At 38.0% G+C, this 71,621-nt stretch overlaps 3 protein-coding genes and 2 long non-coding RNA genes across 11 annotated transcripts; 2 read left to right on the top strand and 3 right to left on the bottom strand.

The window, feature by feature from the left end:
- Positions 1-1,579: 1,579 nt before the first annotated feature.
- Positions 1,580-9,540, top strand: ERCC1 (nucleotide repair protein). Of its 3 annotated transcripts, none has more exons than XM_088980453.1 (9): positions 1,580-2,546; positions 2,655-2,763; positions 4,536-4,639; positions 5,265-5,364; positions 5,572-5,648; positions 6,025-6,124; positions 6,300-6,371; positions 7,005-7,073; positions 8,977-9,540. In XM_088980453.1, the coding sequence occupies exons 1-9, from the start codon at positions 2,260-2,262 to the stop codon at positions 9,298-9,300; spliced, it is 1,242 nt and encodes a 413-aa protein (XP_088836579.1). In that variant the 5' UTR covers positions 1,580-2,259; the 3' UTR covers positions 9,301-9,540. The 3 variants fall into 3 exon arrangements, with proteins under 3 accessions (XP_088836579.1, XP_088836581.1, XP_088836580.1); XM_088980455.1 differs by lacking the exon at positions 8,977-9,540 and adding an exon at positions 8,074-8,541; XM_088980454.1 differs by lacking the exon at positions 8,977-9,540 and adding an exon at positions 7,931-8,541.
- LOC148864359 (uncharacterized) lies at positions 8,524-9,492 on the bottom strand. The gene is made up of 2 exons (XR_016110572.1): positions 9,351-9,492; positions 8,524-9,229 (listed from the first exon to the last, which is right to left on the bottom strand). It is a non-coding gene; the product is annotated as an uncharacterized LOC148864359 (long non-coding RNA).
- A 2,220-nt stretch (positions 9,541-11,760) lies between the features above and the next one.
- Positions 11,761-16,784, bottom strand: LOC148864357 (zinc finger matrin-type protein). Its single transcript, XM_088980452.1, has 6 exons — positions 16,130-16,784; positions 15,813-16,016; positions 15,631-15,710; positions 12,622-12,697; positions 12,386-12,508; positions 11,761-12,282 (listed from the first exon to the last, which is right to left on the bottom strand). Exons 1-6 carry the CDS (start codon positions 16,277-16,279, stop codon positions 12,148-12,150), a joined length of 768 nt encoding a protein of 255 aa, XP_088836578.1. The 5' UTR covers positions 16,280-16,784; the 3' UTR covers positions 11,761-12,147.
- Positions 16,785-19,641: 2,857 nt separating this feature from the next.
- LOC148864356 (uncharacterized) lies at positions 19,642-22,027 on the top strand. 2 transcript variants are annotated; one of them, XR_016109118.1, is made up of 2 exons: positions 19,642-19,781; positions 21,257-21,731. It is a non-coding gene; the product is annotated as an uncharacterized LOC148864356 (long non-coding RNA). The 2 variants fall into 2 exon arrangements; XR_016109117.1 differs by lacking the exon at positions 21,257-21,731 and adding an exon at positions 21,801-22,027 and having other exon boundaries at positions 19,643-19,781.
- A 2,167-nt stretch (positions 22,028-24,194) lies between these two features.
- LOC148864355 (uncharacterized) lies at positions 24,195-57,346 on the bottom strand. Of its 4 annotated transcripts, none has more exons than XM_088977623.1 (22): positions 56,884-57,346; positions 46,788-47,042; positions 46,567-46,691; positions 40,783-40,827; positions 39,891-39,972; positions 39,713-39,781; positions 39,288-39,458; positions 39,136-39,201; positions 32,977-33,045; positions 32,785-32,856; positions 32,585-32,646; positions 32,179-32,457; positions 29,217-29,353; positions 29,002-29,096; positions 28,893-28,931; positions 28,756-28,815; positions 28,094-28,195; positions 27,898-27,949; positions 27,737-27,792; positions 26,297-26,361; positions 26,085-26,136; positions 24,195-24,772 (listed from the first exon to the last, which is right to left on the bottom strand). In XM_088977623.1, the coding sequence occupies exons 1-22, from the start codon at positions 57,055-57,057 to the stop codon at positions 24,701-24,703; spliced, it is 2,199 nt and encodes a 732-aa protein (XP_088833749.1). In that variant the 5' UTR covers positions 57,058-57,346; the 3' UTR covers positions 24,195-24,700. The 4 variants fall into 4 exon arrangements, with proteins under 4 accessions (XP_088833749.1, XP_088833750.1, XP_088833751.1 ...); XM_088977624.1 differs by having other exon boundaries at positions 32,179-32,454; XM_088977625.1 differs by having other exon boundaries at positions 32,785-32,850.
- Positions 57,347-71,621: the final 14,275 nt, after the last annotated feature.

Below are 71,621 nucleotides of genomic sequence, written 5' to 3'. Positions count from 1 at the left end.
GGATCTTCCCTCTGAGTTGTGGTTGTGCCTGTTGTGCTGTCGCGCTGAGTCATCATTTGAGCAAGGTCACGCCCACTTGTTCCCGTGCTATGGGGTCGGACCAAATCGTCCTCCATCAAAATTGAACTGAGAAAACCTAATTGATGGGTGTATATATGATATATTAAAAATATATATCATATATATTATATATTATATATATAAATATATATGCATTATGTAGTTCAAGGTATCAATACACCTTTGTGTATCATTTAGTCACCGATATGATATGAAATGTCCGATATGGGTTGTATCATATTGAAAATTTGCACCTTGTATATATATTACAAATATAATATATAAAAATTGAAAATCAAAGAATCAACATTGATCAGCCGGTTAATGTTGGGAATAAACCCTATATTTTTCTTTGTGCAAATCAAGGATATCTGAACCAACAAAGAACAAGTATGTAGTAATGAAAATGAATAACCAAAAACAGAGCAAGCAACAGTAGACACCAAGTTTTTAATGTGAAAAACCCCTTAATGTGAGGGTAAAAACTATGGGACCGAAATCAAAATCATCCACTATCAACAATGAAAATGGCATACAAAGTTTTTCTATCTAGTGAGAACTAGATGATGAACATCAAGAAATCTATTGGGTTCCAACAACAAAACATCAATAAAACAAAACAGTAAATAAGAAATCTCTCACCAAAGGTGGAATTACAGCAATTGAAACAAGAAGAGATGTTAAAAAGGAACTTATTTTTTTCATTTCAGCCCTTGTAAATCTCCTTTTTCTTCCAAACCCTTTTTCTCAAAACCCCTTTTCTGTTCTCTGCTATCTCTTAAAGAGTTGTTGAAGTTGAGAAAGTGGAGAGTAAGTTCGCAAAATTCGTTGATAGCCCTTGCTAATAATACTAAAGGCTCTTTTTGTTGATTTTCCCTTTCGTTTTTTTCACTTTATTTCATTTTTTGTCTTTTTTATTTGTGAGTCCCACCTCATGAGGAGGACAACTCAATAGTTAATTGGTAATATCAAATTGGTTTTGGCTGGGGAGTTGAAAAAACTAGTGGGAATTGATTTGATTTAAAAAAAAAAAGAATCTCGTTAACTGAACCGAGAACACCACTACAATCAACAACATTCAACAAAAACGAACATAAACTACAACATTTCACATTACACAAATTCTTCCCTAACAAAAAAGAAAAACACACAAAATAATGTAAATCAAAAAATAAATAAAGTTGAGTTCAAGTAACATAAGTCATAAGACAATTATTAGTAAAAAAAAACCATTGGTGGCTTCAAGTCTTTCCTATGTATATTTTATGGAAGAGATGTACATCGAATCAACCCCTCTTCAAATTGGGATCTGCTCCTCATATAGGATCACACCAATCTTATAGCTATATCCCACTGTGTATTGGAGATATTTCCCATTAATAATAAGGGGATTTTACCATTCAGTCCACCCCTAGGTGGAGCTACTAGTAGACGTGGTGGACTGAATCTTGCCCATGGATTCATGCTAAATTCACAGGCATGATGTGATTTATAAGGGGGTGAGAGGTGGATTACTAGTAGATTAGGACGGGGCTGCAAATTAGATTTCTGAGGGGGATTATAGTCCAAAAATCCCTAATGATAACATACAAAAATGGGAGATGTTCCCGATGTACAGCTGAAACATGCTGTGAGGTAGTTGCGAGGAGTAGATCTACACTCCCCCTCATCTATTCTTGGTTCAAGTATACCTCAAAATCCAAACCCCATTTTGATAAATGGGTACCATTAGGTTTAGAAGACTTCGAATTTCCTGCCCCCGTCTATCCATAATACACTACTCCTTGTATTGAGGACATATCTCATACGAGGATGAGATATTCTCCATGTATGAATGATGTTTTGTGGATAAACATGAGCGGAGTTCTTGACGATAGGAGATCCGGACTCGATTTAGAATACAACAACTATCCACAATTTCATACAAAATTTTCAACCTTACAAATTCATGGTGCTTTTCTTTTCATGTAAAACTGTTATTTCATAAAACTGTTACTACAGATTTCACATCGCCTCATATGCAAATCTCAGCGTGCATTGACAACATCACCCGTGCCTATCATTGAGAGAGATTCAACTGTGCTTTGGGCCTTTCGGGCGTTTGTGGGGGCGCAGATGTGAATTCGTTTCGAAACACTGGCTCAAGTTAAACTAATCCGGGCTCGCTCAGTCAGACGCGAGAGAGAGAAAGAAAGGAAAATGGAGGTGGATGACGAGGAGCGGCAGAAGCAATCAGCAGGGGAGAGGGAGGTGGAGGAGGAGAGAGAGAACGAGAGGAAGAAGTCTGTAGTTATAAAGATCCCCTCATATCAAGAAGTCTTTGAGACGTCTCAAGCAAAACCCCCACCTTCTCTCTTCCGTCCCTCTTCCTCCTTTGCTGAAGCCTTCTCCTTCATTAAAAACTCCGAATTCTACTCCACTCCTCCTCCTCCTCCTCCCACTTCTTCATCGCAGTCCGTGCCATCGCAGGTTAACTCGGCTTCGAGGTTTGTATTTGATTCTCTCCTCTCTATCTGCCTGCATTCCTTTACAATAGAAATTTTAAAAAATTAGGTTTTTAGGCTTGTATGGAACTGATATTTCTACTATTAAAGGCCGTCAGAGGCTTCTTGTTCTTCATCTTCTGCTTCTGCTTCTGTTTCTTCTTCGGCGCCGTCTCTTTCCGTTCAGAATCGTAATGCAATCCTTGTAAGCCATAGACAGGTTAGTCCATCTCTTTCGGTTTGTCTGTTGGTAAAGACATTAATCTAGTATTCAAAGTATTTATTTCGTATATTAATGAAATTAATTTGCTTTGTGATTGTTCCGCACTATTAGCGGTATGTGGTACATTCTTGAATTGTCTCCATTCGTTTGCACCTTTTTTCTCCTACTGTTTTAGTGAATTACCAATTTCATACTTGCATTGTCCTTGCATGTCAAAATATGTATCAGTATCTACCAAGGATGGTTGCCCGGATAAGGTAAGGTGCATTGCTTGATAAATGTTGAAAGTATACTTATCAGACTGAATGGTATCCGTATAGTTTATAATCACTATCATCATCAAAGCCTTATCCCAACTATATGGGGTCGGGTAAATGAATCCTGTTTTACCATTCCGTTCTGTTTAGTACTGGAAAAAAAATTTGGTACCCAGTTTTTGGCTGTAGAAGTTACTTACAGTGTCTTTGTTTGCTTAATCATTTCTTTACTTCCTTTAGGCCATTTCAAGTAGGGCCTATTATTCTTTTTTTATAGACAAAGAAAAACTATATATCAAACCAAATTAAAATGGAAAGATACAAGGTGTTCCAACCATCTTGGTGGCCTATTCCACCAAACAGTTCGAGAAGAAATATTTTTGGCCCATTGAGCCAAATAATAAGCAGTCCTCTTAGAAGTTCTAGGGACATGTTAAAAGATAAACTTTTCAAAAGAAGATAAAAAACACACCTAAATGGACCACGGGACTCTCATTTCCAATCCTTTACAAGCCAAAATAGCATTCAGAAAATCAGAACATAAGAAGATATTTCTATACTTTTGATCACAAGCGAAAGATAAGCTTTAAATATCACCCATTGTTCAGCCTAAATACTGTCATCCAATAGGTTTAAGGATCCACCTACAGCAACAATAAAACTATTATTAGGAGAACATAAAAACCACAAGAACCTTTTTTAGATTCTTTACTAACCCCCATCACAGAAGATTAAGAAATACTTACTATACTCAGAATCTCTAAGATTAGGAGCCTTACCAAGCTGATCACCAGACATACTAACAGAAGGCTGAGAAGTTTCCAACCCAACACCATTATGTATGAAGTATGATTCGATCAATACTTCTCAAAATCCAATAACAAGATTTTTTTATTATGATTAAAGACAATCTCGTTTCTAGCACACCAAATATAATAAAAAAACTATCACTTTCAGCTTTGTCATCTAAAACCTCAACAAAATATAACAAAAACTCCAAAATAGACGCAAATTGGCTTTTCTGGAGAGTAATACACAGCCCTAGCAAGTAGCAACTGAACAATAACAAAACAAATGGAAAACAGGGGCTATTAGTTGATGAAATGGTAAAATTAGGGATGACAAGCATGGGAATGTTGGTTTGAGCCTGAGGTTGGCCGCCTTTTTATTATTGGTAATAATGAGAGTGGCTGCTTTGTGCAAAAGAAATGCCAAAGACTAGGTCCATATCCAGTCTATCCCTCCCAAGATCCCAAATGGTTGGGGATATCACAAGGTAATGGTCCTCAAGACCATGTCAAATATGCCTAAGTTCTCAAGTTGCACTTCAAAGATTTCAATATACTTGAATTTCTTTTTAGGTTTTAGTATTTTTGGAATTTGATATATTCTAACTTCTTATTTCTTGGGAGCCCCTTGCAACCACCAAATTTGTTCATGATATTAGCTTTAGTTTTCTTTCATTGCCATCTCAACAATCTGACCTTCCTGCGACTTGCCTGACTTCTCCAGAAAGGAAATCCTTTGCTCAAACATATTCGGAATGTTAGATGGATGTTTGCAGATGTTGTTTGTGACTACTTGCTGGGGCAGAATTCATGTGCTCTATATTTAAGGTTTGGATTCCCATGCCATTTATTGACTTTTACTTCCTGTTTGGATGTAAAAGTGAATCTTTGGATGCTGTACATTTGTATGCTAGTTCCTTTTACCAAGAACTATAGAATAAATTTCCTTCCATAACTTAAGCTGGCAGAGAGACCAACACATGTTGTTTGGCTTAGCCAAATAGCCACATTAAGAGAACTACTCATGTAGGCATCCCCCCCCCCCCCCCCCAATAAATAAATAAAAATAAAAAATTACTCTATACTTGCTATTGTTGATGAGAAGTTGTTGCTTTTATTTTCACCCTTTCCTCCTTTTGCCAAATTACTTGGAAATAATATTTCAACAGTGAAAGGTGAAACTTGAAATCTCAGTGAATTTGACTAGATTTCACAAAGGAAATATGGTACAAAATTTGATTATGCTTGCATGAATCTCATTCTTTAACCAACTTGATTATTTTTGTTTCTTAACCATCTTGATTTCCCAATATTGGCTGGCATACATAGCTTCCGTTGAACTTTGAATTGACAATTTATTCTAAACTGGAGGGACCCATGATTATTTTGTTTGAATTGTCTGCTAATACTAACTTTTATATATTTGCTTGGATTAAATTGATTGTTGATGCAGTCTTCGATATCATCTGCTTCATCCAGACTACCTATATTATCGAATAAGGGAATTAAATAAGAACTTCAAGCTCTGTGTTGTTTTGTGCCATGTTGATATTGTAAGCCATCCTGCTCTTTTATTTACTTGAGCAGTACTTCTCTGTCTATTTTCCTTTCTTTTTTTTGTGATACTGGTTGAGATTTTATATAGAATGCTTACTAGAAAGAAATTCTTATTCAATAATTGTTCTTTTTCCTGATTTCTATTTTTTCATGTTATTTTTAGTTAAGGACATGAATAGTTTGAAATTTTTCGTGTATTGCAGGAGGATGTAGTTAAGCCTTTACTTGAAGTGACAAGGACAGCTTTACTTCATGATTGTACCCTTCTTTGTGGATGGAGGTGCTGCACCATTATTTTTCTTTCTTGTTGTGATATTTTTTTTCAAGGCATTAGTACCAAATGACAGTATTTTCTGTTCATTACTACCTGGATATTTGATAAAATTTTGTTCATTACAATCTTGTGAAGAATATGTTAAGATATGATGTCCAATAAGCAAGGTACCAACCAGCAGGTTAGTAAGGTCTCCTGTGGTCGTAGTGGAGACTTGGGATCGAATTCCGCCTGCACCTGGGTTGGGGGGGTTATAGGTTGAGGGATGGGCTACCCCTGCTGTGTAGCCCTTCAAAAGAAAAAAAAAAAAGATATGATGTCCATTATCCTGATAAAACATCTTCAAATTGTTTCGCTTGACAATCTTTCATTTATTCTCTAGCTTGGAGGAATGTGGCCGATATTTGGAGACAATAAAAGTTTACGAAAACAAGCCAGCAGATATCATTCAAGGGCAGATGGATACAGACTACATGTCAAGGGTATATATCATTGTACAATCTTTGTTGTAGTGGTTAGATATTTTCAGCTGACACTTCTTAATGCCAATTTTCAGGGCATAGAATATTGTGCTTTCCCTTCAGATATAAAATATTTAGCACAAAGTATTCTTTCCAGCTTGCTTCAACTGAAGTTTTTGTTTTCTTTTTTTAATAGCTGACTCATGCTCTTACAACAGTTCGGCATATTAACAAAACTGATGTAGTCACCCTTGGGTCAGCTTTTGGAGTAAGTTTAATGTCTTCAGTAAGATATTCATAGTTGGTGCCCCTATCTTTATTTGCTACCATTTATTACCATGAATCTGAGATGCTTTTTTCCACTTTGGATGATGATTGCAGATGTAGTTAAAATCTCATGATTTATGATATGGTTTATGATTCAAATAGGGAATCCTAAAGGCTCCATTTCAAATATTATGATTGATCCTTTTATGGATAAATTTCATGACTACTGCTTAAACCTTACAATTCCATTCACGAATCACAAATCTTATGATCCATCCAGTTATATAATTCCAATTAATTTGAATGAAACCTAGTGTTATACTTTGTCATTTCTTTGTCTTTGTATTTTTTATTGGATTTTTTTAAGTTTTTACTAGAATATGACTTCTTTTTTTGGCAAAGAGACTTATCCTATTTAAAGAAACTTGTTATCTTATTTCCATCATATTTAGGTCAAATCCCTTTGTTCGTTTCAATCTTTTGTGATAACATGGTTTTGTTTTTACTCTCTCCCAATTTACTATTTTGATGATTTGATCTTTTTGGCAAAGGGGTAAGAAGGGTCCTAAATAATGGTCATAAGAGTTTCATTTTTGTCCTCAGTTTTTTAAGTTCACATGGATGTGCTCTGCAGTCTCTTTCTCGAATTATGGATGCATCCATGGAAGAACTAGCTCGATGTCCTGGCATAGGTGAGCGCAAGGTAATGTTGCAACGTAATCATTCCTTCAAGCTAATTAACATTCGACTTTCATTTGAGTGTGGAATACTCTTTTTGTTGTATGTTAGTAATAAATTCTATAAGCGGAACTCTGGATTCTGTGAAATATTCATTCCTAGGGCAAGGGCCTAGGAATGCAAGAAAAATGAAAGTTCTGGCTATCTGATTTCTTGCACTTTCATATGATCTAAAAAGAAATATCTTCTTCTTGTGTCGTCATTCCATCTTTTACTTCATACATGTCTTAAAAGAGTATGCTCTGCCAGCTAGAGAAATCATTAAATTATATGATTATTGTAACTCGTCATATTGTCGCTATCTTGCTACAATTATGAGAAAACCATGTATTTATTTTCAAGGTTGGGAGATATTGATGGTGAGTGCTAACAGTTATGTCTAGGTATTATCAATCATGGCTGTCCTGTCTATGCTTTTAAAACTATAATTCCTTAATTCTTTTAATACACTAAATGAATGGCATGTGGATGTGCAAGATAAGAGAGAGGAAGAAAGATGGATGAACAGACTGTAAAGAGAGGAAAATATAGTGAGAGACAGAGGATGGGGAGAGAGGAAAATAAATGGATTAGATTTTTCTCTGTGTGGTCTGGATGTGAAGCAAGGCAAGAATAGGCATTATATGGTAAAGATGTTCTTATGAAAAACTTTGTTGCTCTGTTATCATGGACTTTGAGTCTATTGGGAGAGAGTTTTGTGCTACTTAACTATTCTTATTATCATTGATAGCCTTGTCATGACACCTTTCTCAATGTCAATGATGCCCTTGGGTTTTGCTGAATTCTAATTGAAAATTTCCTTTTCTTTGCCATGTTGGGAAGGCATGTTTGTCTGAAATTTACCATGTAGAAAAAAGTGACGTGGATGTAAACATGGAATTGCTTTGGCTTGTCACGTCAGCAGTTACCTGTATAAATAGGATTTCACGCCAATGAAACTGAGGCATTGCCTTGCCATTCTTTAGGTGGTGTTATTGCCTGAAAGTTGCTATATAGAAAAGGTGAGGTGGATGTAAACATGGAATTGTTTTGTCTGTCACGTCAGCAATCGCCTGTATAAATAGGATTTCGAAACAATGAGACTGAGTGGCCTATGCCATTCTTAGGTGGTGTTATTGCCTGAAATTTGCTATATAGAAAAGGCGATGTGGATGCAAGCATGGAATTGTTTTGGTCTGTCACGTCAGCAATCACCTGTATAAATAGGATCTCAAACCAATGAAACTGAGGGATAGGTTTTGTAATTGCCTGAGTGACAATGCAGGCAATGCATCTTGGAGGATGGCTTAAGTGACAACAAACAAGACACAGACGACCAAGGAGATAATACATGTTATGCTTTATGTATTATCTTTTTCTTTTAAACACGTTGGGCTTCTGTGCAATGTAATGTTAATGTTAGTGCATCAAGTTCATTATGGTGAATTATTCTCTTAAACTTGTTAGGAAACTTTTAAAAGAAGACCAAGTTAACACAGAGAAAAAAAAAAGGAAAGAAAACATTTAGATATAGAAGCACATGGCATATTGAATAAAAAACGGCTAGTAGAGACAAACCACTTTATAAGGGAATGTTATGAGATTGCTGAGCTAAACAGTCTCACCATTTCATATAATCATGATTATTGGGAGGTCAACACGGCAGCTGACTGGTTGGCAAATCGTGGTCATGTAGAGGATTTCCAATTCTATCAAAGATCCGAACCTCGTGTGTTTTTTATGCCTGGGGTTTGTTGATTTTCTTGTTGCATAGGCACCGTTGAGGTCTTATATTTGATCTTTAATCTCCTTGCCATTCTGGTATCTTCCATAGATGGACAATGATCTGGTTCAGACCTTATTTTCCTACTATTGGTACAATTTGTCAGGTAAGACGTTTGTATGAAGCGTTTCATGAACCTTTCAAGCGTGTACTGTCCAGCCAACCTGTAGATGTCCCAGAAGCTCTTGCACAGGAGGATGCTGCACCTTGTCCAGTGGAGAATGAGATGCAAGATAAGGAGGCAGTGGGTGTGACGAAACGCAAGAAAAGGGAACCCAGTCTGACAGTTAAAACGGCCCTTACTGCTGCTTTTGCCAAGTACTCGTATAAAGTACGTGGAAGGAAAGATAAATCGCAGACTGAAAACGGTGAAGAGACAAATGCATCATTAGAAGCAAAAGCTGAAAAAACATCCAATGAAAGAACCTGAGAAATAGTTCCAGACACGATCTTGAGTACAGGTACGGTTAGAGCTGATACCATGCAATTTTGCAATATTGCATTAAAAACGTTTTCGAAAATTTGTAGCGATGTTGCTTCCAAAAACGAAAAAATGGCGTCATTCCGGTTACCGCCATATCAACGTCAGCAACCTGAACAATATGTCAATATGTAATTACGGGAGATGTTCATTTGCCACCGATTAATGACCATGTCCATTTGCCACCCATTCTGATTGCTTGCTAGTGGGTTGAAACCCGCCCATCATGACCCACTTATCTAGTACGTGACATTGTTTTAATTCTCTCTCTCTCTCTCTATATATATATATGTTGCGCTAATTCAAATGCCACAACCTGATCGGTATACTTAAAATGAGAAATTGCCATTTGCCAAGTGGCAGAATTGAATCGGGTCAACTCGTTTAAAAAAATATTACATTGTAAAGAGCTTTGTCGCTTGTCACGTGGCATAATCAGGTCAGGTTAACCTGTTTTATCCAAAATTAACCAAACAAAACTGTTGAAAAAATCATGGTTTTTAAAACCCAACTGGTCAGGGGTCCGGTTATCGGGTCGAAATGGTCCAACCGTTTGAATCAAATGTTTGGCCTGTTCTGACAAATAAAAAACGGTTAAAACTATTTGAATGGTTTGAACAGTTAATTGCCCAGTTCAGCGGTTCGCTGACCAAAATCAACAGTTTTGGGGGGAAATCTGGTTTTGGGGGAAAATGAAACTGGTTAGGTGACCGGTTCCCAGTTTTTCTGGTCCAACCATCCAGTTTGGTCTGGTTTTGAAAACCATGAAAAACTGCTAAAAAAACAAAAAAAATAAAAATAAAAAGCAAATATCGCAGAAAACATACAAAAATTAAGATAAAATCATAAAACAGAAATACATGAAAACAACACTCATGTTATTGATCAAAATGCAGAAAAACCTGATCTTTTAATCCCTTAATATATGAAAACAGCACTCATATTATTGAAAAACACAAGGAAAATGCAGAAAATATGAGAAAATGATAAAAATAAAAAAAATAGTACATTCCGGCACCAAGTAAATAAAGAAAAAGGAAAAATTGCAGTCTAAACAAAGAAATTTAAAGAGCATTTACGTTTGGTTATTACTTTTGTTATAATCTAAATTGCAAAATAATAGGAGGAAACAATTTATCAAAAAATAATAATAATAATAATAGGAGGAAACAAACACAAATGATCAACTTTCCTTATACTCCATTCAAGGATTTTCACTTTCCACTTTCAAAGAATGGTATGATGCATTAGGCTATGTTTGGTTTGAAGGAAAAGGTAGGGAAAGCGGAAACCTATACAAGATTTGCATAGGTTTCCCTACCTTTTCCTTCAAACCGAACATAGCTTTAGTTTCTTGTCTTTTTAGGTTTTCCCTCCTTCACAAAATAAATAAATAAATAAAGTTTGGTGTGAATGTTCTGAATTTGTTTACTCATAAAAGAAATTTTGAATTTGTTTTACATTTTACAAAATACAAGTTTTTCAAATCAAGGTTCAAAATATCGATACGCCCGATACGCCGGTATGGGCCTGCAGCTTTTCATGCCTTTTTTTCTTTCACAACTGGTTCAGGGGGGCCAGTTTAGGGCTCCTCCACCCCCTTAACCAGTTAGACTTTCAATACACTTACTGTAGGGGTGTATCAGAGGGGTCCCAGAATGATATGTATTGACTGATACGGGCTGATACATATCGATACTTTGAACCTTGTTTCAAATGAACTGTTACATCTACATTTGACGATTGAAGTTGTAAACCCTAATAGCTTTTAGGGTACCATTGAAGCTCAGACAGACTCGTTACAATTTCGACCAGCAGAGCACTTGAACCAAATAAAATCTCTACCTGTATTAACCACAAAGAGGAGCTTATGAGGTGTGTATCTAATCAAGAAATCAACAGATTACTGTTTGAAGTTCATGCACCTGCAATTAGACCTGTTTACGGGCCAGGCTTTGGGCCTAATTTTATATTGTTTCAGGCTTAGTATTTGAGCCGAGCACATTAGAATTTTGACAAAATCCAAACCCAAATTGGCCTAGGAACACGTCTACCTACCATCACTGAATACCCTAATGAATATGCTTCCAGGACGAGGAAGAACTATAAAATGCTCTTGCATCTCTTTTAAGTAGTAGAATAAGCGTAATTACCTATTTTTCTTTTTTCTTTTTTTAAATTATGGCAAATCTTTCAAAGTTTTTCATCTCTGATAAGCCCATAAGGTTCCATTTGGAAGTACAAATATAAATATGTAGTATAAAACCTTGTATTTTATATTAATTTATATATATATTCATACCATACATATTTGTATATATACTCCTTCCTTCCAAACTGAGCGTCTGAACTTCGTTTGATTACAACACCATGACAGTGCAAATGATTTGAGTGTAAATACAAACAAAATTAAACAAAAATTTGCATTTGTTACATTAACCAAACATATAGACTAAGGTTCAAAATTTCATCACTTACTGAAATATATAAGGCATATATCGACCCCACCCCGATGTGATAAATATTAGCTATTTTCACGGGATACGCCTTGCTAGAAACTGAAGAAAAAAAGTGTGGGTCAAACGCCCAGATACGTAATCGATACTTTGAACCATACAAAAATGAGAAGCTGCTAAGAACGCCAAAAATGAAATCTTTCCAATACCAGTGCTCGACAACTCCTTATATTTTAAGAGCTCACAATGAAACAGACAACTCCCCCTACTCCCATGCCGTTTTTGCGATGAAGACCATTTAATAAATATTAGCTTTTATCTTCTTTAAGGCTAAATAACCCTAGTCTTTATGTTTCCTTCTTTCATCTTCGCTCAAGTGCTGGCGATCATCCAATGGGCTCTCAATCCCCCAGTCTTGTATCTCGATTCTTGCTTTTTCTTGTGTAGATGGTGGCTTCCTGTGCTCTTTCTTCTCCTAGACAATGATTTCAAGAATCCCAAATAAAAAACTGAAGGAAAGCTAATCACCGTTTATCAAACATGGAAGAAACCAAATATCTCCAATGAGGATAAACTACCTTGCTAAGAATTTCTTCGTGATCCTCGTGTTGAGTGCTTTTGGTTCTTGGAGAAAGATACTTTCGAGATTCAGTGAATAATTGGAAGCCCTTTATGTCCCCATTTCTGATGCTTGCTTCCAGCTGCCATGGATAAGTTCCAGAAAATTCACGTGTATGTTTACGTACAAACACATATACCTCTTTTTGTTGTTGGTAGAGCTCGGGGACTCTTGACCGGGAATAAAACAGCTTACCTGAACATGAATGATGCAGAAGATAATGCTAGCAATAGGCAGCCAGCTCTCCTCGGGTGACAACGACAAATTTGTCCTATTAAATCACAAACGAAGATATGAGCATAAATAGATGTCTCAACAGAAGTATATACCGATGCCTATGCATGTATTATATTGTATTACAAATATAATACAAAATACTTTATATAGTTGTATATTATATGAGCATGTATTATATGGCACATACAATAATACAAAATACTTTATAAATTTTTATATTATATAAATAAAATTTTATATGTATTACTCCCATGATCGCTCCTATATGTATTACTCACGTGTCACATAGTTGTATATTGTCATCCATGATGTATGAATATCCTTTTAAAAGAATTTTAGTGGCAAGACTTCCGAGTTCAGAAGATTGTACCCAGATGCGTTATCTGTTCTTTGCTATGATCTTATTTTCAACGAAGTGAACTCTCATCCAACTGATATGGTTGATCATGTTTCCAGGCTAGCTATGGAGATGATCTCTGTCACCTGTCAACCAAGGATGGAGCCAAGTCCAATCCAAATTGATCTGGGTCAGGTTCCACGGGCTACCCACGCAAGTTGTCCCTTCTCTTTTCAGAAGCTTAAGCCGTGCTTAAAAGCATGAAGACAGCTTCGTCTTTGGGGCTCAAAAGCATTGCAATTGAGTCGGATTGTGTCGAACTGGTGAACATTCTGAAAGGAAAATCTCTTCCTGCGGAAGAAATCTGGTTCCTTTATCAAGATATCAAAAGTGTATCCAAGCTTTTTGATTAAGTGTTATTTTCTCACATTCCGCAGGCTTAACTCCTATGCACACTTCCTTGCCAGTGAGAGATGTACCCCTGGTTCATGGTTTTCCTTGCCAAAATGAGCATGCTCTGTTTGTAGTAATTGGTGTTTGTATCCGAACTCAATAGGCCATGGGCCTGTGCTTTCAATGAATTAATTCGTGTTTACCAAAAAAAAAGTAGGTCTTTTGTCAAATTACAGCTTAAAAGTATAGCTGTCAATTATAATTAGGTCTTATGAGGTCAGACCTGATAATCTCGATTGCAGACCCTATAGAGTCTGGTTCAGAAATGGTTCTGCACAGTTAGTTGGGTCTGGGTCTATCTATTGACAGCAATACCATTAATCCTCATCGGATGAGTTTCAATATTATTTGCATTGAAAAAAGACTTCGAAGTTGTTTGGTTACTTGAGAGACAGTTTGGATCAAAATCAATTGAATATTCATCTAATGAGAGTTGAAAGGAATTCTTTGTTATGCTTGTCAAGGGTAATCTCTTGAGTTTCCAAATGAAAAGGGAGAGAAAACCACAAGAATCAGCATTAGCAATTTTCTTTTTGATAGATGAATCGGCATAAGCAAATTTTTCCTAGGTCCACCTCTTGGGCCATCAACAAATGGGAGACTATGAAATTTAAGCAGAGAGAGAAACCCTGAGTTCAATAAAAAGAACAATCCCATTGACAGCAACGGACCAAGTAAATCTTGGGCCCTTGATAAAATCAGGAATATGAAACTTAAGTGGAGAGAGAAACTCTAAGTTTAAGAAAAATAACCAATTCTGTTGTCAGCAAGAGATCGGGTAAAATCGGAAGTCTAGGAATAAAGAGGAGCTTTTAAAAGAAGTTAGAAGGGAAGTAGTAACAAATGAATTCAGAGGAGATTATTTTTTTATTTTTATTTTTTCAGGAAAAACCTGCCCCTATTTTCTTAAACTTTAACAGTTTCCTAAAGGTCATTTTTATCCATGAGTACCAGAATGATAGATTACCTATTGCATGCTGCGTGTGTGACTGTGTATATAGGTGTATATGCATTGTATCCGTAATGTAAAAAACTATAGTTATATTAAGGGATAATTACTTATATACCCTGAGGTTTGAGTAAACTACTTAATACTTATACATACCCTGTAGATTCAAAACCTACTTATATATACCTTATTGACCTTTCAAACATTAAGTCTAAGTGTCTAAAAGATAAAACTAAGGACCAAAGTATATAAGTAATTTTGAAACTACAGGGTATATATACGTAGTTTCATTAAACATCAGGGTATATAAGTAATTATCCCTTATATTAATATGACCTCTGTTAAACTAGAAAACAGACTTGGCAGTTGGCAGGACAGCATGTTAGTTTGGAAGAGCATTTCAGTTTGCTTGAGAGACTCTGAAAAGGGCTGGGGAAGATCAAAGCTCTAATGAAAATGCTAAGCTTCTTGTGAGCAATTGGAGTCCAAGCAATGTCAGTAGAAGGAAATCCCTAACCATCTGGAATGTGAAGAACAAACTGAATCAACACAGCATTTAGTGTCTTCATGTCTATTTGCAAGAGCAGTCTGGTTTTGGCTCATTAGTTGCCGTGACATCCACCACCATGACATCTGGATAATTTCGACCTCTTGGTTTGATAAAAATAAAAGTGGCTTTCCACAAACAGACAAACTTGAATACGTCTCTGTCAACCATGATTTTCTTTGATAGAAATTTATAAAGGATGGAACCACTTAGTGTTGAATGCATAAAGTTGTCCCCAATAAATCACCAGAAGGGCTAACAGATTTTAGTAGGTCATTCACTTCGGTTGATGACTGATGAGGCAAGCTTTCTCCAGCATCCTCCATCGGCCCTAAGGACGGATCGATGGATCTACCTCTCACAGCATTTTTAGGCTTAACCTTGAAACGGCAAAATGCCCTAATATAGATTCAACAATGAAGTCTTCTAGAGTGATTACACGGGTAGGAGTCAAGGAATTAAACAGGCAACTTCTATGAGAAAGAAATGCATGCAATGTGGAACTATCCAATTCTATACAGCCACAAACGATCAGACTTGAAGTTAATGCACTAAAGATGGGATAAACAGCTCACTATCACGGCAGGATTTATTGTGAGAGTAACACTAAGAAAAATTAGTGTTAAGAGAAGCAATGAACAACTTGAAACATGTGAACTGTAAAAGAAGAAAAACTCGAACCTCAGGTAGGGGGCCAGATAAACGAGGGAATACACGACGTAGCGCCGACTGCCAGTATCCGTCCACGCGAAAACCCAACTCTGCCGAAGGGAAGAGTTTCAAAAGAGAATCAAAGAGATGCAAATTGAAGAATGCATTTTAGGGTTAAAAACTTCGAAAGGAAAAGGAACTGAATCACAGACCAGCCAATTGAAATAAGGAATGAAGCTTATGATCCCCATGACTGCAAACCTCGCATCAGTGGAATCGATAGCAGAGCTGCTATCGTCGTCCGGACCATTAGCGATTGGGAAAGCCAGTGAGTTGAGGATGCAAGCTCCGATAGCAATGGCGAAAGGTGCGTCCTGAGAAAACTCCGCTCTGCATTTCAAACTTCTGAACCTCCCCTGCATCGACAACAACAAAACTAGGGTTTTGAGAATTTAAAACAGAGAAACAGAAAGAGAAAGAGAGAGAGAGAGAGAGAGGGAGAGGGAGAGAGAAGAGGTCTTAACCTTACCTGGTTCGTCCTTTTCTTAAAATCTGGAGGCCTAACATTCGATAACGGATATGGGAAGCGACGAAGTCGAAGAAGCGGGGGCTTGCTCGAAAGCAAGGCCAAGGCAGTAGAGGGTGAGGTAAGACTGATACCCAGACCGACGCAAATCATGGTTCTAAGAGAGGAGCTAGGTTGGAGACATCTCAACTCTCAAGCTCAAGTCTCAACTTCAACGCGTTGAGAGAGAGAGAGAGAGAGAGAGAGAGAGAGAGAGGCTAATGTTCATTTCGTTCTTACAGATCGACTGTATAGGACACAACCTTTTACTCCGTACTGTTTATAATTGCATCTTAACCGCACATTTGGAACATTATGCAACAGATCACAGAGGACAGATGATCCAGTGGTACATGATGCGGTTGTAAATAGTACAAAGAAAATCTTGAAACGTGTTAGTATTACTGAATGCTCAATAAAATAAACAATTTGATTTCCATTGTTGCCACCCACGAAGAAGACATTGGCACAAACCAGTCTGAATGAGACTCTCACCTCACGTCTCAAGACTCTCAATGATAATGACGGGTTGCAGGTTACAACAAGAAGTGCATACTTTGATCTGCAAAAGGTTTTAGCAAATGATATCACATCAGCGCCCTATATGCACATTTGCGCCATCTAAGACGCCGATGTGAATTCTTAAGATCAGTTTGGAACGAGTACAAATGCAAATATGTCCAGCGTGAATACATACAAAATATAAAATTTTGCACTCTATATATTTGAATTTGTATTATTTTCAATTAGCAAAGGATAATCAGCTTTGAGTCAGGATCGCCTGTCAACAAAATAAATTCCAACACCCTACCCACAACGATCCCATTTTTATGGTGGGCCTCAAAATGTGCGTTGGAACTTGTTTTGTTTGCAGGTGATTCCAATTCGGATAAAAGATTCGGACTGGGATTGTATTATGGAGGCAAGTGGTTTAAGCAATCAAGTATCGCTGCTTGCAAAATTGTATAACTCGCTATTTAATCAATCGCAACTAGTGGAAGTGGTGTAAATCGAGCCCGGCACGGCCCAGTCCGCAGCCCGGTTCAGTATGGCCCGCAGTATGGTTTTATATATATTATTTATATAATATTATATAAATTATAATTATATAATAATATATAGTATATAATATATTAATAAAATAAATATTTTTTTAATTTTATTATATTAATTTATTTAATTATTGTATATATAAATAATTGCATATATAAAATTAAAATTTTAAGTTTTTTATCATTTTTTAAATAAATAGCTTTGGCCCGATGCATGACCCACGGTACGGGCCTGGGCTCTGGGCCATGCCGGACTGACCCCCAAAATTTTCATTGGGAAGGGCGACACAACTCGTAACAACCCACGGGCCAATACGTGCCAGCTCGCACTTTGCACAAGCCGTGCCGTGCTAGCTCGACACAACCCACTTTACACCTGCACCGTGCTGTGCTGGGCCGACACAACCCACTTTACACCTCTAATCACAAGTGAGCACACTACTTGGTGTGATTCTCATGTGTATGAAACACTAGCATATTCATTTGTAATTGAATATGTAGCCCATTATAAGTGAGTATTGAGTAGGAGTGATCATTTCAGCCCGACCCAGAAATTCTAGGCTTGTGCTTAGGTTTTGTGTTTAGGCCCGACTTGGGCCTAGGCCCACAAATTTTAGGGCCGGGCTTGGCCTTAATACTTTAAGCCCGACTTCCATATATTTAAACTTACACATTTTGTGTATAATGTATACATATGTATACATATTATTTTATATTATATTATATATTTTATATAAAAATATTATAACATAACATGTATAATTTATATTATATAATGTATAAAATAAGTTTATACACATGTTATGTCATTTAATATAAAATATTATGGATATATAATATGTTATATAAGGAAGACATTGGCCCAAAATTAGGCCGGGCTTATGTTTTAGGCCTAGAACCCGGGTCGGGCTGGGGTCAAGCATAAGCTATAGCCCTTATTATAAGTGCAAAGCCCAGAGCAGCGTGGCCCATGATCACCCCTAGCATTTGGAGTTGGTTTACATAAGAATGAAAGAGTTCCATATGTAGAAAGGATAATATGAACACCTTTTGGCCCAATGTACATTCTTATTTCGTTAGACAAGGTTGCATAACATTAGGGATGCAAATGGATCGGTTTGGATTGGAACCAAATTATATCCAACTCCAATTTGATACTATAAATCATAAATCTGATTTGATCGGATCTCACAAACATTGAACCAAATTTGACTCGATTAAGGATGCTAGATATCCGATCTGATTTAATTTTTAAAAATTCAATAAGTTATTAAAAGGAAAATAAAATATAATAGTTTATATAAAAATACAAGTATTGTTTTCAACTATTTTCATCATATATATGTTTTTTTTTCTAGAAATGAATAATATAAAAATGTACAAAAATTCAATGTAAACATATTTATAAATAAATAAATAAATAACATATATAAATATATATTATAAAATGTGAATTTGATTTAACTATTAATTGGTTCCTTATCTGATCAGAAAATCCAAAAAAAAAAATCTGAATATAACAAAACAGGATTGGATTTTACAGATCAAATCATGATCCGATCCATTTGTGCTGTGATAATTCTTAGTCGGGCCCGGATCTATATCGACCCAAAAATTATGAACCAGGACTGAGTCCAATACTTTCAATTCGGCACAGCCCAGCCTGAAAAATATATCTGCATACAATTAGTTTTAGGCAATTTTGAAAGATGTGGGTAGGGTAAGAGGTTTGACCTATCCAGTTTTTTATTTAGCAAATAATAATCCCAAAAGCCTGGCTTGGACCGGTCAAAGATTACCCCTTATTGAAGACCCTGCAATTCACTACAGTTGCATTTTCGAAGGTTTGCACAGTGGTGTTACTTTCACCCTGATCCAATTTCCTGAACCATCAATCCTACTGGACCAACCCCAACTCAATCTTTAATCCGCATTCCACCCTAACCCAACCCAATTAAGAGATCGGTTAGGTCCAAACTCAGAAACCATAATTACACACAAGACACAAGGAATGAAACTTTGGTAGACTCAACCTTAATATGAACCAATTTAACCCACAATTTTACACAGATTAAGGGTGTTCAAATTCAGTTGATAAATCAAAAATCGAACTGGACTAAATCGAATAAATTAATTCGGTCCAGTTAATTCAGCTATGGATTCGGTTTTGTTTTTATTTTCTAAAAAAAAATCGGTTTTTGGTTTTGGTTTAATTTGATTGAAATTTTTAATCAAATCGAAATAAAAACCGAATTAATATTGTTATTAGTCTTTCAAGCTTTTCAAAGCTTAGAAGACCTGATTGCTTCATTTGAAGGTTTAGGTCTTTTTGAGCATATGTATCTTTTCGTTTGAGGAAGGGCATTCGAAAAACCCTCGTTTCCTCTGTGTTTTGGCTAAATGAATCTGGACCAGGTATTGAGTCCTTCTTCTTCGTTCTTCCTTTTTCTTCCTTCAGTTTTCTCTTTCTTCTTCGATCCAAATCTCCACTCCTACCTTGATTCCATTCAGATCTGATCTCTCACTTTCTCTGTCCGAAGTCAAGAAATCTGATTCAAAACCAGGTATGATCTCCATCATTTGATAGTGATATGATATCCAAATTTGCTTGTGGAACAATTTTTAGTTTGCTTCTTATTTTTAGTTGAATTTTATCAAAATGATCTTCCGATTACCACGTTAGTTAATAGCTATTGTTAGATACCCTTTAGGGTTGTCGAGTAGTACAATATTTAGAATGACAGAATGAATCTTCATCTTGAAATTCCATTTTAAACTTATTTCCACCGTCCAAAACCATGCTTCTCTTTAAAATTTTGGTGAAACTTGTTTCCACCGTATCAGACTAGCTCACAGAACTTGTTTCCACTTTTTCCAAATGAATCACCATGCAGCTCGGACCAATCCAAATTGATATCTGGAACCTTTTAATTTATTTGCATTATAATGTTGGACCCGGTGTATGTCATTTTGAACGTTGCATTAAATGTTTTTCTATTCTACTTGAGTATGTAAAATTTTCTTGGATTTAAACTACTTCTGGACTGGTATCCATAATAAGAGTTTGCATAGCCTATTTTGAAATGGAATCCATGAAGTTGGAGCAAAGAATAACCACTTTTACCTATTATCTCATGGGATTCAAATATTATGTTCATCTTTGATATATAGGATTTAATTGTTAAAATTTTGGTGGTTTGAAACTCCAAGAGTTTTTGGTTTCCTTTAAAGGCTTAAATTTGTTTCTATTTATCTATCTACCTACTTACCTATTAGTTTTGGCTAATAGTTAATTCCATGTCTTAATTATTGAGTCCATAATGAAACTAATAATCTGCCTAAGAGATTGTAAATATATCTAGGCTTAATACTCATCACCCTTTAAATCGGTGAACCTATGGATGTGATAAACTAGAGGCTTCCTATGCAGACAAACAACCTTTTAAATGAAAGTGATAAATCCTTTATATGCTTTTCTCTTATAATTTATAATTGGTGCTTTGTGCATTTTGAAAACTTAAAAACTTGCAGCCTTAACTATGGATTGTGATAAACCATGCAAGTTTATACAAAAGGAGAAGAAAGGAAAGGAATGCTCTTGAAGTGTGTGTGTGTGTGTTCAAATCTGAAAATTTTCATGTAATTTCCTCATGAATTTGGTACTACGAATTACTTTTTTCAGACCTAAAATATCCTGTTTTGCTCTATAACATGGTTTGGGTCTTGCTTTATTCGCATTTAAGAAATATTACTATTAATTATCTTTCATATCTAAAATTTCTCATGTGATTCCATCAAGAATTTGCTACTATGAATTAAAATTTCCAGACCTGAAATCTACCATTTTGCTTTGTTATGGCCTGAACCTTCTTTTTGTGCATATGATATACTACTATTTATGATTCTCCTATGATATATGTAACATCTTCTTCTACAAAATCTATTGCTTTGTAAAACTATGGTAGTACAAATGATTTGGGTGAAAAATCTGAATTATTTTTGTTTAATTCAAATTTTAGCTTATTTTGTTTTATTGCAGTACAAATGAAGTAAAGTAAGACCCAAAGCAATTTGCCATCAGTCATCACCCTTCCATTCTGCAATCATTAGCTGCAATGTGAAGAAACCAAACCAAAACATTCATCATTCTTGGTGGCTATGAAATGATTATGGGGCCTCTTGGGCAGTGTTGATTCAATCTACTGATCATGTTCTAGATTCAACATTGATCATCTGTACTTGGCTGCCAAACTTATGGTTTTAATTGAATAACCATTTTATTCAATTTGCGTGTTTTTCTCCACCTCAGAAAATTTTATGAGTATGTACAGTTAGGAACAAGAACAAGTGGGGGGTATCTATCACAATTCAATGGGGGTCTGGAACAATACATTCAAAAAACCAATAAAATTTCTGAAGGGGAACAAACCATAAATTTCCTCTTTTTTGTAATAACATGTATTGAATTGCTTGTATTGAACTAATTGTTAAAATAAGTATTCATATTAAACTAATTTCATGTATTGAAATAATTACTTATTATGTGATGAATTATATCAGGCTTACATTGATTTTTTGTATAGGTGAATGTGTGAGTGGGCCCCATAGGTGATGATCACATATGTCAATGCATAGATGGGGACTACATTGATATCTTGTATAGGAAAATGTATGAGTGAGGCCCACTTTAATATTTTGCATAGGTAAATATGTAAGTGGGATCCATAAGTACTATTTGTATGTTTGAATGTTGGCCCACACATGACATTTCGCATGCATGTAAGAGGGACTCACAAGTATGTTTACCAAACTGTCTTTCGATCTTTTTAGCTTTTGAGATGTTTGGAAAAAATCTACAACCAAACGGTTTATGGTCTTTAAAGATCTATTTGCGAAAGTTCATAGGTCTTTTGAGGTCTTGAGTTTTTGAAAGATCTTTTGAAAAAGCATTGCCAAATGGCTCTTAGTTAAGTATATTAAACATTAATGCTTTATTTAATACTTTATGCTAATTAGTTATTATATTTCCCAAATCGATACTCATTATTAATTGTTTGTTAGTCATTAATTGTTCATTAAACATTAATTATTTTTGAAAATGGCCAATTCACCAATTTGCCAATTCCCCATTGGCATAGGGCTTTGGGCCTATTTTATCTTATAATTAGTAATGGATAATTAATTAAAACCGTTGGGCTTTGGAATCATTTTAAATTTTAATTAATAATAGTTAATTAATTAAAACCATTGCGTGTTGGGCCATTTTAACTTTTCATTAATAGTACTTATTAAATGCTTGTCATTTATGTGGAATCAAGGTCCAACTGAACCGAAAATTGAACCAAAGTCAGTTAGGGTCGTTTCGGTTCTAAAATATGATTTGGTTAGAGAAAATGGTAAAACCAAATAACCAGTTAGGTTTTTGATTTGAGAACTGAATTGACCGATTATACACCCTTACTCATTAGCAGTGGCAATTGGGCGGTTTGGGGTGAGTTTCAACCCAACCCATCTAACGTGCTAATCCATTAATGACCCAATTATATAAAAATTAAATGGGTTAGGTTCAACCCAAATCCACCTTGGTCCAATCCAGCCTGCCCAACTCATTAATCTTATATTTATATGTACTTAAAACTAAAAACTAACTCTCTTTTGACAAATAAATTGGTCATAGCTTGGTGGTAATAGTAATTGTTATATACACAATTGGTAAATGTTTAAATCATATTACATGCATATTGTTTTTATAAAGAGAATAGAAGGTAATTAATCACTTGAAGCCATTTGATTATACCAAACCACTTAGGTTCAAACCGGTCAAACCGATTTAAACTATCTAACCGGATTTATTTTTGAGCTAATCACATCAAGAGTGGTTGAGGTTGAACCATTTGGATTTGGATCAATTCGGTCAGACTAGACCAAAATGGTTTAGGCAAATGACAAATTGACTTGAACTGATCCATATCAGGGTTGTGCACGGATTTGGGGACGATTCAACCAATCCGAACTGGTCAAAGTGAGTGGGCCACGTAATTCAGGTTGAGACGGGTCGGGTTGTCCTAAACTGATCTGAATTTGGGTTGGTTCAGATTGTTTCATTCTGACCAATCCAAACGGATCAACCCAAGGTGAGCGGGTTTGTTAATATTTGAACCAGGCTAATCTGATCAGGATTCGGGTTGTGTTGATTTCAGCCCATTTCCAACCCACCAAGTAAATGGGCGGGTTGGGTGAGAAATTGCCACACCTAGTCCTTGTATTGGAAGGATCAAAACCCGACTTTTTATATTTTTCAAGCTGGGCCCCAACTAGCCCTTAGCCCATAACCCCTTCTGTACAAATATACAGATAAATTCGTACATGCACATATGGAAAAGTTTGGAGAGAGTACAAATATGTAGTGTGTTAAATGTTGTATTTTTGTATTATTAAGGTACAAATAAGCTTCCCACAAGAAGTACAAATATGTGTGCTGTGAAACGTTGTGGGGCGCATTCTTGTGGAGGGCTGATTTGATCTCATATTTAGACTGCACATTTTTGTATTTGTACTTCTTCCAAACTGAGCCAAAATTTCCTACTTAAAAGTTTAAACAATTGATACAAAGTAGATTCACGTAACATTGCAATTTTTTTAGTACATTGGGACTTACAGACCCGCCTAAGCCTGAATGACTCGTATGAACCTGGCCGAGGCCTGGGTCCAGACCGAGCATGTCAAATTTCAGTTCAGGCTGGGCCAAGGCTGGACAGATAGTGCTCAACCTCGGCCTAAGACTCGGGTCCTGAGCCCAATGCTTAGGATTGGGCCAGGACAGATAGAACTCATCCTCCCCAAATTGCACATCCATGACACGCACGCTAGATATATTTTAAACTCATGTTCTATAGGTAGATGATCACCTCGCCAAATACGTCAACCCCAATGCCTGAGCAATCCAACCCCTCTGGCTTGGCCCCTAAGAACCGAAATTGACTAACAAAAACCAATATGATAACTGGGGGTCCAAGGCTCTGGTTTCCAGAACAATCACTTGAGTCAGAAATACAGATTTTCAACTTAGATGATTAAAGAGAAAAATAATAAGCAAATTAAAAAGGGGGACCAGGGCCAAAAAACCTAATATTGACATATTCAATATCATGACAATTGCAATCTCCACAAAATACACTATCATTCCTGCCACCACCACCACCATCACAACCGCGCATTCTTCAGTGGCGATTTATTCAAAATAATTGGCCAATTAGCGAAACAAATGGCACTCTCGGCTAAAGGAAGGGCTCATTTCTCCATTTGAATGAATGAAAAGCAATGCACATTTTCTGAAGGATCTGATTTTCCTTATTTTTCATGAGGCCGTGAATCCTTAAAAGGACTTCCTCTGATAAATGGTTGGGAAGCATGATATGATAAACCATGATGCCTGCATCGCCCAGTCACCAAACTCTTTTCTACAGTTTCAGGCTTCAGTTTTTCAAGAGTCCTTTTCGCCCCTTCTGCTTCTATCTTCTTCCCGACCATATGCAGCATTTAACTGCTGTTGTAACTGTAAATGACAGATTAATCCATGTGTGAAACCAAACATCTTACTACAATGAAATTCTTCTTGTGATAATTAAATGAGTCATCCAAAGCACTAGTTCACTCTCCTAGTACATGTGGAGAATATACAGTGGCTATGGCCCCACAAATCACCAGGTTCAATCATAGTATTCAAGACACTAAGGCGAGGCTAGGCAACAGGGGGGCGCCTTGTTGCCTAGTCACCTAGGTGATGGACTTTTCACATATCCTAGGGTAGTTCCCTATGTTCCATAACCAACTTTCTTTAATAACTATCCATAATTTTCATAAGAAAATTATAGACTTCATGTTTAAGTCTAGAAAATCAACATATTTATGAGAAGAAAAAGAAGAAAGGAAAGAAAATTCAAAAAATATAGGGGCTGAACCCCTATTTTTGTTAGAGGAAAAGAAGAAAAGAAAAGGTGGCAGTGTTTGAAGTCATTGAGGGTTCAATACAGCAGTTAGCAATGTTTGTGTTGATTAAACCCTAACAAATAAGAAAATAATAAAAAGAAATTAGTTTATAAACACAAAAAATGAATATTTTTCTTTAATAATGTTTATTTTATAATTATAATCTCAAAAAAATAACAATATAAAAGTATTTTATTACACAGTATGCAAAACTGCTTGGTGACTGGGCGAGGCAAGCCTCCAAGGGCACCTTGTCACCTAGGTGCCCGCCCAGGCATCGCCTTGACAACTATGGGTTCAATATAACAATATGTAGCTTAGGAAGAACTGATTTCTAAAACCAATCTAAATCCAACTCAAGGAACCTAAGGTGCAAAATTTTACCTCATCCAACCTGCAAATTAATTCTCCAGCACTCGACTAAAGATCAGCTGAATGTAATTTACTTAACATAGTTATTGATAAAAAAAAAATTACTTAACACAGTAGGGCCTCATATCTATCTTGGGAACTAGGAGCAAGGGGAGGTAATGATTTATAGGCATTATGTGAATAAAGCTTTATATGCTTTCAGACCTTGTGTTGCTTCTAGCATTGGTGACTGAACTACACATTTACAGTAGACCTTAGAAAGACATGCTTACAGCATGCATAAGAAATAGTCAGGTCAGTTATGTGCCCTTAAATCATTTCTCACTACTTCAACACATGTCCTTTTTGGTCTTCCCCTACTTCTAGATCCTTCAACTTGTAACACTTTTTCTCACTGGTGCTATAGTCTTCAAGATAAACTACAGAAACTGGTTTTATAAAATATCGGGATAGTTTCTTACTAAAAAAGTAAATCGCCTAGATTTAAATGATCATTGATGATTTACCTGCATGTGTTTCAACTTTGCAGCAGTCAGCTCATCAGTCAGATTAATCATCCTACACAGAATAATTAAGTAATAAGATAGATAATATATATATATATATATATATATATATATATATGTATATATATATATATACATATATATATTATATAGATAGATAGATAGATAGAGAGAGAGAGAGAGAGAGAGAGAGAGAGGCTATAATGCCTGACCTAGTCTGCAGTTCTGAAATTTTGGTAAGTAATAACCGCTCCCTTTCAGAAGCAGCTGTTTCCACCTGTCAAAACAGCAGCCATAGACTTAATAAAAGAACACAGTCAGCAACTGTGCTAGTGTGGAACAGAAACTGTGCAACGTTGTCAGCTCTGACTGTCTGAATTTGAGTTACGTACCTCCCTTTCTTTGGGGTGTTGGGTATTTGTATTTCATCCTTAATTATGCAATAAAATTACTTGTTAACTATCAAAAGAATTGCGGGTTTGTAAAGAAAATAACTTCTTGAATAATGAAGCATCAAGGAGAACCAGGTGACAGGTGATGGGTTCTAGCTGATTAGGGGCTTCTGCTATTTCTTTTTTCTTATTTTGAATAAATTACCTTAAAAAATATATACAAGAGGGAAACAAAGAGCATTCTAAAGATAGAGAAATCAAATTGGAAAGAAAAGAAGTACAAAAATTCCATTTTCAGTTCATCCCATGGAAAAAAGCATTAAAACTACTCTACATGCAAGAATGAGTGGTAGAAGCAGTACCATCACCATTCCACAGTAATTGGGAATTAGACACAAAAAATGTGTATTATTCTCCCTTGGTGTGTGTTTTTAGTGAGGAGACACATGTACAGCATGTGGAACCCTAGAGCAACAAATCAGCAGTAGTCTTTTCCACAATAAAGGGGTATGCAGAGTCAAGTTTGATCTCTGGGATCCAGTTGACCAATGGATCAGGTCATTTGGAACCCAATCTTATGGGTGCCTTGAGAAGCATGTTCACAATCATGCCACCTTACAAGGTGCATTTTCACTTCAAGACTCATTCGCATGCTTCCTTGGTCCAACATTAGTTGGTGAGATGTGGTCACTTTTGAGCAAAGGAGAAAAGAAAGTCTATAAATACAGGAAGGGAAAGGGAAAAAGAGGGAGAGATGAGGAATAAAATGGCTGTCTGTCCTTTCTCTTGAACTAATCCAATAAGAGTTTACCACCTCTGGTCTCCTCTCCCCAAAGCTCTCTACTCTGTCACTGTCATAATGTAGCATCTTTCAATGAACTAGTCATCTAGTGACATTGATCAGGTTGAAAGTTCTAAAGGTCCCATCCAAAAAGGTTTTATCTTATCATCTTATTTAAGAACTAAATCCAAATCATGCAAATCTTATCATCTTTTGGATGGAGATTATCCCTTCATCCAAGAACCAAGCCAAGCTTTACTGTTTACATTTGAAATGTTGCTTTGCCATTTTGTTATGATTCAGTTGCCAATTAACTTGATCCAATATTTTCCGCTGGCCAAATTAATGAGAATTAGACTAAGCACTTCTATTAGAACCAAAGCAAGCCAATTCAAACTTGTCAAATAACATGAGACAGCCCCTTCCAGCACATTGGGCCCATTTCAACATTGCAGATGAAGGCATCAAAATATACTCACATTTGCATCATTATCCAAATTGCGAGGTAGTGGGGGCATCTTCCCACTTTGAAAAGCTGAAACATAATTGAAGCACTTTAATGGAACTTGTCAAACACTTCTAATTTCTACCTTAGAATAATACAACTGAACACATACAGAGGCAGATTTGTTTTACTTACCATCTACTACCTCAGCTTGTTGCAAGCTATTCAGAAGATTCATAATGAGATCCTGACAAATTAACAAAATAATATCGAAAAGGAAGATCAGCATTATGGAAAGGTAAAGTTTTTTTGAAGAAATTAAATTGTCTACCGAAAAAAAACCCCTCAAAGCTATCATGTAGAAAATCAAATAATTTTTTTTTTCTTTTACCTGTTGGAATGAGGTCTGCTGGAAAAGATTCTGAAGATAAGGCATGAGAACTGATGCAGGTACAGTACTGTTGGTTACTTCTTTAGGTGATGAATTGACAGGCTGACAAAACAGGAAAAAATCAATATTAATAAGATTGAACAAAGGTTAAGGTTCTAAGACACAAAAAAAATTCCAAATGCAATACGTTTTGGTAAAATTGATTATTGTTAAAGATTTCAAATATCCACATTCAATAACATATAATCAATATTCTCTTTACAGTGGACACACATGTTCATGACTGCATTTTTTTTTTTCATTTTTGTTAATAAGTACTGTACATTTTTCATGGTTGATGGATTAGTCTTTCTTTTTGTTCAACCTTCTATTTTTCCATGTTTACAGTGGGAAAATCAGAAAAAAAACGTTTCCTGTGAGGAAAAGCCTGACCCAAACAAACTCTTCAAGGAAACAATCATACACCACTAAAATACACGTTCAGAAATAGAAGGGTTACAAAGCATAAGCCACACCGAGAAGATAACTTCACAGAACAACTAGTTTAAGAACAGTGGTAACCAACTTTTAACCATAGCATAGGTTTTCTCAACCAATAAAACACCATCTTAATCAAAGCTTTAATAAGATTGATAAACAAGAAATGGTGCAGGTACACTAACCAACTTTTTCGCATCAGCTTGCCAGTCACCAACACTAGCAGACTTCCTCAGAGGTGATCCCTGGAAGCCACAAAATATGAAAAACAGAAATGTCGCTACAATTGAGAAAAAAAGTTTACAAAGATTGATCTACTCACCGGTGAAGTCCTTCTTGAAACAGTACATAATGGAATATCCTACATGCATATTTTAATTCAGTGGCAGTAATTTAATATAGGGAAAAGACATCATAAGAATGATGGATACCTTTACAAGGTCCAAATTTTCAGATGTTACTGAGAATCGACCTTTTATTTGAACCACGTTTGCCTTTGGCTTCTCCTCAAAGGAATCCCTGAATCCTATAGGAGAGAAAAAAGAATAAGTACCAGAATATTTGCATAAGCTATATACTGCTGCATATTATGAAATAACATGGAAATATATTAGCTTTTCCTGTGAAATCATCTAAAATATAGCACCTCCTGATGATCTTATAGGAGCTGACAAACTGTTTGCAGAAGCTCGGTTTGGAAGCATTAATGGACCACTAAAGCTGGGTGCTCTCCGTACTTCGTGCTTACCCTTCTCATTTGCTGGTTGACTCTCAATCTCACACCTGATAATAATGAATCTAGAAATCTCAGTTTTGTACAACCAAGAGAAAAAAAATCAGATAGTGTTATCAATGCATTAACTTGTGAATAACATGTTGACCAACTCGTAGTAGTTGGCCATACTGCAACTTTACATAATATGCATATCCTCAACTGTATAGTATCCATAGGTAGGGAGGGGCCCACTAATAATATTTGTAATTTGTGTGGACAGAAAAAGAAACAGCCCCACATATCTACCAAGTTGCAAGTTATGAGATTTTGGACCACTTGCTGCAATTGCTAAAGCTATATTGTTGGCCATATGCTGATTTGACTCTGGCAGCGAAAGATTTTTGTGCAAGGGGTGCCATCGCCATCCTATGGCTGATAAAAAAAAAAAAGAAGGGGTGTCATCCTATGGATTTGCTACTATTTGCTCTATGTTGGGTTTGTATGGAAAGAGAGAAGAAGAGTTTTTGATAAAATCTCTTTAGTGGAAATCTTAATTGGGAAACCAGAGAGAATATTGGTTTGCTAGGTACTGATCCTTAAGGGGTTTTGTAGGCTTCAACTAGCCAAGATCACTTTTGGCAGTATTGAAAAGATCTCACTATCTCAGTTCTCTTTTTGATGTGTAAAAGGGAGTTTACATGTAATAACCCAATAACCATGCAAATCCCCATAACTTGGGGCAGTTCATGGTTTAAAATGCCCCTAAATTTCCTAATATTTCCACAACATATTTTCATTTCCATGGGTAGCGACAGGAAACTCTACTGGAATCAACATATTCCCCAGTGAACACTACCAGCACAATGTGGAGTACATGAGATAGTTTCCACAACATATTTCCATTTCCATGGGTAGTGATACGAAATTTTACCGGAGTTGACATATTCCCCAGTGAACAATACTAGCACTATGTGGAATACAAGAGATAGTATTATAATATAAGTTGGTGAATATTGTAGATATGTAGAGTTGCAATGTTATTGCCCGCCTATTAGAACGATTTGCATTTTTTATGAGTTTTTCTTGAACTCATTATATCATGTAGTTTTGAATCTTAAGGTTTACAGGACAACTTCAAAACACTTTTTTTTTTTGTTTATAACCTTAGTTTCTTATCTTTGTTTAATGATTTAGAACAAGATAACTATTTAAAAAGGTGTGCTGCTTTTATCATTTCACAAAATACCATTTTATATTTTTGCATATTTTACAATGTTTCCACAATGTCTATAATTTTTACAATATTTCTGACATTTTCGACATATTCCTATATTTGAACGATCAACCTTTCCATTGACACCGACATTTTAAATCTTGGGGCAGTTCTCCCCTCTTTTATAAAACAATACAATATATAAAATACAAGATAGTACTATTATGCCTTTATGTGTTGCATAAATGTGTATGTGATAGGTACATAGTGAGAATATAGAAAACAAAACAAGATATAAAAGTCAGAGGAAAAGTGGAAGAATTATTTTAGGTTTTCTTCCAGATTGTGTTCTTATTAGAGAAGTGACAACCATGAGAACCACATCAGACTGGGATAGCAGTTCTTTTAATTTTTCTTCCAATCTAAAGAACAAAAGGTGAGAGCCCACTCCTACGGTCCTACCCTTCCTTTCTTCATGCTGTTTATGTTTCCCAATTACTAATTAAGTGATAAGACCCAAAAATAATTCACTCCAATTCCTTTCCTCATGTTGGTATGAAGATTTTCTATATCCTCAGTTGAAAATTGCACCTACAGTAATTCAGATAATGCAAGAAAAGAAGAAAAGAGAGAAAGAGAAAGAAAAAGAAAGAAGTTTCAGCAATAGGTTGTGGAAGAAGAAAAGAAGGGAAGAGAGAAAAGAAGAATTTGAACCTCTCTCTCTAGCCCACTTTCATCACTTTTATTAATAATTCTAAGTCTAAGTACAACTACTTGGATGCCCTTAATGGGGTGGCCAGCACTAAAGAAACAATTAAAGAAAATAAAAGAAACATAACTTTTAAATACTACTTAAAAGAAATAAAGAACACTAAGGCCCATTCGGCCCATTCTCATCACATCCTCCCTCTATTCCTAGAGTCAACCTCACTTGATAACAGAAGATGGCCCAAAGCAGTAAAAGAGAAAGGCACTCAATCACCTATTTTAACATACTGCCACTAGAATATAAGGTTATTAGTGCAATCAAAGTCCTTCACATATTTTGTGCACTCAATTACCTCTATTAAATATGTTTTTGTGCAGACAAAGTACTTCATGTGCAAAAAAGAAAATCATGACTTTTTGCATATTTGACCATAGGTAAAGCTCAAGCCAGTCTAGATGCATATGTGACTCAAGAGGTAGGGATAAACCAGTGATCTGAAAAAAATTAGTGAATTATCAAGCTTTCTATTAGTATCACAATTAGAACCTTATAATAACCGAACAGTCACAAGATTGGTGTCTATTTTACATACAGTTGGAGGCATATTCAAAGTAATCACCACTTGATCAGAAAAATAAAAGAAATGTGCATCATCAGTATCTAGTGGTCACTAGTCAGCAGGCTGTATAGCAGGATACATCAATTATTCATGCTGTAAAGAGGGTAATGGACCTAAAATTTTGGAAGCTAGATCAGATAAACCTAGCAATAAAAATGTCATAAAGATGATTCTAGACTAAAATATAACTCCTTTAACTCCTCCAACTTCTCCTTTTTAGCCAAAGTGGGTATGCAAACCCTGGAGCAATAATATGAAGTGAATTGAAAGATTGAACTTGAATACATCATAGAATTCTAGGTAACAGTGCTTCAAGCAGATGACAGAAATAATAATAGCAATCACAACAAACCTTTCAGAAGCACGACACCTTTCTGGTAGTGAATTATTAAGCACCATAGCAGGCATTAGTGGTCCACTCTGAGTTTGACGGCCTTTCCCTGTTTGACTTTTAGAGTGAGAATTCACCATGTCCTTCTGAGAGGTCGATGCTAGTGATTCACTGCTCGATTCTTCTATATTATTCCCTTCAGTTTTATGTTGATTGTTGGAGCCAAGCAAACCACTTTCTGAAACTTCTCTTGTGCCCAAGTATTGAGATTGTGATAATTCAGCACCTCTTATACTTCTACTGTAATAAAAATGTGCTAGAACGTGATTGATTTCATCATTATCATCATCACGATAGGTTCATTTGGCATAATTAAAAATCATACAAGATATTTAGGACTAACAAATTTAGGTCCAACAAGGCATACCTGCAATCATTGTCATTTGTAGAAATTGATTTTCCCAAACTAGATGCAGAAGCAGAGGTGTCCTGCCAATAGTAACCAAGTCTATCAATAACTTATTTTATATAAAATTAAGTTAAGAAAGTAATGACAATAAAATGATGCTCATTATAGAAGCACAAAGAATATTTTTGAAATCTGAGGAAGCTATTAAATCATCTAACCTTATCATCAACAAACAACCTCATGCTTTCACATTCTTCCTTTATTCCTGGAACATCATCATCATCCTGAATCTACCAGAATGATAGGAGAAATCCATAAAAACAATTCAACCTGGGTATTCAGTTCAGTTTTTTTTCTAATTATAGAATAGAATGGTACTTGGTAGTTGTGATGAGATAAATCTGCCATACCAGTGCTGCCTGGGCTTTCAAATCCTCAACATCAAAGTTCCATGCACTAACACCTCGTTTGTATTCACTCTGATAACAAGAAAAATGAGAACACAAGGGCACATGCAGGTGAACATACAAACACAATAAAGAAAAAAGGTTGTAAGATTAAGTACTTCCAAATGCAACAGAATTTCTTAATTAATGGAAACATGATCAATTATTGCTATTTCCCCAAAAATATAGATCATGCAGTTTTAAAGTGCATAAAAATATTATCCAGGTACTTACTTTATTGTCATAACTAAAAAATTATTGAGTAGAGAAAAACCAAGGTAAATGTCCACAGCAGAAATGCAAGCACATAAATAGTAGTACAGTGTGAAAAATGCAAACAGTTTAAAACATAAATCAACAATAAATAAATAAATACTCAAAAGAGAGGTTGGATCAGTCTGTTGAGGTTTCAGTTATAAATCAAACCAAAGTTTTTGGACTGAGTGGACTAAAACCATCGAGTGACATTTCAAATGATAACTCGGAAGCTGAAAAAATGTTATATAGAGATGGGCATGTTTTCTCAAGACCCACAAGAGAGAGGCCTTCAGGCAATCAATCAAATAGCCTTATTAGGCCCAAGGAGGGAGAGTAAGGCGGAATTGCAGATATGGTAGCAAGGAAAGAAGCAATGGAGAATCAAGTTACTTTTCCAATTCCTATACCAATTTCAGAATTTTTGGGTTATAGGATATTGACACTTTCAGTTTTTTTATTTATTTTCTACTTGTGGGTGTCTTAACAATAGATTTTTTTTTTTAAATTCCTATTTATGGTTAGTTTTCGACTTGCTATTTAAAATAATTCTCATAATTAATATTTTTATTCAACTCATGGTTTACTATTTTTTGTAATTTCCAGTGTCTTTAAAGTAAGTTAATTTAGTGAGATTAGGAAAGTGTTATTAGAGTTGTTTAGGAGTTGGATTCCTTATTTAAGAGTCTTAATGGGTTGGCTATGGATTTGTCTTAGTTCTAAAGCAATTAGGAGTTGTGCTGGGTCAATTTCCGGGTTCAAATTAGAGTCTGAAAAGGGACATCCGAGTTAATAAATTGAGTCTATAAATAGAGTCATTGTAATTGGAGTTAAAGGAGAATGATTTGATGAATTCTGGCTGTTGCCAGAAGTTTTTCTCTGCCCCCCCTCTCTCTCATTTCTACTTTTGAGCAATCTTTCTCTTTTCTGTTTACTCTAACAGCAAGTATTCTTCTCTTTTTTCTTATTTCTTTCTCATTTTTGGTTATGGAAAGCATTCTAATTGTTTCTTCATACATATCCTTCATCTCTAATCACCCACACCCCTCATTTACCCCACAGAACCCACCCACCAGACCCTAAGTTGATAAGACCCTTTCCTGTCCATCAGTTTGGTAATAGAGCCAAACCTGAAGATGATAAGTCTCATATCAAGAAGAATCAGAGCCATATCCAAGGGTGTCATGAAAAAACATGATAGACCTTACAATGAAAGAAGTCAATGATAAGATTGATGCTTTGGTTCGTAGCCATGAAGAAAAGAAGGATAAACTTCATGGTTTGGAGCAGAAAAATGCTGCAATAGATGACAAGTTTGAGCAGAAGTTTGCTGCAATAGATCACAAACTTGACATTTAAATTGCGTATCTTATAGAGAAGGGTATTGTTATCTGTGAAAAATTTTCAAATGCCACATCTACTGATGTGGACAGAAGCAAGGAAAGAAGCAATGGAGAATTAAGTTAGTTTTCCGATTACTGTACCAATTTCAGAATTTTTGGGTTATAGGATATTGGCACTATTTCAGTTTTTTATTTATTTTCTACTTGTGTGTGAATTTCTGGTGTCTTTAAAGTAAGTTTAGTGGGATAGGGAAGTGTTATTAGAGTTTTTTAGAAGTTGGAGTCCTTATTTATAACAAAGGGAAGGAGGTAGTTTTAGATGAAGACTCAATGTTTGGCAATGATGAAAGTGATTCTTCCTCCTTTGAATCCTCGAGCTTTGGCAGTGTGGATCCAAATTTGAAGATTAATTTGAATGAGATGAACGGAATAGTTGCTCCTAGAAGAAAAGGAAGAAGATTTAACTCAAGGAAAGGAAACAAAGGAAGTTGAGCAGGCTGCAGAGAACCAAAATTGAGCAGGTTGCATCCCCTCCTTTTGTAGAGGAACTTCATCCAATCTCTCAGCAACCACAAGGTGTACGGGCAGTGGGACAAGATATCAATCACCATGAAGGATTACTTGGGGTGCCAGAGAGGGCTGATGCTGCTGACTTCCAACCTCGAGTCTTCCATTCCCCTTGTTCACTTTCCAGGTCCTTCCACTCCAGGTACATGTGTCCTTTCAGTTTTGGTTACTGATGTGTGTGCTTTGCTTGTAACAAGTACACCAGCTACCCAGTTCAAAGGAGGTGAAGGGGACGGTGATGAAGAAGTGGAAGTAAGAGGACAGAAGGAGGGGGATGGAAATGAGGTAGAAAGAAGATTGGTGTTAATCTGTGAATGGCCAAGGACCTTAAACGAAAGGAAGGAATAGCTGATGAAGGAATTAAGAGTCAAGGTGTGGACAGTACAATGGAGGAATTGTTGGAGAAGGATAAGATGGGTCCAAATTTAGGGGTCATTAGGCAAAATCAAGGGGCCCAAAATGAGGAAGGGAATCAACAGATCAGAGTGTACTCCAGGAAGAGCAAAGGAAGAAAGAAAAGAAAGAAGAAAAAAAGACAGAGGTAGAAAGGCTTATCTTCGATGCTGAAGGTGACATTGAGTTTAGCGGGAAAGGAGATAGAAGGAAACACCTTAAGTAGGGAGGTTGATATAAGGAGGAGGGCTTAGGTTAAAAGTTGAAGTCATGAAAAAATAATTAGTTGGAATGTAAGAGGTTTGGGGAGTGCAAGAAAAAGAAGGGTAATCAAGGATCTGCTGAAAAGGGAAAATCCTGACAGTCTTGCTACAAGAGACTAAGGCCCATGTTTGGTTCAATTCCCATTCTTTCTCATTCTTACCCAAGATGAAATTCTAAAATGGACAAGAATGGGTAAAAATAGGCAGAATGAGAAAATATTGCTATGAACCTAACACTTTTTTCCTAAGAATGAATTTTGATGGTGTGCGATCTGACGCTCCCTATTGGCAGACAGCTCAGACGTCAGACTAGGTAGGTTGCTTGGTCGAGCTGTAAAGAAAGAAAGAAAAGATCAGAGTCCTCGGGCTGCTTTACCCGGTGTGGGAACTCCGATGCTTAAGTTGCTAACCAAAGTCAGGTCAGATTGGTGGAAGCAGGTTGCCTCTTATGCCGACCTGAGATCTGGCCTAGCTGTTCACAGTTCGGCCTATTGGGGTGGTTGTCACTCTGCTATTTTGCAATGCCACGTGTCATGATATCATTGGAGGACCAAATTACCCCTCATCAAATTCTTTTCAGATTGACAAGTGTCCTACGTTGCTCAATTGCATTATTCAAAAAATAAAAAATTGTTGGTATTCATAAACCGCTAACCTAGGTCTCCAAAACTGTTAGCATAGATGTTTAGTGATGGATAGCCGACAATCAATGTTTACCAATTGGCATAGATGTTTTCTAAAAGTACTTCCGTAAAAGTGCTTTCGTAAAAAGCACTTCCGTAAAAGTGCTTTTATAAAAGTGCTTTCATAAAAGTACTTTTCATAAATTTACTTTTATGAAAGTCCGTTTGTATAAAAGTACTTATACTAAAGTGTTTTCATAAAAGCGCATTCATGTAAAAGTACTTTTGTAAAAGTGCTTTTGCAAGAGTATCTATGCAGTAGTTTTGTAGGCAGAGTTTCCTCAAGAATGAAAATGAGCAAGATGGGGCATGACTATTTTTCATGCTGCAGGCTACTCAATTTTTATGCTATGGGCTGATTTTTCATTCTAAAAAGAATGTGGGCCATGGCAAGAATGTTGTAACCAAACACTAATGTTATTCATTCTTTCCCATTCTTGCCTAGAATGAGAAAGAATTAAAAGAATGAGGCCCAGAGCAATGAACCAAACATGGCCTGAGTGTCTCACTAGGCTGTTGAGTCTTCTTGCTGAAGTATGTTTGGATCCCTCTGAACCAGATAAACTGTTTTGGTCACCACAGCCTAAAGGGTCCTTCACTTGTGTTCTTTCTTCAGGTCTCTCTGTCAATCTCCCTCTCAATAGTCTTTTCCTATTAAGGAAGTTTGGTGCAGGCCATTCTCCCTAAGGTTATGGCCTTTTGTTGGGAAGTGTACTACGGGAAAATAAACACCTCGGATAATTTACAAAAGAGAAGACCATTCCTTTTCTCTCTCCTAACTGGTGTATCCTTTGCAGGTCCCATGGTGAAGACTGCTACTATTTACTAATTTCATGATCCTTTACTTCGGAGTTGTGGTATTGATTCTTTTTGTTGTTTGGGTGCAGGTGGAACAGGCCAGCTGAAGTAAGCTTACATTTTGATCCTTCTACTTTTGCCTGGCACCAAAGAAGAGGGAGACTAATGTGGAGATGCACAAGAGCAGCATTGATTTGGACTGTTTGGGAAGAAATGAACGCTACAGTGTTTCAAGATTAGAGAAATATACAAAAACTAAAGGACTGTATCTTGAACAGGGCTGTCCAGTGGTTGAAATACTGGAGCTTTTCCATCATTTCCCCTTTAATAATTTTTGGAGAAATTGGGCTGCAGTGTTAAGTAGCTCTTCCCTAAAGGCTAGAATAAGTGCAAGCTGGGTACCTCCTCCTGTAGGTGTCTTGAAGCTGAATTTCAATGGAAGTAGTCAAGATAATCCAGATCCTTCTGGATTGGGAGGGGTTACAAGCAATGAAGCTGGAAATGTGGCACTTCTCTACTCAGGTCCCCTAGGAGTTGGGGATTCCACTAGGGCAGAGTTGTAAGCTGCAATTCAAGGTGTACAGTTCAATTCAGTTAGGCATGGTATAGTTGCTAAGTGGAGGAGATTCCAAGGTGGTAGTGGGATGGCTACAGAATCCAGAGTCTGCAGTGTGCTGTTATAAGAATGAAACCAAGAGGCTCAAGTGGTTAACAAGGGGTCTGATTGTAAGAGTACAATGTTGGGCGATCAACCAATGCTTTGGCTGATCGTCTAGCCAAGCAAGGGGTAGCCAGGGATCATTTATTTTGGGCACAGTTGTAGTTTGTTGTTGCCTTACAGTGTATGCATCTCGCAGCTCTCCAAGAATACTTGTATCAGTTTATTAATTTAATATAATGAACTACTTTACTTATCAAAAAAATTATCCAAACTGGGGAAGGTTGAAGATGCTACTCACAGAACTTGTTTTAAGCATACTGCAAATATGAAGTAGAAATATGCATTTGGATTGTAATATGACACCTACCAATAAAACTAAAGGAAAATTGGGTGGAGAATATAAAACTATGAGCTACCTATGGAAAAGGAAAAACTGAAGGGAAATTTTTATAAGGAACCTACAATATTCAATGTGCTTCAAGTAACTGAAGGTTGTGCAATCAAGAAAAAGTATGTATAGAGTTCACAGAAATAAGGATGAAGGGACATATGGATGACAAAATCGGGTGGAGTAATGAGGGGAATTAAACTAAAACTGAATCTAAGGAAAGACAAAGATAGTGCTACTTGTAGACAATGCGAGAAAGTTGATTGAAATGGTTTAGTGATGATCAATGCACCAATGAAAATGAGTGACTTGGTGCAAGTCAGAGGTTCTTAAAGAAAAATGCAACCTGTTGCCAATAGGAACATCTAGAAACTTCCCCATGTGGTAACCTAGATGCAAGATGTCGCCAATAGGAAGGACACTATAGAGATGCATTTTAAATCATAATCTCAATATTTTTGAGATGGGTTAAATTGGGGTATATTTTTGATATGCTGATAATATATTAAATTATGGATGTATAGTTAAGAAATAAATACAGATAAGTATCCCTATCAGTTTTATAGACCGACAAGGTTTTTTTTTCGTTTTTGACAATTCGGACAAGGAAAAATTTCCCAACTAAAATGAATAAAAATACATGTTTTCACATGTTAGGTTGCTAGATACATCCCCTAATCACTTATCAAAAAAGACGAGAAATTCCTTGATTATTTGGGGAAAACAAATTTCAAAACAAGTATATCCATAACTATGACTAGGTATTTCCAACCTGTGATAATGCTTCTTGTTCTGCTGAAGGCATTTTCTTGAGAGCCAGTTGTGCTGCGTCCTTGAGCTGCAAGAAGGTCGTAAGTTCAATATAGCAAAACTTCAGGAAGAGAATAAGAAAGAACTTTGCAGCACATTGCTTAGGTGGCTAACCTGGAGGGCTTTTACACGGTCCCAAAGTGGAGGCAAGTCGGTTAATAAATTCTTCACAGAAAGCTCTGGGGGCTTTGCATGCTTGAAAAAAGAATGCTTCAGTAATTTTTCTGCCGTAGGTCTCTTTGTTTGATCTTTTACCAAGCACATAGCAACCATTTCTTTGAAAGACTGGTCACAACTGGAAATCCTTTAATTAGAATATTAATCACTGCTAAAAGAGAACTATAACAGCCAATTGAAAATATGCTTTAAGTAACCTAACTTATAAAGCATATTATGAGTTATGACATAAATTTGTTGATCTATATCTTAATCTTTGCCATGCATTCACGTGAAGCAAAAGTTAGAAAGATGAAAATTTTGCTCGTGTGAAGGACAAAGTTAACACAAAATCCTTAACTAGCCAAAAAGACCACTGATACCTTGGAGAACCTTTTATCTCGATCATAATCAAGTCCAGGAGGGGCATTCTGGATGGTCATGAGGAGAACCTGGCAGGAGAGTAGAAAAGAATTAGATGTTTTGCTCATTTATGTAAAGCTTTCCAAAATACATGCTTAAAATGTATTAGTCTGCAATTTCCATATTGGATGTATATACCTTCATCGGAGGGTATTTTGAAAAAGGAGCATGACCGTGAGCCAATTCCAGAGCTGTTATCCCAAATGACCAGATGTCAGCTCTGCAAAATATTCATACAATGATAATTATTTATAAAAAATCATAGTACAAAACTGTAGTAAATAATTTGCTTTTGACATCATATAAACAAAAACCACATATTGTGTATGTAAAATCATTTGGAAAATATAAAAAAATCATAATAAAGTACTAATTATTTGGAATGATAATTACTAGAACATAGAGGTGGAAGAGGGGAACTAGGGGCAAACTTTAGAGAGAGAGAGATCTGCCAACATCATGGTTGTGTGTTGGCAAGACAGGATGAATAGGAACCAACCTTGGGGCGGGGGTCAATTTCCCAAAGGGGCAGTTGAAACTAGCCCATGAGAGGTGCTTGGCACTGGCACAATAACAGGGTCAGATTCGGATTGGATCCGGCCACATCTGAAGCCAATCCAAAATCTGGTCAAATCTAGGGGTCTCAGGTTAGATTTGGATTCGATCTGAGCTTATTTCTTTATTTTTAAAATAAAGAAAAACCCAAAATTAATTATCTTTAACCATACATATAGAATAATTCTACAGAAAAATGTGAAGTATCCAAATCTGAAAAAATCAGATTGGGTCTTGGTCTTTTGGAATCCATTGACAGCTCTACTTGGTACACTGTATATAACCACCACTCTTTATCAGACTAATAGAATATACATTACTGATAAAAAATGTTCTATAAATATAATTATTTCTCTAAAGTTGCCAAAAAATAAGAACTTTGCTTCATGAGCTGTAAGGCTTTCTACAGGTATCTGCGGCATGACTCCAAGTTCTCCAGCTATGCTATTTATTTTGTAGATGGTACAATACTCACTTGAAGTCATATCCGCTTCCGGGCTGCAACACTTCTGGAGCCATCCTGCAGAATAAAGATAATTTGGAAAGCAAATCAGGTAAATAATGGATGATGCATGATAGAGAACAACTAAAACATCCAATCAAAAGAAAAAAGAAAAAAAAAACTCATAACCATCCCACACAGTTTCACAATAAGTTTCTGCAATAGGGTGTATCATGTATTGAGTTTCTAAGTTGAAGTCTCAAAGCAAACCATCTCCAAAAACAGAGATGGTTGCTTAAGATGAACCTAAAAGATTGAAACAAAACAGTGTTATTTTTAAAACTAAGTTTTCTTATAATATTTGGAATTTTGCTTTTTAGAAAGAATGCCTGGAACTCCAACAACTAGTAACTTGGTGAGGTTGAGGAACAACTTATTAGTACGGTAATAACTGTTCACCTACTAAAGTTTTTGTTTGAGGGATGGGATTTCTAGTGCATATTTAGTTCGGCATTAGACACCCTAACAATGCACATTTTGATAATCTTTTCAACGAATTTTGTAAGACTACCTACTTCTACTACTACTACTACTACTACACACACACAAAACATATTATCAAGGAAACTAGGCAAGGCAAGATAGCATAGCATCTAGCCTTCTAATCCACAAATCACACAAAAAAAGATAATGATAACATGGAGTCTAATAAAGCAACCAAGAAGTAGAATACATAATGTAGCATGCTAGTAATATCAATTTGTAGTGGTTTAGAGTATGCTAAATCCAAGGTCCTCTTTTCCTCTATTTCCATTCCAGATTATAGGGAACTAACTGAAATCACTAAGCTCCTATCAAAAAGCTTAAATTACTAAGCTGAATCTATAATAAGATTTTGGGAAATCAAATGGAAGCATGCACCCAAAGTCCTACAAGATATGAGATTACCACTTAGGCTAAAGGAAAATCTTCTAAAATGGTTACTAGGCCAGCAATTTTGTATGGAGCTTAATGGTGGGCAGTCAAAGAAACATATCAAAATAAATAATAATAAGTGTAGTAGAAATGCAAATGTTGACATGAATGAGTGGGAAAACTAGAAAGGATAGGATCAGTTTTGAAGGAACCTAGGATTCATTCCAATAGATGATAAAATAAAGGAAAGTAGACCTTGCAGTACCAAGGTCTCCCTTTAGGTGCCAACCCAAAGGAGAGTAGTTTTTGGACCCCAGTTTTGGAAAAGTTTGAGAAAAGATTAGTTTCTTGTAAACTATATCTGATTAGGGGTAGAGTAACCTTACTGAGAGCCACCCTAGTGTAAGTACATGTGGTTCCCCATGTCTATGAACGCAATGAAGGTATCAAACCAAAACCACAGAAACACCTGTGGCGACACGGAAGCCACCAAGGGCTTGCGGTGAACCCATCCATAACTCATCATAGGCTTGCATGAGCTCAAAGCCATCGTGGACCTGCAACAAGCCAAAGTTACTTGTGATGAAACATCCGGCAGATGACGGAGCAATTAAGCAAACACGTCATACTAGCTTTGACGTCATCTGCGCCACATAAATACGGGAGACCCAATAAGAGGAAGTACTCACATGTGTCATGAGAATCCTCGAATGAAAGGAAACTTCGTCCTAGGAAGATCTCACTCAACACATGGCGAAACCCCAATAGTGTCCTCTTGGCAATCGACATCGAATCAAGGATTCCCTTTCCAAGTAGGAATCAAACCCCTTTTTGGCTCCTTCTCTTTAGGGCCTAGGAGCCTCCCCTTATAAAAAGGGGAATAAAGTGTAATGGGGGCACAATTCTATCAACCTTGACAACTCCGTTAACCTTTGCTACCCAAACCTTTCTTCGTCCTTCAAGGAGACCACCAATACCTAGCCTTACTACCATACTTGCACCTAGCAAACCTGTCGGTGTATTACTTCTTTGTTTTTAGGATTCCTGCTAGGGAGGCTAAGAAGTTAGAGAGATTAATGAGAAATTTTCTTTGGGAGACGGAGGAGGAAAAAAATGATCATTTTTTTTATCAATAACAAAGATTTCATTAAGAAACAAATAAAGATACAAGGGGAGATAACCTTTCTTATCTCCCCTAACAAGAAACAAAACAAGATAAAACATTATAGTTGTTCCCAAAACAATGTATCCTTGTTTACCCCTTGTTTTGCTAACCCATCAGCAGAGGAGTTAGCACACCTCTTGACCCAATTTACTTCATTTTCCATGTTTTTGGTTAACCACTTGAATCTCTTCTTTTCATTGTTGCACCTCCACACCCCATTTTTGTCTTCAGCCACTCCACCACCAGCTTGGAGTCCCATTCAATGATCAACTTTTGTAAATTTAACTCCTTAGCTCTCTGAACACCTTCCAATGCCGCCAAGATGTCAGCTCTAAGAGAGTCATCAGGTTCAATTGGACCCGAGAACAAGACAATTATTGTCCCTTTCTCATCTCTTAGAACACCCCCAATACTCGATGGCCCTAGGTTGCCAAAACTGCTCCCATCAAAAGGGGGGGGGGGGACTGGAACTACGACTTCTTGACCCGGGGCTAAAAAAGCAACTTCTCTCCACTTTCTTAAGTCATCCGATGACGCACTATTGAATAGCTCCATAGATTTAAGCCAATGTATTACCCTGATACAAATTACCTCTAGAATAGGTTCCTTGCTCCTCTCCTTACCAAAGGTTATTCTGGAAGTTCTTTCTTCCCAAATGGTCCAAATGACAGTAGCCCTTACACAACGCCACATCATTCTTCCCCTTTTCTTTGGCAGTTTGAAAAACGAAGGTGCAAACAACCTTTTCACATTTGGTGGCGAGTTGCACCTACATCCAAACAACAAAGAAAACCATTCACATAAACCTTTAACAAAAGTACAAGAGATTAGTAAATTGTAGCAATTCTCACCATCAACCTTACAAAGATAGCATCAGCAAAAGGGGACAAACAACTCTTTGGTCTTTTCTTTTTAAGTCACAAGTGTTGATTCTTTCCAGGTATGCTTCCCAACAGAAACTTCCAATCTTAGGCAGGATAGGTTTACTCCTCACCTCTTTAACAGGGAAGGATGGACCCCCACTAGCTACCGAAAGGGTTAGGGCATTGAAAAAGACAAGGTACAATTTAATTCGGAATCCCTAATAGCCTTCCTCAAACCTAGATCCCAATTAAACCCCATCCTAGAATTAGAGGGAACCAACAAGGTAGAAATAGGCTCATTTTTGTATGAAGATAATGCAAACAACGAAGGAAAATGATCCCTCAAGGGGATGTCCCCTACCCATACTTGTTCCCAAAACTTAATAGAGTTTCCAGAATATACATTATACCTGATCCAAGGCAAGAACAAAGGAAGAATAGCTTGGATGGATTTCCACGGAGATGCTTTTGTAGTCCTTGCTCTAATTCCAGTGTTCTGGCCATTTGCCGCTAGCCCATGTATGCTCACCACTACCTTGGGTTTAGGAAGGCTAGTTCTCAAGAATAAAGCTCTCTTAGGAAAATGGTTGTGGAGGTGGCCCATAGAAAGGGAGAGATTGTGGCATGAAGTGATAACTAGTATACATGGTAGGTTGGAAAATGGATGGGATGTCGGTGTATTGCGTCGAGCTACATTGGTAACTCCTTGGAAAACAATTCAGAGTGTCCTCCCTAATTTCCTCAATTTTGCCAGGTATGATGTCTGCTCTAGTAACTCTATTTTATTTTGGGAAGACATTTGGGTGGGTAGCTCTGCTCTTAAGGATCGATTTCCTTTCCTCTATTCCCTTTCACTCTACAAGGAAAAAGCTATCTCTCATTTTCTTCCAACACTTGTCTCACCTTCCTCCTTGAGTTGGGACTTTGGATTTCGTAGGGGCTTGAGGGATCATGAACTTATTTGTGTTTAAGACCTTTTGTCAATTCTTGGTGCAGTTTTTTTGGACCCTCTTAGATTGAATGCGAGATTATGGTCCCCTCATCCAAAAAGGTTACTCCATATGCGCCTCCTTTTTTAAGACCCTTTGCTCTTCCCTGGGACAGTTGGGTTTTCCGACTAAGGAGAATTGGTCTAGAACAGGCCTTTCATGTGTTTGTCCCCTAACTGGTGTGTACTTTACAGGGCTAGTGGTGAGGATTTGCTCCCACTACTTTTATTCTGTTCTTTTTCTGTTGCTCTTTGGCATTGGATCTTTGCTTTGTTTGGGTGCAGGAGGAATCTGACCATAGAGGTAAGTCAGCAATTTGATCCTTCCTTTTTTGTGCGGCCTACAAAAAAAGGTAGAACTATGTGGAGATGCATTCGAGCAGCTGCCTTGTGGACAATTTGAGAAGAAATAAATCTGAGATTATTCCAAGAGAAGGAAAGAAGCATTCAGTCTGTAGAGGATTGCATTTTGACTATGGCAATCCACTGGCTGAGAACTCTGGACTCCTTTCACACCTTTTCCTTTGATGATATCTAGAGGAACTGGATAGTTGTGGCAAACAGTCATACTGGACAGGACAGCATACCAGCAGTGTGGGTGCCTCCTTCTGAAGGTTGGGTAAAGCTGAATTTCGATGGAAGTAGCCAAAGAAATCCAGGCCCATCGAGGATAAGATTGGTGCTGAGAGATAAGGACAGCAACATTTTAGCCTTGTTCTCAGGCCCCGTGGGAATAGGAGACTAACAGAGCTAAGTTATTAGCGGCAGTACAAGGTATTCAGACTGCAGACCGATTAGGAGTTCAGAATCTGGCAATTGAAGGAGACTCCAAAGTTGTTGTGGGATGGTTGACAAATCCAGACTCATTTATATGGCGATACAGGGACCAGTTGAGGAAAGTTAATTGGATCTCAAGGAGTATGACTATTACCCCTCTTTGGGTGGACAGAACAGCAAATACCTTAGCGGATGGGTTAGCTAGGCAAGGGGCCTCAAGGGAACAATTATTTTGGGCAGCACAGTAATTTTTTTTTTTTTGTTTTAGCTTGATGTATTACTTTGTTAGGAGAGGTAACAGCTTGTGCCTCTCCATGGGTATCCTATAATGACCTAACTTCTTGATCTGTTCTTTAATAAAAGCATTTTCATTTATCAAGAAAAACAAAGGAAAGTAGACTTAAATGGTTCAGTCACATGCAGAGAAGACCATCCACAGCACTAATGAGAAGAAGTGATCTATATTACAAGTTGAAGATTCTAGAAGAGCTACATGCAGACCAAAAAGGACATGGACTGATGTAGTAAGAAATGATTAAGGGCCCAATAATTTAACAATAGACATGGCACTGAACAGAGCAGAATTATAAAACAGGACTCATGTAACTGAACCCATATAGTTGGGATAAGGCTTAGTTGAGTTGATTTGAGTTGAAATGCATCATCATTTGTGAAGAAAAGTTTTTTAGCAGATTTTGCAGGTCCAACTTCCCTTTAGGTCCTTGATCTACATCAATCTCCAGGAGGTTGATCAAGCATTACCAAGATTGCTACATTCATATCCTTTGTTAGAACTGTTACTAAAGCTCTTCCTTCCACATTACAATCTACCTTTTAACAAATAGAATGTCAACTTAATCTGAACCTGTTAGGTATATTGTGGGTCTAGATGTATCTTCTGATTAACTGTGTTTTAATTGTCAAAGCAGATTACCAGAGGAATGAAAATCATGGAAGCTGGTTTCAGATTTAGATTTTTGTTTCTTCAGGGAGGCAAACACTCTTGTTGCTGATTAGCATGACTTTATAATTAGTTGGACTAGAAGCTATATTGGGAAGAAAAGATTTAATTGGAAACGGATTAGTATTAAGGAAAGGTAATATCTCACCAACATGGAGTTCCCACAAATGTGTTTCTTGAGCGTTGCCTATCACCTTTATCAAACATGCAAGCTGAAACACCAAAATCGCCAAGCTTGACCACCCCATTACGATCAAGAAGGATATTGCCAGCCTGAAAAGACAAATGTTACCAAAACTTTTCTTATGTGGATTGCCCAGGAAATAAATAAGGCTGCTGAAGATGTTATGTCAATTGCAATTAACTAACCTTGACATCACGATGGATATGTCCATGTCGATGGAGGTACTCCAATGCCTTAAGGGTTTCTTTAAGGATAGAACCAATTGCAGACTCTTCAAACCCATCTGAATATGCTACCTTCATAAGGTGCAGGCAAGAACCCTCGGCCATGAATGGCATGACCACCCAGAGATTCCGGTCAACAACAAATGAACAATATGCCCTTATTACATTTGGATGATCTATTAAACTCATTGTTTGGGCCTCCCTACGTATATCATCCTACAACAAAGGAAAATCCCCTTCAGATGAATCATCCAAAAGAAATATAGTGCATAACAAGGTCAAAACCAGCACTTGTTTTGGGCTATAATAAAATTTAGGCTGTTGGAATACACCACCATGTATTTTGTACTAAATCAAAAACCATCATCTAATAAAATTTATTTTTTTGATCAAAAAAGGGTCAAAACCAGTATTGTCAGATCTAAACTGGACCAGACAGTTGGACCACCAGAAATGAGAACCAGCAGCCAAAATGGTTTTTGGGCTGCCTAGTTCTCAGGAATGCTGGCTTGATCAAATACATGTTCAAAAGCCTCTCATACCCCATTTTTTTTTCTTTTTTTATCAATAACATTTCATTACTTAATCACAAAAGAATTACAGAGAGGAAGATAAACTTTCTCATACCCCAAAATATTTATTGTTTCAAGTTTATTCTGATAGAAAATAGCTTCAAAAGATATTCTAGAATTGCTTTCTGTTTTTAAAATTTTTCTTTTTTTACATTTTTTATTTGAATGAGTCAAACGGTTGAACCAGATAGACCTGTGACTAGTCACTAAAACGGTTCTGTGTCCTGTCCATTTCTGACAAAATTGGTCCAAAACCACACGTTTTCATTTCTGACCCTTGACACATTCACCATCTAAATCCAGTCCTCCAAAATTATTGCTCTTGCACAGATCCATCAATGAAAATAGTGAACAAAGGGTGACAAATCAGAAATATGAATATTCACATCCCTAAACCACTCATAAGGTGATTCAGACTCCAATATTTTATCTCTCCATTTGGCTCAACAGAATTAATAATTCATTACCAGTGTTTTAAAAGGCATGGGAGGCGTACGCCTGGAGGCATGCCTCCAGGCGAGGCGCTCCCAAAACGCCCCAAGGCATATGCCAGAGGCGCTGACACAGGTGCAAGAGGCGTACGCCTCATGCGCTTTTTTCATGAGACGTGCTAGAGGCATACGCCTCATGTACCTCATGCACATCTTATATTTTTTTATCATAAACAGTAACTTTCATTAGACAGATTAAGAGAATACACTGTCACCACCCAGTTAAGGGTGTTTACCCCAAGAAAAGCACTTTCTAATTACAGAACAGCCCAAAACAAGTTTTCCCTGAAAGTTCCTTGCTTTGCAAGGGTGTCGGCTAGTCCATTCGCTGACCTCCTTGTCCACTTGAACAGTGCCCCAACCTCCCTTGTTAAGCAGTTTATTTCCCTCATGAATTGTCAATGTACCCAAGCCCCCAAGTTATGTGACTGCAACCACCCAATTAATAGTTTAGAGTCCCCTTCTACCTCAATCTGGTGTAAGCCCCATTGTTTAGCCAGCCTTAGACCTTGTAGGAAGGCCATAATCTCTGCTCTCAAAGAGTCTCCATCACCTATCGGACCTGAATATAGTGCAACCAGTCTGCCCTCCCTGTCTCTGAAGACTCCTCCCACCCCAGAGGGACCCGGGTTTCCTAAGGAGCTCCCATCGAAGTTCAGCTTCACCCATTGATGTGCAGGAGGGATCCATTGCTCCTTTAACACAGACCTCAATGAAGAAGGGTTTGCCATAGTGTACCATCCTCTAAACAAATCATCAGCTGAATAATCTTTAAATAAAGGGGATGCTTTAAACCAATGAATGACCTTGGTAGATATGCAGTCAATGATTTGCTCCTTAGATCTTTCAGAACCCGGGAAGATCCTATTGTTTCTTTCTTCCCAGATTGACCACAAAACAGCTGCTCTTGTTGCTCTCCACATTGCTCTCCCCTTCTTTGGAGCTCTAAAGAAGTTCGGATCAAAGAGTCTTACTACATCCGAAGGAGGGGTCCACCTGCATCCAAAGAGAGAGGAAAACCAATTCCAAACAAAGGATACAAAAGGACAGGATATAAATAAGTGTGTAATGGTCTCGCCACAGGCCAAGCAGAGGCTACACACGTTGGGTGAAAGGCAGTAGTTTGGCCTTCTTTTTATATAAAAAGACAAAAAAAAGGAAAGGAAATGAAAAGAAAGGGGAGGGAAAGAAAGAGAAGAAAAAAAAGAGAAAAGGAAAGAAAAGGAAAGGAAAGGGAAGGGAAGAAAAGATTAGGGGAAAGAAAGTGGTTTGCCCCCTGCCCCTTCGACTGGGGGGCTTCGCCCCCCTTTCGATGCAGCCCAATTTGTTTTTTTTTTTTTTTTTGAGTTAGGGCGCTTACGCCTCCTTGTGTTCAGGAGGCTTACACCTCACGCCTCTAGGTGGTGGAACACCTTGTGTCACGCCCCTGCGTTTTAAAACATTGTTCATTACCTTTATGACTAGGTAACTTAAAAGTTTTATTCTGACTTTTTAAGTTTTGTTTTCGCTTAGGACTCCAGACTCTCATTGAAGTCAACTATTTTAGGTAAGAAAACTATAGGTTCATAACTTCCCTTCTGAGCATTATTTCAGAGATCAAATTTTAACTGCTTAACTTAATTAGGCATCATTACAATTCAATTATCTTCAAAACAACCCCAGGATTTTATGGATCTGATATGAACTTCAAGAACTATGACCGACTTAACAGGGTATTAATTTTCTAATAGGATTTGAATTGATTGTTGAAAAGTTATACTTTATATTCTTCTGGCATTTTCTTAATAATGAAAGGAGCTCACACGAGGAATTCAGAACAAAATGTATGATTTTCAACTTAGGGAGCACATTGTTGTTGTTTTTTGATCAATAACTGTTAAAACTTTTATTAATTATGATGGAAGAGAATGTTTTTGTTGGTTGAACTTCTTCAAAGAATGTTTTTATTGGAAATGGTAACTTTTCAAGGACTAAAATTAAACAGTGTACAACTGTTGAACATCGAAAATAAGGTGTCGACGCCTCGTTCTTCAAAGAAATTTGATAGTTACTTACCAAAAAGAAGAAAATATTTGGTAGTTCTTCTTTGATCTTTTTTAATCCATATAATTGAACCACAGAACCCACATCCCAAATCTTTTTTATTTGCATCTATGACCTAAAACCCTAACCAAGGTACATATCTTAATAAAAAATATCAATACCAATTTCTCCTATATTTAATAACTCTAAAAACCTTGAGATCACACTTAAGAAAACCCAAACTAGACAGTTTCCATTGATTGAATAACAAAATTTCCTCCTCTGTTAAGTAAGGTTTAATCCTTTATGATCTGCACCTGTAGGAGGTTTTACCCTTTTGTTTTGGCATCAGAAGAAAAGGTCTCACTCCCTATGCACCCATTCCTATACCTATACCAGATCTACCAACTTACCAAGAGAGAAGAACCCAACAATCCAAAAATTTCCTAGGCTTGGTTGGGTCTTCATTTCATTTCTTGAAAGACACCTACAACTTCCTAAACAAGGACTGAACTATTATTTGATGGCATAAAACAAAGAAGGGGTATGGTATATGATGGAGTCGGCGGTACCCAAATCCTATCCAGATCCAGATTTGTATTTAGCAGGTTTGGATTCTCATAAGGATCCATATTCTAAAACAAAGCCAGTGCAAATCTGAAAGGATCCAAGAAAAATGTAGACAAGGTAATGGAATATGGACACTATCATGTATGTATATTCCTTTAGGCTGCTTTTGGTAAAGGTGCAAATGCACAACCAAAGCAAATTTGCACTCTGGTTCAGTTTTTGCAGCTGTTTGGTAAGAATGCATTTCATACTGAAAATGTAGTAAAATTGTTTTTTAACTGTTTCTACATTCAAAATGGGAGCAAATTTTCCACTTTGCACTCAAAGTTGGTCAATGTAAAATAGGTTGGTTCCAGCCTTGAAATTGTTTGCACTCATTACAAACAAACAAAACACTGTAAATTTCTCTGTACAAAACCAAACTTGGTTTGCATCCTTCTATTTGAACAAATTTGCATTCACTTCTTGCAGTCTTACCAAAAGCAGCCTTAGGGTCCAACCAAAAGACATAAATCAAATGAACCAGAATGGATCCACCCTACAGGATCCAAAATCACATCTGGATTCATTTTCCCCACCTGGATCCAGATCTGCATTTGGCGGCACCCAATTCAGATGAGACCTGTTTCATTCCTTAAAAAGGGGTCCTACAGCCTAAACAATTACATGTAGTATAGCCTTTGCACCTCATATATATTATACACTCACCCCCCCCCGCAATAAAAAAAAAAAAAAAAAACAGAAAACTCTAACAAATTTCAGCCCTTCAAAATCTGCAAGGTGGAAGCCCAAGAAAAGATTGTACCTTCCACCTTTGCAGTGACTGAGATGGAAAAGAAGAAGTTTTTGATCTTTTTTTATAGTAAAGATAAAGAAAACTTAATTGATCTTTTTTATTTATCTCACATATAAGGTAGGGGGCATTGCTTTGTGTAAGGGCAAAATCTTGAGATGACACGTTTGATAGCAGCTATATATATACACAAAGAAAATAGATAATAGGATCTAGTTGAAATCCACCCTAAGTTACCTGATAAAACACAGCATCCCCCCAGCAAGTCATACTCTAGGATCTCTTTTCCATTAAAGCATCTAAATCATGCACCAGCAAGGTCTTCTCTTTCTTTTGTTTTGCTAGTGGAGACTGGAGAGTCTGTTTATCATCTACTAATATCATGTTCTTTTGTGGCTTAAATTTGGGAGGGTTTCTTTTCTCTTTTTTGGTGTAGGTGGTCTCCTCCCCTTGAGATAGAGACCTTTGTTATAGGAATTGAGATAGAGAGTTTGTTTAAACCCTCTTTCTTTTCTCCACAAAGGAAGAGAGGGAAAACACTATGGAGACATACTAGAAAGGCAGTTCTTTGGACAATGTGGGAAGGGAGGAAAGTAGTGTATGAACCACTTTCACTAATATGTTTTCCATGATCTCCTCTCAAGACAACGAAGTTTGATCCCTTCTCTATAGATGCCATTCCTAGAAATTGGCACAAGGTGACTGCTTCATCAACCTCCAAATCAAATACATCCTTGCATTTTTTATTTTTTTTGAAAAAGAGACTTTCATTACTTTCATTAAGCAAAGGCAAAAAGAGAGGGGGATATAAAAGGATGCTCTACAAAACCAAAAGCCCCATAACAGAATTACAATGGCAAAATGATAGCACTATACAGAAAAGTCCCATCCACTCCAGATTTAGCTAAGGAGTCAACCAAGACATTTTGATCTCTAGGAATCCATCTGAAGGAACACGAAAGAAAAAGGGGAGAGCTCTTTGATTTCACTGAGTAAGTAATCTAATCGCCAAGGTCCTACCTCCTGTTTAGAAGCCCACCCAATAACAATTCTAGAGTCACCCTCCACAACTAAAGGATTAACTTGAATTGATCTAGCTGCTCTTAGCCCCATCAAGAGAGCTCTATGTATGGCTTCAGCAACATCAGTAATACCAATTGGCACACTAAAAGCCCATAAGGCAGCACCATCCAATTTACCAATGAGGCCACCAATCCCAGCAGGCCCTTGACCACCCAAAATACATTCTTGCAATTGTCTCCACCGCATGACACAGAGATCAAACTAAGCTTTGATACGTGCAGCTTGAGCAATCCTGAACTGCTGGGCATAAGAGGAGTTATTAGGGATTTCCATGGGTCTTTCAGTACTAATAGGTAATGGGAACTTCACAATAGCTGAACTAATGGCAGTTTTACAAGGTCTACAATTGGAGATGCTACTTAGTATCGGAACCTTGACAGTAGAAGGGGACTCAAAAGTTATTGTGGTTTGGTCAAAAAATGGCAGCCAACGAACATGGCAGTACACAAATATATGTCTCCCTAGGTGATAGTTTTTTGGCAGATGTACATATTTTCTTTGTTTCAATCTAATAAATTTTCTAAGTTACTAATAACAAAAACATCTAAACCATGCATGGGGACCAAGTCTAATCTTGAATTTCCCCACAAGCAATGTTGGATACTAACATATGTTGGGCTTTTCTTATCAGTAGAGATTGCATTTATCATTTTGGGAAAGCCACAAAATGCGTAGCATGATCTGAGTGTACAAGGTAGCTCATCCCAGGAACCCAGAACCAAGGTTCAAAATTTCGCAACGTATCAGCCCGTATACATATCATTCTGACAAAGGTCTGATACACAAAACATGTAGAAATTACTCATTCTACTCTTTTTTTGTCTGTATTGGGGCAATACAGGCCCATATCGGACCATTTCAGGTCTGTATTGACTGTTACGGGCCAATACAAGTGTATTGGCCAATACATTACGACACGGGCCTCTCTCCCTCCTTCCCAAATTCAAATTTGTCTCTACCATTAGTCTTTCTCTTATTCCTAATCTTTCTCATTAATTACTCTCTCCCTCATTAATCTTTCTTGTTTATTACTTCTACACTTGAGACAAATTTTTGATTTCAAATTTGGCACACCATTCTAGCGCCCAATACCTATAATTTTGGGTATAAAAACTAGAAGTAGGCAATAGAAAAGGTTTAAACCCTGCTCATTAGCTTTAAGTCCATCACTACGCCCTACTCTATTTGCTTGTTATAATTGTATGCATTTTGATTCCTAAATAAATTTACTCTTCTTAGTAGATGTTTGTCAAATAAATGCTAAAAATGAATATTAAAAACTTATATATTAATAAATATTAAGACGAATTATAGTGATTTTCTAAAAAATCAAGGTATAGACATAACACATTTTAGTTCTTCCATCATTTTTTAACGGTTACCAACTGTGTCCTGATATCTCACACTTTATATAAACCATTGAAGTATTTTTTTTATGTTTAAATAACGTATTTATAGTCTTATGTTGCTTGTATTTATTGTTATTAATATACATTTTAGGATTTACTTAAGTTTCCTAGCACATTCATGCATATCTTGATTTTTCGTCTGTATCCATGTGTATCCAAAGCATATCTTGATATGTCTCTTAAAATTGCCTTTCTAATACGCTTTGTATTTCCAATACTTAAACCTTACCCAGAACTTTCATGGTTTAAATAGGAGTTTTATATAATTATGTGCTTTAGAGGTTAAAAGAACATAGATTGAGAGATTCCAAATCTCTTCCTTAGTAATTGATTTTAGGGTGATTCCAAGATTGCAATCAAGTGGTGCCAAAAGGTAGGCAGCAGTCCATGGAGGTTTTATGGTTTAAATAGGAGTTTTAGATAATTATGTGTTTAAGAGGTCAGAAGAACATAGACTGAGAGAACCCAAATTTCTTCCTTAGTAATTGGGGGTGATTCCAAGAGTGCAATCAAGTGGTGCCAATAGGCGCGTAGCAGTCCATGGTTGATAAGCTTACCAAATCAGGACTGACTGCCAATCTGTAGATCCGCTCATCTTCCTCCATCAATATATGATTCAATTACTCCATCTAAAAAATAGAAGAGAATAGCAGAAAAGAGTTTGAATTGGTTTTAGGATATCTGTTTTCTCACTTTTAGTTGTTGATGATGATTCACTAGCCAGTTGTTTTTAGGTAGAGGGGTTAGTAACTTTACCAGGACAAAGTTACAAATCCTATCCCATGTCATAGTGGGCTCATTGTTTTTTTATCAGAGTTCCAAATGATTATCCTCTTTTTTTTTTTTCTTTTCAAAGTTCTAATACTTTGGAACTAAGTGTTAGCTACCTTTTCTTAATTTGAGAATTGAGATTAGAAATTATTCCCTGAGATTTCACAGCCCTCTTGGCTTTTATTTTTAGTTGGAGTTACCTTTATAACTGGATTCCTTGACTGGCTATTCTCTTATGTTGTATCTTTGTATTGAAGTGCCTCTGCCTCTTTTGCTCTGTTTAATGGAATTTCTATTTAATTATACAAAATAAAGATACTGTCACTTCATACGTTACATCAAGATACATGTTTTCCAACTCAACCAATTCATTTATTACAAGAGCAAATGTATGAAAGGGTTAATCTAAATGAACTACTGATTTCCATAAAACAATCGAGAAGAACAAAGTTAGCAAGCACATCATATCTTGCTATGAGCTGCCATCCTCTTCACTGCTTCTATATCAACTCTCCTCTCTAGTCTCTATAGTGTAAGATAAATCTATTCTGTGGCCGTTTTGAAAGATATACCACCTACAACCACATTAAAATAATCTTGCTTCCATCCAATCTACACCAGTAAAAGAAATTAAAAAGACAGAGTACTTGTCAAAGGATACAAGATTTCTGATTCATCATAATGGCATTATCTTTCTCACATACAGTTAAACAAGAGGTATCAGACCATGGTCCCAGCAAACATGCAAAGTTGCATGTGAATTAATATAGAGAAATCAGATAGATATTACCATTGACATCAACCTAGAAGGTAACCCAATAGCAGCCAGACTTAGGACACATGGATGATCCAGTTAGCTGCAGCAGATGTAATTTTTCAGCGGCTAAAATCAATGCAGGATTTAAAGATACAGTTTCAACCTCAAAATTGAATCCAGGATAGCATGAAATCTCATAGACAAGCATCTATCATGTAAAAGTAAGTCTTAGAGCCTTTCCCACCTAATAAGAGATTTTTTTTACGCTTAAAAATCTAGTTCTCATGGTTGCCTCGGCCAATAAGTTGTCTAACTCACTTGTTAAGGACAGATCTGTTTAAGAGGGATGTTATGAGATAAAACTACCCACTCACCCCCCCCCCCCCCCGCAGGCTTCTTGATCCTCTCCTGCTGAGGTTTATAAGATTTATAACCACTTTTTATATAATATTTGATAAATCTGAGGTTTATAACCCTTTGGTATTCTTTTATCCTTTTATTAGCAATATTTCTTTCCAAACACTCAAGATGAAAAAAGAAGGGAGAAATATCAATGTAGGTAAAACTTTCTGGATCTTATAAAAAATATTTCTTTCCTGGATAACTTTTTAATCTTTTGATTCTGATCTGCTCACTGTTTCAGCAAGTTCTATAACATCAAACGATTTTTGTGCATGACAAACCTGTGATATGCAGAGATTTCTTACATTCACTTGCAACTTAGAAGAGAGACACACTTAATAAGCAAAGAAAACCTAACCTAAGCAGCCATTCTGATTTATTTATACACACAATCTTTCAAATACAGCTAAAAAAAACAGCTTTTAACTGAAGGCAGAAGTCCAATTGACAGTAATTTTACAGATGGATGTAAAACCCTAATATATCCAACCAAGTGGAAAAGATTGTAAGCATGCATTTTGTAAAGCACAGAGCAACAAAGTGCATCTCTTGGATAGCCTGCAGAAGCCTGAATTAGAAAGAAATCTGCACAGAGGAGCAAAAGCAAATGGTTATGGTTCATTTATCTGTATCTCATTCAATTAAAAGTAAGTTGCTTGCTCTTTAGCATATGCTTCCCTTTCGGTCAAGCTTTAGGTATTGGCATATGAACTCTAGAGCCTTTTGTCCATCTGCTTTATCTAATAAATAAGCGGATGTTACTAATTTCACTAATGCCTGCAGGTCCCATGGAAAGCGAGAGTCGGATCCACCAGGGAGAGAGAAAAAAAAATTGAATCTAGAGCCTTCAGTTCATCAACCACACTCAGTGACGGAATCAAAATTCGGCAATTCGAATCCTCCCTAATGGTATTCACTCCAGAAAGTAAACCCTGGCCCCGTGATATCAGATCTCATCACTTTAAATTGATAAATAAAATTGAGGACACGCAAACACGAAACTGAAGACTGTCGAATCTAGCTCTACGGTTAAACTAAAGCAATTGAAGCATAGTTCCCAATTAGCTGAGAAACTAAGCACCAAAATCGAACCTCAATACCAAGTAATCCAGCTTGGATAGTAGTAAGTAGTAATCAAATCAGTATACGGAGTAACGAAGTCGGTAAAAGGAAGTGAGGAGACAAACCAGATTGCTGTTACATCGTTCAAGATCCAAACACTTAACGGCGACAACTTCATTAAAAGGAAGACAGATCGCCCTATAAACAACGGCACTGGCGCCGTAGCCGACCTCTTCGAGGAGCTTGTAATCGTCCTTGTTGGAAGAATAGCTTTTCCGGCCGTTTCCCATCCTCCCCATATCCTGACAACCGCCTTAAAAGAAGTTGAGAAAGCCACGGAACAAAAGATCGGAAAACCGCGAAAAAACAGTCGGAAACCGCTCCTCCAGTTTTCCTTTTTTTCCCCCTTTTTATTGTCCCTTTTAGCTGCAACGACGATCTCCGTGTCTATCCATCAAAAAAAAAAAAGATCTCGATGACCCGATGTCCTTAATTTCCCCTATTTTTTCTTTTGGTTTTCTTTGATTCTTTCAACATTTTTATATTTCCGTTGACTACCATCAAAAACGGGGAGAGGACAGAGAGAGCGAAAGGAAGGTAAGGAGATGCCGATTGCAAACATGGCAGAGGTGCTCCGTGATTGGATGTTTGCCACGTGTCGACTGTACCGACCCGAGGCGGCTGGACCCACAAGTCAGGAATCACTTTTTCCTCAGAAAGATATAAATTTGTCGTTGGTTTTTTGCGTGTCTGTAGTCAGGATTCCAGGAGGGAGGATACCTCATCTCTCGTTCTGGCTTAGTATGTATGTACGTATCGGCGCCAAAACGTTGGATGTGGCAGAAAAGTTTACGGTTATACGGAACCGTAAAGATTGCTAACGTGCGCGAAAAGCACACGGAATCACAAACAGGAAAATTGCAGTTTTCACTTTTCACCATCCACTGCCATACTTTCTCTACAGACTACAGCTCAAGGTCGCTCCCGTCCAACACAGGGATAAATTTAGGACTGGGTTATTTTTGGCCTCTTTCATCTCAAACTGCGAGACTGCAACTCTGCGAGTATGTACTGACAATGTAACCCTGAAAACGAAACACAGCGAAGATATTATATATTTTCTTTCAGCTCTACTACTAGTTTTGAATTAGACTAAAATAAATCGCGTCACGTGATATTTCGCATTTGTTTATTTTGCAAATTGGAAGGGCGATTATCCAGCCTAGTTTTCTTTGTTAGCATTCGAACTTCGAAGGTGTTGCACCTCCGACGACGGCGACAACGGCAAGTAAGGTGGAAAGAGAACAGACAAGATCGAGTTCACACTTCACGCCTCCTCTCCATGAGCACAATGGGTCGGGTTTATCCGATGCATTTGAATGACCGAACCAATTATAATGGCTCTCATTTTATAATTTTGTTCCGATTAATACTTGGATCGGTTCTTGCTCTTGTCTGTTCTGATTCAGATCCATAATTGATTATTTTATTATATATATATATATAAATCTTTTATCTTTTATAATTTTATTACGTTTTATGTTTGAATAAATATATAAGATACTATTAGTTAAAAATGTTTAATTTATTAATATATAAATAAATTAATATTTCTTATCAATTTTATTAAAATTAAAACTTTAAATTATTCGGATGTCTACAGACTACGATTTTATCTCCGATTAATAAACGGTTCGGGACTGATTCGACTGAAGCCAATCCAGACCCGAGCCGTTGAACACGCTGCAGTGCTGCACGCACGAGATCCCCCTTGCCCTCCAAATTGGCGAAATTCAAATGCATCCCGAGGTTTTTTTACAGTCCAAGAGAAACCTCCAACACGACTAGTATTTTCTATTCTCACCTAATTACTTTATCGTCGTTTTCAAATTCAAACAATTTATCGCATGTTCTTCTACCTTAGTTTTTTGGTGCAAGTGTTATTCTACCTCTGTTGCTTTACCAAGAGTAAGCCCGCACACGTCGAGGTCGAATCACAGCTTTGTTTAATGCTTCACAGCTCTTATGAGTCGTAAGTCGTATCATATGCTTGCATGCTTGTTGACGATAGAATAGAGAGAGTGAAGGTTCACGACGATTGTAGACCACAAACACAGAATCATGACATGTGCCACGAGTACGGATACAATTAATTATGAATACAAGCAGTTCCCAACCTGAGAAGGAGCACGTGAAAATCGTATTTCTCTTAGTTAAATAGTTAATGTTCATTATCATCCATCTCACCTGCGACCTAACATCACTCTTACATGTTAATAAGCATCAAGCATGGGCTAATTCGATTAGATATTCGAATTATTCGATAGTTAAATTTTGAATTTGAAATTAGATTTTCGAATATTGACACCCCTATTCCGGATGTATAAATATATAGATAAGGTTCAGATAGAATCTGTATACTCGTATGTATTACAATTATAGAACCATTTCATCTGAATTCGAATCGGACTCCTATGCATTGGCCTTTGATTGGACTTGGATCTGATTTATTATATTCAAAATAACAAAAAAAAAGTTTTAAAAGTTAATCGATAAATAACACTTGATTGGCTATAACATTTATGATTTTATTTAATTAGTCAAAAAAAATTCAGATATCATATCTTTCCCATATCATAATCGAACCTGATAAAGGAAGATTTGGCCCGACCTCTTAACCACCCAGCACATGGTAAAAGCAACAGCTCAGCACGGCAGTACGCTCAAGGCACGAGCTCCATGAGGAGGAATCAACGGTCTGAGCTCCCTAAAAGGAGATAGAACTCCCCCTTTGACCCCGAGCCTTACGAGGAGCGCAAAGGGCAATAACCCGAACTGGCCTACCCCAGGGCAATTCAGGCCACACCTCTATCTGAACTCAAGACTTCACCTCGCACACCACTCCGACACTTTGTCTCCAGGCCGCCGAATTGAACGACCGTGCCTGACACCAAAGGAGTCTGTATCATGAGGCAGAGCACCTAACTGACTTAGGATCTGACGCTTGACAGCCGCACTTCAAAGGCCACATGCCACCGCTACCTCCAGTCACAGAGACGGCTCTAACAAAGAGAGCAGTGGTGGTTGCCTGCCCCAGCAGAGATAATGACACCCGAACTAGAAGAAGTGCAGAGGTAATGATACCCGACCTAACAGGAGCTTGGGAGTGAGTGCACGAAGTGGTTATAAAAGGCTCTCTTCCCCCAAGAATGAGGTATGTGATAACTTTGCACTATCTGGTTTTGATCTTGTCTTTGAGAAAATACTAACTTGATCTTCGGAGCAATCTCACCAGGTTCCTCCCCGGAGATTCCTCGCCTTCTTCTCTGTTTCAGGCACCTGTTGCTCCAATTAGAGGCAAGGTCGTTGACAGTTAGGACCGACCATATTACGCTACATCAAAACCCTTTTAACTTATACACGTATCAGTTATTATCTCTTTCTTATTGGGATTTTAATCTAATTGATTGGGTGAGGTTAAATTAGCATTAAATCCAATTATTACTCGGATGCACCTTCTAACATCTAAATTCAGGATAATCAGAGTTAAAGCCAAATCGGATATTGGACTTTCCGAGTCCATTAATATCCCTTAAAGTAACAACAAGGTGGGGCGAGAAAGAGGCTATACACCCCCATCCCCAATTAGGTATCTTATTCAAGGGACAAATGAGATATTAAACTCTTGGAAGAGGTTGTTCAAGTTGTGGCAATCATTCACAACAAGGTCGAGACAATGAAAACCATAAATCTCATAGTTCTTGACGAGCGGAATGGCTTCAAGAGCATCAAATTCCAGCCATAAACGCTTAATACCCAAATGGTCAGAACTTGGATGCCCAACACCCAGCAATCCAGCATCAAGAACCGATTCACACAGCATTGATTCCTCGGTCACTGCCTCCAAACAACCTTCTGAGTTCTATACAAGCAATTCCAACCTTGTAATCATGCCCATGAAAACTGGCATCATAGGTAGCTTTAAAACCACCTAAAGGAGGGCACTCCCAACTCGCATGCTAGCCTGCTAGGGGGATTGCAAATTTGAATAGGTATAGGGTAGTGAGAGTTGGGTGATCTCATGCATCATCCTACAACTTGTTGCAATCTCATGAAGTCGAGTTTTCTTCACCTTTAGGCTATGTTTGTTTTGAAAGAAAAAAGTAGGGAAAGAAAGGAAAAGACGGAGAAACTTATACAAGGGTTGTAAAGGTTTTTCCACATGTTTCAACATGTGATTGCCACGAAAGTTGGGTCAATGCACTCCTGTAAGATATCCCAAGATCCAGTCCTAAACTTACAATGGAGCAGAAGATGAGAGATTTATTTTTCTTTGTCTGGGCAAAAAGGATCATCAACTAACCATATTTTGAACAATTCGTTCTTCGTTGCAATGCCCCCTAACATCAATGCTAGAGAAAGGAAATAATTTTAGGAGGAGCTTCTAATCTCTAGATTCTACACCACACCTTTGGATTAGGTTGATGTCTACAGCCTCCCGAATTAGCCATTGATGATGCGCGTTTGGGAGCTCCTATATGGAGGATTGCCTAGACATACTTGCATGGTGGGATGGATCAAACTGCAAAACAGGGATCAGAGAGACTAGGGTGGATGACCCGGGGAGGTCGCTCCGATGGTTAAGTCAGTATTTTTGTTGCAGTTGCGAGCTAAAGTTTGATTGCTAGAGAGCTTGAATGTAAGTTATCACGCGTACCTGGGCCATGGAGGGATTGATGCCCTTATATAGATGAGCTATCATGGATCTCCCGAAACGGTTCCGGGATCTGCGACCTAAGTGGAAGGGATCTGTTTCCACTTTAGTTGGGGAGTAACGTATCAGTCAATAGAGTTTATTGTTGCCGCCCGATCCGGACGGGGAGAGGATAAGGCCTGCCATTACGCGACGTGATCTCGTGATATTTGGAGTCTGCTGGAAAGCTTCTGGAATTGATTACATGTCACTTCGGTTCTTGGGCCCCGAACTTGATTAGGCGCCGAAGTGACTTTATGTCGAGGTGGCGTTATGCCGAGGTGACCTTATGCCAAGTTGGCCAAACATCCAAACTCTATAAACTGCTGATTAGGACCCCTTGCCGAGTTGTCATTCTACAGGCATATTGCGTCCACGTGACCTTTACTTACTAGGTCGTGGCAAATTACCCCTCATCAATTGCCCCCTTACTCCTCATGCCAGGGGTCCAGACCCGATGCAGGGATTTCATGACGAGCCTAGGTGGATTGGCACAAAGTCTAGGTGATGTGGAGGGTAGATCGTTGGTCGGACCTGTTCGACTGTTTGGCTCAACCAGGAAGTGACCCAGATCATGTATCAGGTACGCACAGACGCCAAGCCGATTATACTCTCTACAGACATCAAAACGCGCGCTAAACTGATTTCAACCTCGGGATGCATATAACCGGTTTTCTTAGGAGCTATTGGATCGTGTTGATCTCGACCATTGATTCCTGGATATATTGGTTATAAATAGGGGCCAAAGGGCCCATTTTCTTTGCCACAAATCTACGAATCAAAAATCCTTGAGGTCACGTTCAAGAATCCTAGTTCGGTGTCAGCTATTTCTGGGTCTGAGGTCATCTCGTTTTCTTCGGTCTTCTTTTGGTAAGTCCATCTCCCTTTGCTTTTTGATTCCGTTGTCCTTTCCATTAACATGCCTAGCCTTAGCTTAGATAATCTTCTAGATGGGAGCGACGAGTCCACTAGGGCCGAGGTGGGTACCTCGACATAGACCACAGAGCTTCATCTTGCGGAGGTGGGCACTTCGGCACAGGATGTAGACCCCAATCCGTCCGAGGTGGATCACCTCGGCGAGAGCGAGAAAGCTTCTGGAAAATCGGCCTCCACATCGTGGTCGCCTGTCGGATAGCTTCGGTCCATCAATAATGGCAGTGGATAGGCTCCTATCCTTAGTATCTTGGTACAGACTCCCCAACGACTTCGTATATAGCATTTCCTTAGGCAACTTTAATTGGGATCATGGTCTTTGAGGAGCAGCTCGTAGTCGGTCTGAGTCTTCCATTCCACCCTTTTATAGTTGAAGCCGTTAAATTCTTTGACATTGCCATAGACCAGCTACACCCAAACTCCATCCGTAACATCGCAGGTACCATTTCCCTTTTTCATGATTACAACCGTCCCTTAAACCTCGACATCTTCTCTTCGATCCTTTCCATCAAGAAGAACTCGTCCTGTGTTCTACCCGAGCACAGGCAAAGTTATTACTTGTCTCCTTGCCCCGGGTACAATCTGTTGCATGAGCTCACTAACAAGGTCCCGACCTAGAAAATGTGCTACTTCGTGGTCCACAATACCGATGGGTGGCCTTTCCTAACTCACTAGAGGGCAGCCATCCAAGACCCTAGTGTTAGATTGGACCCGAAGACAAGGGAGGAGGTCCGATCTTGGGCGCAGCTCGGCCTGAAGTTTGAAAACATCGTGACTGAGGAGAAATTCGTGCAAGCCAGCCTAAGCCCTCCTGGTAGGTCGCTACTTGTTGTACTTTTTCCGTTTGTTTTACTTTGGTGTTGTACCTGACTTAGTTCATTACTTGCCGCAGTTGCCATGGATGACATCCCTACCGATGAGCTCTTCGGGAGCATGCAAAAGGGGAAGAAGAAGAAGAGGGCCTCCAAGAAGGCTCACTTCCATACTAAGACTACCACCACCGAGGTCGCCGCCTCTGCGCCCGAACACCCACCCATCTCCGAACAACCTCCCGTAATTGATTTGGTTGAGGGGGATCTAAGCAAGGCCACTCCACCCCACGTACCCGAGGAGACCACGTCTTCAGAGCCCATACTAATGACTGCCACCTCTTCGGGCAGAGTTAATTCAGTCCAAAGAATTTTGACTCCAAAGTTTGGCCTTCTTAAGAGCAAGGACGCGGTGTTTGCCGAGGAGGTTGCTCGTTGGGCTGACTTGCCGGTTGCTCAGCTCGGGGCCCGAGCGGCCACGCACTATATGGTGGTATGTACTTAAACTTAGCCTTTAAGTTTCCTTATACTTAGATTTTTCTACATACTGATGCTTGTTTTATTCTTTTGGCAGGTGAACTCCTCTATCCACACCTTGGCCTACCAGTCCGAGGTGAATTTAAAGCGAGCTCTCGAAGCCGAGGAGTCTTCTTGAAGTGCCCACTCCGAACTTAACTTAGCTCGCAATGAGATCAACTAACTGAAAAATGATGTGTGAGCTAAGAAGGAGCTGTTGACTCTGCTGGTGATGGAGAAGAAGGAGCTCGAAGAGTACAAGGTGTCACTGAAGGGGGAGATTGAGAACCTCGAGGCTCACGTGAAGGAATGGATTGAAATCCTACTCCAGGCAATGGAGGAGGCCAAGGTCAAGGCGGTCGAGGAGTATAAGTCTTTGGCGGAGCTTCGAAAAAGATTGGCTGAGGCTGGGACAATGGGCTACCGCAAGGGGTTTAAGCTCAGTAGGTGGTTGACCCAACATGAATTTCCCCACCTCGACCTCAGTGCCATCACCACGTCCAAGATCATCAAAAAGATGGCCATTGAAGCCGCCAATGATTCGACTCTGAGGCAGAGAGCGACAACAACCTGCTCGATGATGAGGGAGAGGAGGTTGATGCCGCCGATGACCGTATGGAGATAGATCCGCCTACTAAAGTCTCTGTTAAGGATGAGGAGCCCCAAATTGACTGATGCCTCTTTTCTTGGACCCCCCTTGTAATACTTGATGTTTTGAGCCTCTAAGCTCAGGTTAAATAATTGTAATATTTCCCTCTTTCCTTTTTTTTTACTATGTACTCGAAATTCTTTATCAATGGAATACAAGTATTTTGCAAAACTCTCTATGTGCAAAAATTTTTCTAAGTATAGATTACTCCTGAGCTGGCGAGCTAAACCAAATAGGAGCAAATTTTTTCTAAGTGTAGATTACTCCTGAGATGGCAAGCTCGATACAAATAGGAATAATCTAATCGTCATTGTATGCTAGGGTGAACAAACACTATAGGGTACATGCCCAACCTGTTTGTGCTTGGGTTACTTCGCCTTGCCCATGTCAAAGCGATTGGGTTTTAATGAGCCCGTACTGAAGAGGCGGCCGGGTCTTAAGCTGCCTATGCTGAGGAGGCGACTAGGACTTCTATCATGCTGAGGTCTCTTGTCAACTCGACACCATAGCCCTTAGGCTTCTAGGAGTGACTCGAAGTCCTCTCTCTAACTCATCGTCTTTTTGACCAGTTCGGTGGTCCCATGGAGTAATCTATACTTGGAGTTGTGGATTCATACGCAGTACCTTCTTAGGTATCGATGTTCCATGCTCGAGGTACCTTCTTCCCTTCCAAATTCTCGAGCTCATACGTGCCTTCCCCGTACATCCATCTTATATGGTACGGACCTTCCCAATTCGGTCTAAGCTTACCCACATCGGGCTCAGGTACCATAACTTTTCGGAGGACTAGATCGCCGACACGAAACTGTCGCTTCTTGACCCAGGCGTTATAGTACTGAGCTACCAGGTCCAGGTTGGTACGGAGCTCATTATTGTTTGTTTCCTCATAATAAGCCTCAAGTCGCAATGTGGGTACTTCAATCTCTGTCGGGATCACCACCTCTGTACCATATGTGAGGTTGAAGGAGGTCTCACCCATCACGGTCTTGATGGTAGTCCGATAGGCCCAAAGAACACTAGGCAGCTCGCCCACTCATAACCCTTTAGCTCGCGTTTCAGTCCGCGGAGGATAGCCATGTTCATCACTTCAGCCTACCTATTTGCTTGTGGATGTGCTACTAAAGTGAAGTTCTACTAAATCCCCATCTTGGCACACCAGTTTTGGAATTTGATGTCTTCAAATTGCTTTTCGTTATCCAAAATCAAGACTTTGGGTAGTCCAAAACGACACACGATGTTTTTCCAAAAGAAATCTTGCACGTTCTGAGCTATAATGCTTACTAACGGTTCGACTTCCATCCACTTCGTGAAGTGATCTATTGATAGGTATAAATATATAACCCTAGCAAGTGCACTAGTTATCAAGTAGTATAAAAAATATCGTTCCCACGTGGATTTAACAAAATAAGTATTAGATCCACAATCTTCCCTAATTATTTGGACAATCAAAATTCGGATTTAAGAGTAAGAACTAATGAAAATAAAAACTAGAAAAAGAAAATAGAAGCAAGGGTGATCACTAACCGAATATGCAAAGGATGAAATCGCTAGGACTTTTGGTCCACCTCACCAATGTAATGAATATTGATGGGTTCGATTATTCAAGACTAATTGTCATTCTCATAAGCTAAGATTTTCCCAAATTTATTTAATATTCTCTCTCGAGATATACTAAACCTATGCCCATTAGGTAGCCTTTCGATCTCTCGTGTAGAGCTCTCAAGATGGGAGTGCATTAAGTCCAAGAAAACCATTAAATTCAGATGAATCATGTATATATATCTCTATATACCATTCATTTCACACTATGAATTATTCAATCGATTATGTGAATTCCTCTCTCGATTCATTCACATAACTCAAATCAATTAAGAGATGGACAAGCTCTTAATTGCATTAAGCACAATAATTAATAGACTATATGAACATCACAATCTTGGATAAATCACAGAGATAAAAATATATTCATTAACATGGTTAGGCTTTCCACAGTCCTAGCAAGAAACAAACCAGTTCATGAATAAAGAATTAAAGCACACAAAGGGAAAGAAAGAACTCTTGAATTCGCCCATGGTGCTGAGATATCATCTTCTTGCCGCCACCTTCTTGAAATTTCTTGAATTCTTGATCCTTTCTTGACTGATTGCTCCTTGTTTCTTGATTCAATCCCCAAGATTGAGTGATTGTGTGATTCAGTGATGCCCTTAGCTGGTCCGCCCCCTCCTTTATATAGATTGAAGGGGAGGGGGTGGTCTCCCACTTCCTCTTGAAGTTAATCTTACAAGAATGGAAAGTCTTATCCTAATTCTAATCTTATCTCTTTATCTAATGAACTCAATCCCTTTGTCTTTCTAAGATTACATCAAGAACTTAGATCTGGAAGGATTCTTCTTAGTTTCTTGTTCTTGGATTTGTAATAGACTTCCTTTGCGAAATGGGCTTCAGTCAGTCTTTTCTGCGAGTTGGGCTTCAGTTGCGGATTGGGCCTTCCTATGAATTTTCTGCGACTTCGGGCCCTGATTTGACTTCGATTCATGCCGAATCTGTGAAAGCCCAAAACATGAAGTTGTGGCTTTTTCTCTTATCTTTCCAGTGGGTCTTGAATTAGCCCAATCGGAGTTTGGATACGCGAGTTAGGCCTAGATCACTGAATAATGTCTATACTATGAAAAATCATCCGATTTGTCTTTCTTTGCTCTTGATGCCTTCTTTCATGCCCTGAACATAAATATGAGTCCAATTAGGTGCTAATTCAGTATGAAAGACAGAGTAATTGGGGATAAAAATATGATAAATTCTCCTCTCATCATCTACTACCACGACCAAGAACTTCCTCTGCTCGGTTGCCGACGGAAAGGGACCGAGGATATCGATTCTCCACTGTGCAAAGGGCCACAGGCTAGTAAGATACTTCAAATCGGCAGTAGGCTAATGGAGGATGTTGGCATGCCTTTGACATCTATCGCATTTCTTGACGAGCTTGAGCGCATCTACCTTCATTGTGGGTCAGTAGTAGACCTGCCTTAATGCCTTTTGGGCGAGGGCCCTACCCCCCAAGTGTCCTTTGCATAAACCTTCATGGATATGGCGAAGTATGAGCTTACTCCGAATAGTAGGGCGAGGTGGTTCCGAGATTCTCCTCATCGCTTCCTCTTTGTTGCGCTCTTGGTGCTAGCTGTTGTGTGGAACCGAGGGGTCTCTTCTCGAGCCCACGCCTCGGGCCCCGAGCTAACGATCTCCATGAGAAACTTGTTGACTGTGCTTCTCGGGCTGGTTGGGTTCAGGCCTATCCTTTGAGCTCTCTCTTCGGGAATCAGGGGGAGTACATAAGTCGCCTACTGTACCCCGTGGCAGGGTCCGTCCCGAGGAAGGGACCGGTACCTATGAAGTTCTCTCCCCACGGGGGGAGACTAGTGGACGTTCTGGTGAGCCCGGTGCTGATTTTGTTTTTGGATTTGCCCTTGATGATGGTTTGTCGGCTGGCTTGGTTGCAGTGGTGGGAACTGTTGCTAATATTGTTGATAAAAATAGTACTGCTGAAACTGTTGGAATTGATGGATCTGTTGCATTTGGATCTGCATTGTTTGAACGCTCTGGACAAGGTCGTTGAACTGGGAGTGCCCGACCCCATGGGGAATCACAGAAGGCTCCGAGAACGCGGTGTTCACCTGGGGGAGTGGGACACTCACCTGTTGGGTAGTGTGTGGCACAAACAGTGATGGGACCCTAGAGGCAGTCAGAGGAATGGTGAACTGGCCGATAGTCACCGAGGATCCTTGGGGAGTGACTATCTGCTGCTCTTCCCCCCCCCCCCCCCAATAATGTTCATGTTACCCTTTCCATTGTGGCTCGATGATGCCATTGAGGTTGAAATTGAGTTTGAGGCTGTAAGTAGAATCGGGATGACCTTTCGATCGTTTTCTCACAAACGATGCCAATTGATGATGTACGATCTGGGAGCTCCTAGCTGAAGGATTGCTTGGATGTACTCGCGTGGTGAGTTAGATCAAACTGCAAAACAGGGATCAGAGAGACGTGGTGGATGACCCAGGGAGGTCACTCTGATGCTTAAGTCATTATTCTTGTTTCGGTTGCGAGCTAAAGTTTGAGTCCTAGAGAGCTTGAATGTAAGTAATTGTGCATACATGGGCCTTGGAGGGATTGATGCCTTTATATAGCTGAGCTATCATGGATCTCCCGAAACGGTTCTGGGATCTGCGACTTAAGTGGATGAGATCCGTTTCCGCTTTAGTCAGGGAGTAACGTATCGGTCAATGGAGTTTATCGTCGCCGCCCGATCCGGGTGGGGAGAGGATAAGGCTTGTCGCTACGGGCATATGATCTCGTGATATTCAGAGTTTGCTGGGAAGCTTTTGGAATCGATTACATGTCACTTCAGTCCTTGGGCCCCGAACTTGATTCGCCGCCAAAGTGATTTTATGCCAAGGTGGCATTATGCTGAGGTGACCTTATGCCGAGGTGTCTGAACATCCGAACTCTGTAAACTGCTGACTAGGCTCCCCTTGCTAAGTTGTCATTCTACGGGCAGATTGCATTCATGTGACCTTTACTTACTGGGTCATGCCAAATTACCCCTCATCAGCCATCAAGGCATTCCAAGCTATCTTATATCAAGACTTAGTTGAATAAATCATGGATTTGAGTATTTCAAAATTGGTTTGTATTTACAACTGGATTTATTCAATGATCCATTCAGAATTGAGTGAACCTCCTCTCTAAGCTAAACAATTATCTAATTAAGGGAGTATTTCATTTATTAGGATTCAAGATTATTAGGTCTACAACTTTCAGAACATTGTACTATTCTAGTTTGGTTGACTGAGTTCTTCCTAAAGGTAACATGGGAAAATGGCTATCATCCCACGCTTTAATAAATTGACCATCACGAACCCTCCATATCAAGCATTCTTGGAGGAGCTTAAGGCTCATTACCCCATGATGGATGATAACCCAACATAACTTTTGTAAAAAGATATATTGTATTTGGGTTTTCTTTGAAGGAGAGTATTGGAGGCTATAGGTATATATTTGTAATGTTGATAAATTTTGAGAGAGTTTATGTATTTATTGGAGAAAGAGGTGCATGTATGATATTCTAATATTATCTGGTCTTTTGCTTATTTAAGCCATTGATTGTGTGGGATTAGGGTTATGTGAGAATAGATATTTTGTTGTGGGTCTATAAAGAGGTCAGTTTTGTATCTCTTATTCTCATAATGAATGCTTTTCTTCTCTCCCCATGGAAGTAGGCTACTAAGCTGAACCATGATAAATCTTGGTGCTTTCTATCTTTTTTCTTAGTTTACTATTCTCTTTCTTGCTGGTGTAAGTAATACCGTAGACCAACGACTAAAGCCTCACAAACTAAGTCTGCGGACTTAACAAAATAAGAGAAAACCCTTTAAAATAAAACTACAACCACATATGAGACAGAAGAGAAAAACAAAACAGAGATTCACTAAATGTAAAATGCGTATCTACAGACCATATTCATAAGAGACAAAATTTGGGAAACAAGCAACTATGAACATGTCCCCACAGATATGACATGTGGTAGGAGATTGCAAGCACGAAACCGACTCCCTTTCTTGTCTATGAATAGGAGGGTGGAGAGATATATCAGAGGTCAAAATATTCCTTTCTAAGCTTTTCCGTAGTTCTTCCCCTTATGCATCCTACTTATGTTTCTAGAGCTAAGACCATACAGTGCCAACCCTACAACTGGTTGACATGGTATTAAAGCAGGTGTTGCGTGGAAATTAGTTTGGTGAACCAAGGAGGACTAACAATCGAGTTACTGTTCACACTAGGTCTATGGTGCTTGAATCTCTAAAGCAATCTACAAGGTGATCTAGTTAGGAAAAAATTTGAGAGTGGCTTTAGTAGCGAAGCCATAAGTGTGGCTTTTGAAGTTCAAAGGTGGTCATTTTAGGCAAATTTTTCGGTTGTTTATAGTGGATTTTTCTAGGTTTTGTATTATGGGTATTGGGAGATGAAGTTTATGAATTTGGGGTTGGAGTTGAATGTGTTAAAAGTTGATGGTAGTTGTATCAAATATAGTACATCTGAGCTTGCAACAAACATTGTTTTAAATGTTGAGAAGGTAAAGTTTTTTTCTATATAAGTTTCCTCTTGTCCAAGAGCCGACTGTTCATTAAAATAGTCGACTGCTATTGTTAACAACCGACTACTAGTAATAGTAATTGTGTAAGAGGTTGCAATGCCTCAGTTTGTGGTGTGTTTCTAAGGTCCTTCTTCTTGGCATTTCAAAGAGTGCAACTTTATGATGTCTCAGTTTGTGGTGGTTGATTTTTTATGTGTAGTGATATGTGGTGTGGTGGTATCTTGGTGGTGTGTAAACCCACCCTAGTTTTTCAAGTAAGAGAATGGTGTTTTTGGTGATTTTCCTAAGTAAAAAAGGGTGCTATAGTGGTAACACCAAACCCATTTGTAGATGTGCAACTTTGTTTAGTCTTCAATATGGTAAAGTGTGTGGTAATTTATGGTGTATTGGTGAACTGTTGGTAAGTCTGTGAAGTTCCCTTTGTGTTCAAGAAAAGTTTAGTGATTCTTTTGCACTTCCCATGCCTCATTAAGTGGTAAACATTCTTTTGCATGATATGTGCTAGCTTTCTCTTGGCCAACTTTAATTTGGTGATTAATAGATCAGGACTTAACTTTACTTTGACTTTCTGACACGAGTTCACTCAACTTCTAACATCAAACTTTGCTAATCCACAACACACTTATTTTCATAGAAGCTTTTTCAACATCCTTGCTTGCAAATTCGAGTTGGTTTCTCCACCTTTAATTTGAGGGGGGGGGGGGGGATGTAGAGAGATATATTGTATTTGATTGTATTTGAGTTTTCTTTCAAAGAGAATGTTAGAGATTATAGGGATATATTTGTAATGGAGACTTGTATGTATTAATGGGAGGAAAAGGGGCATGTATAAAAGTCTGATATAATTTAATCTTTTGCTTATTTAAGTCATTCGTTGTGTGTGTTTATGGTTGAGTGAGATTTGACATTTTGTTGTGAATATCTAGAGAGATTAGTCTTGTATCTCTTATTCTTATAGTGAAATGTGAATGTTTTTGCCCTACTAGTTGACAACTTCAAGGATAGAGTTGGAAGGAAAGTATAATCTCTTCAAAACATTCCCCCATAATTAATCATAA

Source organism: Nelumbo lutea, chromosome 3, assembly GCF_056320005.1.
Source record: "Nelumbo lutea isolate HS-2025 chromosome 3, American lotus-T2T, whole genome shotgun sequence".
NCBI lineage: Eukaryota > Viridiplantae > Streptophyta > Magnoliopsida > Proteales > Nelumbonaceae > Nelumbo > Nelumbo lutea.
This window is presented reverse-complemented; position numbering and strand designations above follow the sequence as displayed.

Bases quoted from the DNA above. Each gene is read 5' to 3' on its own strand.
- ERCC1 (XM_088980453.1), top strand. From the start codon at position 2,260: ATGGAGGTGGATGACGAGGAGCGGCAGAAGCAATCAGCAGGGGAGAGG. The intron at 6,125-6,299 runs GTATATATCATT...TTTTTTTAATAG, and splicing joins ATACAGACTACATGTCAAGG to CTGACTCATGCTCTTACAAC. The intron at 6,372-7,004 runs GTAAGTTTAATG...TGTGCTCTGCAG, and splicing joins CCCTTGGGTCAGCTTTTGGA to TCTCTTTCTCGAATTATGGA.
- LOC148864357 (XM_088980452.1), bottom strand. From the start codon at position 16,279: ATGATTTGCGTCGGTCTGGGTATCAGTCTTACCTCACCCTCTACTGCC. The intron at 15,711-15,812 runs GTCTGTGATTCA...TCCCTTCGGCAG, and splicing joins TTCCTTATTTCAATTGGCTG to AGTTGGGTTTTCGCGTGGAC. The intron at 12,283-12,385 runs GTAGTTTATCCT...ATCATTGTCTAG, and splicing joins ACGAAGAAATTCTTAGCAAG to GAGAAGAAAGAGCACAGGAA.
- LOC148864355 (XM_088977623.1), bottom strand. From the start codon at position 57,057: ATGGGGAGGATGGGAAACGGCCGGAAAAGCTATTCTTCCAACAAGGAC. The intron at 46,692-46,787 runs GTTAGTTAATTG...TTGTCTTTTCAG, and splicing joins ATATCCATCGTGATGTCAAG to GCTGGCAATATCCTTCTTGA. The intron at 27,950-28,093 runs GTAAAAGAAAAA...TTAATTTGTCAG, and splicing joins AGCAGACCTCATTCCAACAG to GATCTCATTATGAATCTTCT.